The sequence below is a fragment of the Schistocerca gregaria genome, chromosome 5 (genome assembly GCF_023897955.1).
Source record: "Schistocerca gregaria isolate iqSchGreg1 chromosome 5, iqSchGreg1.2, whole genome shotgun sequence".
Taxonomy (NCBI): Eukaryota; Metazoa; Arthropoda; class Insecta; order Orthoptera; family Acrididae; genus Schistocerca; species Schistocerca gregaria.
In genome coordinates this window covers 285,418,402-285,490,490 of record NC_064924.1, presented here as the reverse complement: position 1 = coordinate 285,490,490, position 72,089 = coordinate 285,418,402, and the positions used below count along the sequence as shown (strand labels likewise).

Below are 72,089 nucleotides of genomic sequence, written 5' to 3'. Positions count from 1 at the left end.
CTTCGTTCAAGTTTCTTTCAATTTCCCGCGTTTCACAATAGTAAAAACGGTCAGATGACGTGGGCTCAGAACGACACTGGCACGTAGTTTTGTTTAACGAATGTTACCTGATGTTCTCCAAAATTATCTTCCATACTTCACCTGTAGTATAATAAATAGAGTGAATCATCAATTAAACACGAAATGAAGTACAGGTTACTAAATACACTCCTGGAAATGGAAAAAAGAACACATTGACACCGGTGTGTCAGACCCACCATACTTGCTCCGGACACTGCGAGAGGGCTGTACAAGCAATGATCACACGCACAGCACAGCGGACACACCAGGAACCGCGGTGTTGGCCGTCGAATGGCGCTAGCTGCGCAGCATTTGTGCACCGCCGCCGTCAGTGTCAGCCAGTTTGCCGTGGCATACGGAGCTCCATCGCAGTCTTTAACACTGGTAGCATGCCGCGACAGCGTGGACGTGAACCGTATGTGCAGTTGACGGACTTTGAGCGAGGGCGTATAGTGGGCATGCGGGAGGCAGGATGGACGTACCGCCGAATTGCTCAACACGTGGGGCGTGAGGTCTCCACAGTACATCGATGTTGTCGCCAGAGGTCGGCGGAAGGTGCACGTGCCCGTCGACCTGGGACCGGACCGCAGCGACGCACGGATGCACGCCAAGACCGTAGGATCCTACGCAGTGCTGTAGGGGACCGCACCGCCACTTCCCAGCAAATTAGGGACACTGTTGCTCCTGCGGTATCGGCGAGGACCATTCGCAACCGTCTCCATGAAGCTGGGCTACGGTACCGCACACCGTTAGGCCGTCTTCCGCTCACGCCCCAACATCGTGCAGCCCGCCTCCAGTGGAGTCGCGACAGGCGTGAATCGAGGGACGAATGGAGACGTGTCGTCTTCAGCGATGAGAGTCGCTTCTTCCTTGGTGCCAATGATGGTCGTATGCGTGTTTGGCGCCGTGCAGGTGAGCGCCACAATGAGGACTGCATACGACCGAGGCACACAGGACCAACACCCGGCATCATGGTGTGGGGAGCGATCTCCTACACTGGCCGTACACCTCTGGTGATCGTCGAGGGGACACTGAATAGTGCACGGTACATCCAAACCGTCATCGAACCCATCGTTCTACCATTCCTAGACCGGCAAGGGAACTTGCTGTTCCAACAGGACATCGCACGTCCGCATGTATCCCGTGCCACCCAACGTGCTCTAGAAGGTGTAAGTCAACTACCCTGGCCAGCAAGGTCTTCGGATCTGTCCCCCATTGAGCATGTTTGGGACTGGATGAAGCGTCGTCTCACGCGGTCTGCACGTCCAGCACGAACGCTGGTCCAACTGAGGCGCCAGGTGGAAATGGCATGGCAAGCCGTTCCACAGGACTACATCCAGCATCTCTACGATCGTCTCCATGGGAGAATAGCAGCCTGTATTGCTGCGAAAGGTGGATATACACTGTACTAGTGCCGACATTGTGCATGCTCTGTTGCCTGTGTCTATGTGCCTGTCGTTCTGTCAGTGTGATCATATGATGTATCTGACCCCAGGAATGTGTCAATAAAGTTTCCCCTTCCTGGGACAATGAATTCACGGTGTTCTTATTTCAATTTCCAGGAGTGTAGGATGACGTGGTGCCACTGAATTTTTAATATGAAAACTCATGAAGCTTTTTAAATAAGACAAACGTTATCAACATTCTACGTCTTTATTCTTCATGTGTACATACTTGCAGCCCTCTGCCACTAGAGGTCTCGAATTGTAGCGTATCAAATGGCACTGGGCACTGTGTAACGGGACTACATCGTTGCGTGAGAAACAGCCTGTTGTAATCTAATTTCGAATCCCAAGAGGTCGTCTAAACATGAGCAACCTCTCTTCCACCATGGCGATGCCATACCACACGCAAGCGCTGCGACTTCTGCAAAAATTTGACGCCTTGGGTTCCCTGTCACCGATCATCCTGTATACAGTCCCCACTTGACCCCATCCGATTTTCATCTGTTTGCATAACGTAACCTTCAACATCCGCATTTTATTACTGACGAGGAGGTGCAACCAGAAATGACCTAACTCGATCAACAAAGAAAATATTCTACAGTGACGGTACAAAAAAAAAAAAAAAAAAAAAAAAAAAAAAAAAAAAAAAAAAAAAAAGGCTCTGAGCACCATGCGACTTAACATCTATGGTCATCAGTCCCCTAGAACTTACAACTGCTTAAACCTAACTAACCTAAGGACATCACACAACATCCAGTCATCACGAGGCAGAGAAAATCCCTGACCCCGCCAGGAATCGAACCCGGGAACCTGGGGGCGGGAAGCGAGAACGCTACCGCACAACCGCGAGCTACGGACGGTATCAAAAAACTGATCTCTCTTTGGGAGAAATGTGTTCGTCACGAGGGTCACTATGTTGAAAAATAAGTGTATAGACATGAAGAACAAAGATATAAAATATTAATAACATTTTATTTAGAAAGATTTACTAGTATTCACATGAGAAATCCGGAAGCACTGTTTTTCAGTACGCTCTCGTACGAATTAGAAACGCCTTTTATTACTTTTACCTCACTTTAATCTTCCAGTAAATTCTGTCCTATCTCACCACGTTTAATAACAAAACTACTGAGCATCGTACATCGCTGATATGCAGGTTGTAGGCATATAACATGTAACTAACGACAGCAGTACAGAATGGTACGCTGCTCTTTGCAATCCCAGTGGCAGAAAGAGTGAAGACAAGACACTGAAATCTCGAACATCGACAGAGATAAATGAGAAATGAAATTTAAGGAGTGAAATGATATATGGGACCCATTAGCTTAAGTTCTTCAAGGATCAATCACTTGATTCAAATGCACTTACGGGAACAGAAAACACTAATTTAGTTTAGTTTATGATTTTTTTTTCCACGAGCTTCTTTAACGTTGTTATCTATAGCTGTGTAGACTGGTAATTTGCAAATAAACCAAAGTTTTTGTTTCTGCGTAAATCTTGGTGTGTATCCTTCTGTAAGGTGGCAAAATAGTGTAAATGGAAAAAAATTCAAAGGCATCCTGCAATATGCTCTAGACAAGTATGTTTCGAGTAAGGTCTTAACGGATGGGTCGGACCCGCCATGATTTAACTGCCGTCTTAGAAAAGTGCTATGTAAACAAAGAGAAATACATTTCTTATTCAAGGGAAGTAAAAACCCAGCTGAAAATCAAAAGTTGAACGAAGCGAAAATGAGAAAGGAGAGCAAGGAGAGAAGCGTTCAATGCCTTTAAAAGTAAAACTTCATTCACGCAATGGAATAAAAAACCTAAGCCGTTTTGGTCGTATGTAAAATCAATAAGTGGTCCAGAATCATCTATCGATTCATTCAGTGACCATAATGGTACAGATACGGAAGATAACTGAGAGAAGGCTGAAATACATAATTACGTTTTTTGAAGTTGATTCACTGCGGATTGGCGTAACACGGTCTCTACTTACAATCGTAGCAGGAACTTCGAAATGACAGATATTGAGTTAATCTATCACGAAACAGAAAAACAACTACATCGCATGGTGTCAGGACCAGATACGACACCTACAAGAGACTAGAAAGATCATATGAAAGAACTTACTCCGCTTCTAGCAGTAAATTATCGTAGATCGCTTGAACATCTAAAGGTACCTAGCGACGTGAAGAAAGTGCAGCTCATTCCCGTTTTTAAGAAGGGTCTTAGGACAGATGCACACAATTCTATAACTATATTGTTCACGTCAATACGTTATAGAATTATGGAACATGTTTTCGGTGAATGCATATCTCCTCTGTAAACAATATCATGGATACCGGAAACAGAGATCTGGCGAAACTGATCTCGCTTTGTTGCTCCATAAGATGCACAGTGCCACAGACAATGTGGCTCAGATTGAGGCCGTGTTCCTTGACTTCAGGAAGGCACTTGAGACCGTTCCGCACTGGCATTTGGTGAGAAAATAAGAGTTTATCGAGTATCAGAGCAGATTTGCTATTGGATTCTAGACTCCCTTGAGGATAGAACTCAAAATGTCGCTCTTAACGGAACAAAATCGACAGATGTAAGATTACAAAAAGTACCCTCTGCCATACACCATTAGGTGGCTTGCCGAGTATGACATAGATCTACATGAGAGTCGACATGTATTTCACGAGCTTCCCTGTTCCGCTTCATGGCGCTCTGTTCCCACGACTCGGTGTGAGCACAGTGGCTCGCCTCAGCTTAGCAGAGACACTTTAGATCAGAGTTCAGCAGGTCCCTAACAGGTCACAGTGAACAGTTCAAGTCTTAATCTCGTGAAATCATTATAGCACAGTGCATTTCAGTCCAGTACTGTTCGCGTGCTACATGGAACACAGTGCATAAAATTCCAGAAGTCTCGCTGGATAACAAGTTACAAGAAGCCAACACTAAGATATCCAGATGTTCAGATTACTTCTTTTTGCCTTTGGGAAAATATCTTATTCAGCTAACATAAAGAGAAGGATATTGTTCTATTTATCATTTATTCACTGCGTCTTCTTACGGTACTACCAGCATGCCCTCGATTCTTTGAAAAATAGCACATTGATGATTACGTTATAAATGAATTCATGAGTTAAATATATGAGTTCACGCAGGTAAGTGAGAAAAAGTTTATGAAAGGATTATGCTAATATTTCTTTGAAGCAGCTATATGCTCTCATTAAGAAGCACTGAATGAAAATAGCATAGTAATTTGCGCCCCATTTTAAACAAAAAGCATGTTTATGACGTTGTATCTCCCGAACTATATGTATAATTTTTCAGGTACATTCAGTGGTATATGCAGGTACTGTCTCATAAATGTTTTTTCTTCGGCAGTAAAGAACCAATAAATCAAAACGCCGTAAATGATGCTAATTTGTAAGATGTACATTTTTTGCGTACGCTGTAGTCCACACAGAGTGAGGAAAAATATTCATAATAAAGTTGCTGAGAATGTGGCCCACAGGAGTCGCAAATCCAAAGGCCGACTGTACAGCCTTGCTCAAAAGTATCCGAACGACCTGGATTCCATTTCGCCTGATTTGCATGCAACCCACTTAACGCAGCTGTCGATCTGGGACCGGATCGCAGCGACGCACGGATGCACGCCAAGACCGTAGGATCCTACGCAGTGCCGTAGGGGACCGCACCGCCACTTCCCAGCAAATTAGGGACACTGTTGCTCCTGGAGTATCGGCGAGGACCATTCGCAACCGTCTCCATGAAGCTGGGCTACGGTCCCGCACACCGTTAGGCCGTCTTCCGCTCACGCCCCAACATCGTGCAGCCCGCCTCCAATGGTGTCGCGACAGTGGTGAATGGAGGGACGAATGGAGACGTGTCGTCTTGAGCGATGAGAGTCGCTTCTGCCTTGGTGCCAATGATGGTCGTATGCGTATTTGGCGCCGTGCAGATGAGCGCCACAATCAGGACTGCATACAACCGAGGCACACAGGGTCAACATCCGGCATCATGGTGTGGGGAGCGATCTCCTACACTGGCCGTACACCTCTGGTGATCGTCGAGGGGACACTGAATAGTGCACGGTACATCCAAACCCTCATCGAACCCATCTTTCTACCATTCCTAGACCAGCAAGGGAACTTGCTGCTCCAACAGGACAATGCACGTCCGCATGTATCCCGTGCCACCCAACGTGCTCTAGAAGGTGTAAGTCAACTACCCTGGCCAGCTAGATCTCCGGATCTGTCCCCCATTGAGCATGTTTGGGGCTGGATGAAGCGTCGTCTCACGCGGTCTTCACGTCCAGCACGAACGCTGGTGCAACTGAGGCGCCAGGTGGAAATGGCATGGCAAGCCGTTCCACAGGACTACATCGAGCATCTCTACGATCGTCTCCATGGGAGAATAGCAGCGTGCATTGCTGCGAAAGGTGGATATACACTGTACTAGTGCCGACATTGTGCATGCTCTGTTGCCTGTGTCTATGTGGCTGTGGTTCTGTCAGTGTGATCATGTGATGTATCTGACCCCAGGAATGTGTCAATAAAGTTTCCCCTTCCTGGGACAATGAATTCACGGTGTTCTTATTTCAATTTCCAGGAGTGTATATACGAATAAAACACTTACCTTGTTACTTTGTGACAAAAGATTATTTCAGTACAATAGAAAGTCTTTGGAAATCAACTTCGCCCAACTGTCACGTAAAGTAAGATAACAAACACTTTGCATGTCGAAATCGATTGCATCTATGTGCAGTCTTGCGATCACGCAAGTAGAATTTCATGAATTTCACGAGAATGTAGAAAAATGTTGGTGCGAATGGCAGCTGTAAGAAACACAGTTCACTAATCATTCTGTACCACGTAATAATCAATTAATTTGAAAATTCAGAAGAGAACGAACTAAAAAGATAGAAACAAAAGTGAAGATGCGGGCACTGTGCAGACCTGCGCTTTTTGATCTTCAGATCTATACAAATAATGTATACTAACCAGCGTATTCATTACTTTCGTAATGTTTCCCTGTTGTTTAGTCTTCTAGTGATGAACTGGATCCACACCCATGAATATGATTGTTTCTTTGTATCCTTCCATCTACTATCTTTGTGTGTTAGTGTTCGGTATTCAAAAAGCAAAATATTATTCCTGCTCCGACGAGTTATTAAAACGACGTCGCATGAAGGCTAACGAATTATAATAAAAATACAGTAAGACGCCAATTTGTTTGTCGTCATGGTATTAAGTCGACAGAAATAGTTGGGTATTATAGCCTGCATCACCGGCACCACGGAGTCGTCTCCTCTTATTCAGATTTTCATATTACCCTGAACACAAGACGCCGAGATAAACGTGTATATACTCCGTGACGAAACATCCCACATTCCATTCATCCTCATCCACTCTTTACGTGCATCGGCAGCAGTGAGTGATTGGAAAGCTGTCTTGAGATGAACAACAGTGAAAATGGTGGTAATAACAAATCAGTAATCAAGGACGTTTACTGCATTATAGATGATTAAGAAAATAACCAAGAAAATCTGAGTGTGTAATCGGCCCACTGCATAGGTGTTCTTATCATTTTGTTGCTGAATTCTGTTCTGGTTGTTTGCAGAGAGAAAAGCCCTGTAGCCATACATGTCGCTAGTACAACGAGATATTACCTATCAACTATCCTTGCTTTACATCACGAGACGAACATGGCATCACCGAGCAGATATTTGAAATACATTTCTGTTTTCTCTCTCTGTTTCTCTCTCTCTCTCTTTTTATTTTTATTTTTATTTTTTGAGGAAAGCATCGAGAAGTGCGAATAATAAGCAAGTAATAATATAACCTGTTTACAGTTATTTTCATAATGTAAAAATTCAACTTTTAAGAGTATTATTGCGTAATTCCAGTTATTGACGGTCTATTCGTGAGCTTCCTCGCATTCATTGGGGTGAAACCTATCAAAGAAGCAAGCAAAACAAATATTTCTTGCACCATGCGCAACACACAAACGAAATCTCGCTGCACTGACGTGTTGACGTTATATTGCACGGAAAACATATCTGATTCATGTTGCTAAATACAGCTCTATCAGATACCAATTTGGATGCGTACCAAGGGTATAAAAGTATATCTTGAAATACGCAGAAAGGCCCATAGAGGTAATCGACCGAAACATAGCGATGACCAAAGTTGTAACTGGGTTCGACAGCATCGTCGTCTACCACCTTGACAACTCGACGGTGACAGCGCTCGGCCGGTTACTTACGTTTACTGGTATCAAAGTTATAGCATGAAAGCACAAAAATGTTAATAACCAGAAGATAATTAACTTTGGAACCCATAAAAAGTAAAGCAGTTATCAGTCGGAAGAGTGATTCGAAAGCCCAGTACTTTAATGGACACGGTCTTGTTGGAGGTGGTATGCTGTTGCTTTCCTCCGACCTTTGAGTTGACTTACCTTGCCAGTTAATAGGGGAACCTACAGTTAAACGTGGATTTCGGACGACAGTGCAACTCGGCATTTTTCACATCAGCAAACACTGCCCGATGGAAAATAACGTAAAATGACACATAAAAATCGTGGGCTTTACGAGGGATTGTACTTGAGATCTTCGTATCCGTAGACTTGCAATTTATCACTTTGCCACCAAGCAGCTGCTGCTGTGGTTTCTGCTGAGCATTAAAATTAAAGATCGCTCCTTTGTGCCTGGGTTAGCACTTGGTGTTCCTTCGGAGACCTTACTTTTGGGATTACCCTCGGATACGTATGTGTAAACGCCTTCCGATGCCCGCTCAAGGAAGACAAGGATACACAGTCTAGCTTCAATATTATAAATACACCTCACTTTGTGGATCAACTCAGACTTAGGTTGATAATCATTTCTAATATTTAGCAGTGCTGTACCCACTCGTGTTAAACTCGTTTTCAACCAATGACTCCAACAGCTACAGGAACACTACTGGTGATACCTCTTAGACAAAACACTTATGCAGTGCTATCAGACGAAAAGATCAACCTGACATAAACTGTGGGAAGCTTGTTTTACAACCTTCCTACCTGGATAAAGAGTTTCCCTATTTGAGATATCTATGAACGTTGCTGCATAAGACGATTTAAGAAGAAACTAAATTCCTTCAGCTACGCCAGTGTTTAAAGAAATCGTCTTAACGGCACTAAATCGTGGTTTGTGAATCGTTTACTGGCCGTACTCTGCCGCATTTCGCTGGTTGGAAGGCAAAAAGCTTACTGACAAATTTCACAGGACGAAAAGGGGGACGAAATGTCTCCCACTGGAAGGTCATGTTGTTTTATTTAAATGATTACAAAATCAGGTAAAAGGAACAGTGCGGTTGTCAGTATTAGCACATTACTGTCGTCAGTGTGATGTTGCACCGACCAGAGCCTATAATGATGAAGGGCCCGTTTAGGTCAGGCATATTGTATACAGACGTGGAAGAGAGAGCACCACTAAATTCTACAATCCGTATTCATTGCATACACACAGAAATTACTGTTACAGTGTACTTATGGAGCCCAATGATTGAACTGCATATTTTCCGGTGAGAAAGAGCATTGGCAAACAGTCTTCGCTACATTAGCTTACTTAAACTGATGTCACTGAGCTAGAATTTATTGTCAGCGGCTAAGTGTAAGGACAGTGAGTCGGACGCGGGTTTTGCAACTGTGAAATACTTTCCTACATTATAGAAGCGAATATTAAATTTGAATTAAGAAGAACGATAGGAGTGCGGTTCGATTGTAGCTCAGGCACAAAAATTTGTATCCTTATTTTAGATTCAAACACCTAGCAGCTGATAAGAAAAACCGATACGTGACATTTGATTTTACTTAGTTAACAACCCGATTACGTGTTGGGTTCGTATCTCTGTCACAGAACTTCACATCACGTGATTCGTCTTTAAATGCAAATACACTTTGTTACTTCTGAATGGAGGTATATCAGACATCTTTCGTGGTTAGTTAACAGGGATGAAAACTTCTTGATAGGAGTCCCAGTTTATTACAATAACTGTTGTCTTTTATTTTCAAGTTTAGTTTTCTTTACTGATACTGTCGAAAATTTCGGTAATTCATGTCTGTTCACGGCTAGACAGCAATATGATATGATTAGATGAGATTAGATTAATACATAGATCATGAATACGACATTTCGTAATGATGTGGAACGTGTCATTTTAATGAAAGACTTCTTTACATAGCGGTATTCAGTTTCTTTACAACAATTATTTACCATCTCTCTCTCCCTCCCTCTACCGAGCGAGGTGGCACAGTGGTTAGCACACTGGACTCGCATTCGGGAGGACGACGGTTCCATCCTGTCTCCAGCCATCCTGATTTAGGTTTTCCTCGATTTCCCTAAATCGTTTCAGGCAAATGCCGGGATGGTTCCTTTGATAGGGCACGGCCGATTTCCTTCCCAATCCTTCCCTAACCCGAGCTTGCGCTCCTTCTCTAATGACCTCGTTGTCGACGGGACGTTAACCACTAACCACCACCACCACCCTCGCTCTCTCTTTTCTCTCTCTCTCTCTCACACACACACACTTTTTTTTTTAATTTTTTTGTTTGGTGTGCTCGCCTATCGGCGAGGCACGAAATCGTCTGTGAATGTTTCTTAGTTTTAAGTACAGTTAGGAATGCAATATAAAAACAAGTATGAGAGGTACCGATTTATGATGCTTAGTTTGCAGTCAGTTCTGAGTATTATTAGTAACTACGCTCCATTCTCAACACCTAGTTACAGAAATGCGAACCAGACGCATTACGTATTGCAGACCGTAGCACCCGCGTCTTTGAGACGCCTGCCATGGTCACTTCCCAGCCCACTGTAGGATCATGTAAGTTCGTCTTCTTTCTGCTGGTACTGTAACTGAGATTTGGCAACAAGGCAAGGTAGGTTTGGCAACTCTGTGATCGACGAGTTACTTCCTGGTGTGCACGGAATTAAGCCTCAAAGTTCACTTGACATTTCCTTTCATTCCCATTGAATAATCTGAATTATTATCGCTTGAGTTGTAACAAAAGATTGTAAATTTATGGTTTTCAGCCCAGGAAAGCCGTTGCACGTGTAAATCGCAACTAATCTCGTCCTTTAAATGGCGGTTTACGAGTTCTAGCCGCTATTGGCCTCGTAAGAGGAAGGCACAACACATACCACTTCGGTAGCAGTGTAGTGACGTGTTGAACTGTGAATAAGTGTCTGTTATGGTTCGCGTTTCCAGTCTCGCAGACTGTAACGTTTTTATCCCTTTTGTGAAAAAGCTACAAGCAGTCAGATCAAACGTCGATAAGGAAATCGCAAGAAAATACTTTCAGCTCATAGTGCAATGTTGAAAAACTTACAATGCTGCACAACACGTGATGCCTCTTTCTGCTGCTGACAAGTAAATTTTGGGCTTTTAGGAATACGTAACTTTATTTATGAAATGCTACATTTGCATACTTGTTGAATATGACACGCATACCAATTAAACAGAGACCCAATCGAAATCTAAGTAAGTAGTATTTTACTAATTCGTGCCGATAGAGGCACGCTTGTATACAGATACTCAGTTTTATTAAAACAGACTTTCGTCGTAAAGTTTTCGTGGGTAGTTTTATTTCATTTCCTATAGTAGAGTGCACAATTTTCGCAAGGTTTCTTTTAGTGTTCTTAAAACCATACATGAGAGAGAAATTAATCATCAACGATGTATGCGAATTCTCTGGTATTATCTATTACAGTCTGACAATGCACATGCAGTTTACTGATTACATCCATGTAGAAAACTTGTTCTGAGTTAAAGCTGTCAAACAAGGTTTGAAAAAGAATAAAATGCCACTACTAGACGACAGCTAATGAAGAAAATACTTTTCTATTTTGGCACGATTCGCTCTCCCCATACATAATACAAAAGCTTCGAGATGCATCTGCTGCCTGGCCGTCTATTAAATCTGAAAAGAACAAGAAGTTGCAGAAGTTAGCCCTTTTTCCACATGAGGCTATTTTGTGTTAAGATGTGAAGGGAATTATCTTCAGAGTTCCATTAAACTGATAACTTCAGCAGACAGCAGAATTGCGTTTTAAAAAATGTAGCAGCAAATGTCATAGAACTCGCGACGTCTTACCTACGGTGAGCGGCGCTTAGCATTTCGCTACTACCTACCGTGTAGCTATAGCAGCTCCAAAACTCAACAACAGTTCCTTCAGAACTTACGCATTCCACGGTGCTGTGAGATAATGCGTGTGGCCGGATCTAGACTTCTGAGAGACAGAGATTTACAGCTTTTCTTTTGCACTGCACGACGTTTTCAACAAACACATAGCGCAGTAGAGTAGATCAAATGGAAAAGAACACTTGATATTAAAATTTCTGCATCCTACACTACTGGTAGTTCTGTGTAGGTGGCAGTTACGTGATTTTATTTCGGTGATTACAAAATAGTCAAATGTATGGACTGGGTAGCCGAGGCAGCTAGTTCATGGCGATTCGGTCGACTGAGTAAATGAATGTACTGAACATGCTACAAACCACTAAAGGGAGCCTGTGTGTCAGAATTCTCATCGAGTGTGCCGCAACGGTGTTATGATAGAAAAATGTGTCACACCGAAAAAGATTTGGTAGTCTGTTGGATTGATGATAGGTTGCTATGCTGATGGCCTGGGGTAGATTTCAACATCTGCCGATGATTTTTAATAGGGAGAGACAGATTCTATTCTCTACTGGCTACGCCAAATGAAGAATGTATAATGGCATTGTGGTCTGAAATTCACATTAAACATGATATTCCTTCTCTACCAAGTAGACGTTAGGCTGAACCACAATAAAGTCAGGAGTGGCGAAATGTGGGAACTCCATCACCAGTAACCTTTCTTATAATAGTTATTTATTTCTAGTGACGAAACAAACGCTATGTAGGGTTACAGGAGACTTATTCCATCTTTTATTTGAGCTTCTGTATGTCGATAAAAATGGTTCTGAACTTGGAATGCAACTCAGACCGTGACAATACAGCTCGACTACTATTTGTTGTTTGTTCAAAACTGCAGGTTCCTAATCATCTCCACATATTGCGCGTGAATGGGTTCGAATCCTGGCCCAGCACTAAAGTTTACATTATGTATAATCAAGCTCTAGCATAAGAACACTTACCTGCTGGTGGATAATAATTTGGATTTTTAATGCATATTCATTCGCAGTCACACCAACGAAATCTGACGTTTTTTACTCCCAGTGGCACACAGAACTATTTGAGAGATCACACGAAGTTCAAGGATGTTATTCCGAGCTGCTGGTGGAGAAAAATTCGTTAGCTGACGTGTCTTTGTGTGTAGTCGACAACGATATGTGTGGGTTTCGATTCCCAGTCAGCACTGAACTCTTCGTCGTATTATTTCTAGTTCAAACATGCTCACATATCGCTGCTAGTGTAACATACCCATATTTAACGTTCGTTTTCTCTAGAATATAACAGCGATAGGTGCCGGGTTGGAGTTCTGGGAAGGAAAAATTTAATGTTTCGTGTCGTTATTTCAGTTAAAACATCTAGCTACTGCCGAGAAAATCGGATATGTCACAGTTGATTGTGCTTCGCTAACAATTCGATTAGGTTCTGGGTTCGAATCCCTGCCCAACACAAAGCTTCACCTCACGACCTTTCAAGTAAGTTACTTGTGAATAAGCAGTATTTGACATCTCTCGTAGTTATTTAACAGGGCAGTAGATCCTGGGTAGGAACTCGCGTCCGTTAAAAATATTTACGTTATGTAAATTTAAAGTTGATATTTGCTAACTGATACTCTCTAAAATCGAGGTATATCACTGTCTGTGTGCCTAATCAGGAATGATTGTTAGTTTTCGTCAGTTGCGAAATCTAAGTCTGCATGACCTGGGTTTGAATCCATGTGCAGAACGAGACGGTTCGTCGTGTCATTTGTAGTTTATACATATTCTCAACTACCTGCTCGTGAATAACTTAAATTTTTAATGTCATTTTGTGTTAAACAATAAATACGATATTTTACTTTGAAGTGGAAATGATGAATACGACGGACGTACTACGTGCGTTATCTATCTGACGTAATAATGAGAGTGGTAACATTTCAGGTATGTCATTTATTTCAATAAATGTGAGCTTACAAGTCTTATCTGTGATAAGGTGTTCCCTGATATTTCTAGTATCGTGATATAACTTAACATCTTGAGTTATTGCGTTAGAGTGCAGTGTTTTCAAGTGGTGACTTGTTGGAACCATTTTCAATAGTCAAACGACTGTACTAAGGAGCGATTAGAGAACCTGCTAGACAGCTGCGTTAAGTGGGTTGCATGCAAATCAGGCGAAATGGAATCCAGGTCGTTCGGATACTTTTGAGCAAGGCTGTACAGTCGGCCTTTGGATTTGCGACTCCTGTGGGCCACATTCTCAGCAACTTTATTATGAATATTTTTCCTCACTCTGTGTGGACTACAGCGTACGCAAAAAATGTAGATCTTACAAATTAGCATCAGGTACGGCGTTTTGATTTATTGCTTCTTTACTGCCGAAGAAAAAACATTTATGAGACAGTACCTGCATATACCACTGAATGTACCTGAAAAATTATACATATAGTTCGGGAGATACAACGTCATAAAAAACATGCATTTTGTTTAAAATGGGGCGCAAATTACTATGCTATTTTCATTCAGTGCTTCTTAATGAGAGCATATAGCTGCTTCAAAGAAATATTAGCATAATCCTTTAATAAACTTTTTCTCACTTATTTAAATAAATGTGGGCTTACAAGCCTTAAGGAGAGTCTTATATGTGATAAGGTGTTCCCTGACATGTCTAGTATCGTGTTATAACTTTACATCTTGAGTTATTGCGATACAGAGCAGTGTTTTCAAGTGGTGACTTGTTGGAACCATTTTCAATAGTCAAACGACTGTACCTAGGAGCGATTAGAGAACCTGCTAGACAGCTGCGTTATGTGGGTTGCATGCGAATCAGGCGAAATGCAATTCAGGTCGTTCGGGTACTTTTGAGCATGACTGTACATCTGTGCGGTATTGTTGTACTCTAGGATTGAAACGTCCTTTTCGAACAATTATACAAGACTGTGCTTAAACTGACATACAATATTTTTAGCGCAAAGCAATCTGACTTTCAAAAATCCCTACAATAGAATGTCCCTGACTAACATCAACCTATACCTTTCACAAATCACTTACCTCACCAATAATCTTCGTTACTCGAACTACTGCAATACAGCGAGCGCCACTACTGCCAGCTAAATAAAAGATTCAAACTACGGCAGGCACTAACTACTGATTAGCATAGTTAGTGGATGAAAGATTTTAATAGAGAACAAACAATGTATTTACCTTAATAGTCATAATATGTATATCAGTTCATGACATCCATTCTTACAAATTTCAAAACTCCGCCATCTCTCTCCCCACACCCACCACTGCTATCGGCTCATCTCCAACTGCGCAACGCTACACGCTGTTAACATCCAGCTGCCCAGCACTACAATGGCAGACAACAATGCAAACTAGCCACAGACTTAGCAGAGCACAGCCAGTGATTTTTCATACACAGCGCTATGTGGCGTTACCAATATGAAAACCTAAACAGCCTACTTACAGGATTAATGGTGCAAAGACTGCTCATCCCTAAACTCAGCATAGTTACTGACTGCAGAGTCAAAACCTGTAAGATATTTAGTAAACTTTTAGCCTCCAGACTTGAGAGTATGATAGAAGGGATATTGAGGGACTATCAGGCTGGATTTGAGAGTATCAGATCCAGAATTGATCAGATATTTTTATTATGACAAGTGTTAGAGACGTTGTATGAGTATGACAAGCAACTACATCAGTTGTACATTGATATTAACCAAGCGTACGACAGCCTACACAGAACGAAAACTGTACATATCATGAAAGAATTTGGAATCTCACTAAAACTGGTCAATTTAACGGAAATGACAAGGAAAGCAACAGTGTGTAAAGTAGGAATAGAGCAAGAACTGTCTGGTGAATTCCAAGTACAGAGGGGGCTACGACAGGGAGCTGTGATCCCTACAATGTTATGTAATTTAGTTTTAGAGAAGTTTATGCGGCAAATGCCGATAAACCCAGGAGGAACAACACTTAGTTCAAGTGGTAGCATATGCGGATCACGTAGCACTAATGCAAGGAATGTAATGGACCTAAAGGATAATTGCGATACGTTAGAGGAAGCAGCGAGAGAAGTAGGTTTAGAAGTAAACATAAACAAAACAAAGTATATGGTATTGGGGAGTCCAATATAAACGGCCAAAAGAATTCAATAGTAATGAATGGGAAAGAATATGAGAGTGAAAACATTTATATATTTAGATTCAGTAATAACAGAGGACAATAAAGTAGCAATAGAAATTCAAGAAAGGACAGCGAGTGGAAATCGTTGTTATTTTGCCTTGCAGAACGTATTTAATTCCAGGAATGTTAGTTGGAGTACAAAAATCAAAATACCATATTAAGATCTATAGTAATGCATGGATCAGAAGGCTGGGTATTCGCATTAAAGGAGGAGAACTGGTTACTGAGATGGGAAAGAAAGATACTGAGAAGCATTTTTGTTGCAGTGAGAGAGGAAGATGGATGGAGAGTAAGAACAAATGTAGAACTACAAACACTTTTTGGACAGATGGATATTGTTGTTAAAATTAAGTAGGGAATAATAAGATGGGCAGGACATGTGGAGAGAATGTTAGAAACTCGGAGCGTCAGGAAAGTTTTCGTGGGAAAACCTGACGAGAGAAGGAGAGGAGGTAGATCCAGGAAAAGTTGGCTGGACGATATGGAAGAAGCTCTAAAGGTGATGGGAATAAGAAATTGGAGAAGGAAGGAGACGGACAGAGATGAATGGAGGCAGGTGATACTGGAGGCCAAGGTTCTTCAAGGACTGTAGAGCCAACCAAGAAGAAAAAGAAGAAGAGTCAAAACAGAAGATGCACAGACAGGCCTCCTGGGCGCCACCTGGTGTCTGATGACCATGACAAATGAATCACTAACACTACAGCCTCTTAGTATTCACATATCACACCCTGGTGCCACTGAATACAGTCCTTGAGATGTTGAATTCCTTTCCGGCAAAACTCTGCATTCGAGCTTATTTTCAGTATAAGAGTCTCATCTACAGATGAAGTGTGTTATGAGTACACAATGTCTATTGAGTGTGTCTAACCAACTGGAATTTTTCAGATAGAGATTTCAACATGGCAGGCCCTGAGAAAATACACGTATAGTCTATTTGCATGATTTTTACTTTGCGGAAGATAGAATCACTGGTATGAGCAACAGGGGAGCATCACAGCGACAGATCGCCCAAGCAGCTGGCTGTAGTGCAAAGATTATACAACGACTGATGACGGAATGGACTCAGGACAACAGTTTGGCGAGAAGAGCAGGCACACGGCCTTTCAGAAGGATTACGTCCGAGACTGGCTCTGACACATAGTCGGAGAATAACAGGTGAAATACAGATAGAGATTAAGCGCAAAATGTAATCACCAAATGTCGGGAACAATTAACTGGAAGCAGGGTTGAAGTCTCTGGTTGTCATGCGTTGTTCAATGCTGACACATACCACAGACAATAGAGACGTGCAGCCACAGTCAACTGGGACACTAAGTGGCTTTCTGAGGTTTTCAGCGGTGAGTCACACTTTCTTTTGTGACGGTCAGAGAAACGTCAACTTGCCTGTAGACATCCTCGTGAAAGCTCACAGGAAGCAGTGAATCATACCTGTCCAAAGTCAGGACACATAGTGTGGGGAACTACCGGGTATGACTGCATTCTGATTTGGTAATTCTTGAAAGAAGGCTAAATGCTCAGCAGGACATGACGAGAACAGCAAACCCTAATGCCATACCTCTCATGACCAGTGTACCAAATGGCGTGTTCCATCACGATAATGGAATACCTGACACTGCACTTAACGCCACAAATCCGCTGATAAATGTCCGTACTCTTCACTTGGCTGCTGGGTCCCATGATTTGTCACCAATAGAGCTTGTCTGGAATGGACGGTAAAAAAGTTTTTCATAATAGCATGACAGTAAAAAAAAATTTCATAATGGTCTTCAGTCAGAAATCTTCATTAACACACAGCAGGACAAGAAATTCTTCAAGATGACATTCGGAGCTGTTTGCTTCCATACTATAACGAATGCAAGACTGTATTCGTGATTTCCCTAAATCGTTTCAGGCAAATGCCGCAATGATTCGTTTGAAAGGGCACTGCCGGTTTCCTTCCTAATCTTTCTCGAGCTTGTGCTCCGTCTCTAATGACCTCGTTGTTGACGGAACGTTAGACACATCTCCAAGACTATTCGTACTTGTGGAGGTGACACGTGGTATTGAGCTGAATAAGGACATCAGTTCCGTAAGAAATGTAGCTTTAACATCTGTACAGTGATAGGTGCCGTACTGTTACATCATGATGTAACAGTGTAACGTACAGCACTATTGTTATTGTATCTAGACGAAACCGATATTAATACAATGTTTTGTTAGACATAGACATATATTAAAGTTACTGTAAGATTTACTCAATTAATAGTGAAGGCAGTTTCTGCCCGGTAACTGATATCCCGTCCCTTTATTAACTACAAAACGTGTGACAGTACAGGGTAGCTACACGCTATGATAACCCAATCTGGATAACTAAGCCGACTGTAGAGTGTTCCAAGGCCCTGAGATCTCTGTGCCAATTTTCACGGTCCTGTTAGGACAAGAGAAGCTTCCACTGCGGTCACTGTTTCTGCTTCCGCTTGTTGCACGGAACTGAAAGGCAAGTCTATTATTAGTGCGAGAAAGAGCATCCGATAATACACAAATGCTGCCAACGGAAGCCCAAGTGTTCGCTCAGACGTATTCTGTAAGGCTGCGCTCACGATAGCACCGACAACGGTCGTCAGAGGTCGTTGCCAGGGGTCGTCGCATAAAATCGGCTAACAGTTCGGTCACAGTGCGTCCTTCTTCAGCTTTGGGCGGGATCAAGGAGGTTAGGTTAGTTTAGAGTCGATTCTATGCATGAAGCAAGTTAGACTTTAACCTCCTAAGGTTGGGTGGATACCACAACGCCTCTGTGTTTGGAGATGAGCGCTGCATTGCGGTTTTTGCTCTTAAGAAGACGGAAATGCATGTGAATGAGGTATATCTGCCTCCAGAAGAACGTGGCGAGTACTGTACTCTCTGTCCTCAGTTTCCATTATAAACAGATAAATTTTACTAAAATGTGGGACGAAGGGAGATGATTCGTGGTGACCTCACAAAGCAAAGTTACAAACACTCTCTTTTGGTGTATTTATTCGAAGTTGTGACGACATATATCAATTAACCTCCAATGATGTCAACTAGAATATGTGCGAAAGACCTAAGGTACTCTAAACCACTGAAAAATGGACGAAAATTTGCTGCATTTACAAACTACTTCACATAACAGAGTAACCAACTAATGCCATCTAAACCCCAATAAGCGGTAATAATAATTTGTAGACAGCTAATGCCCACCTCTCACAACCCAAAATAGAACCATTACAGTGACTTTAAAGTACCGTACACCTCCCTTCTCATTTGAACATCTACGGTCACAGGTTCAAATCCTGCCTCGGGCATGAATGTATATGTTGTCCTTAGGTTAGTTAGGTTTAAGTAGTTCTAAGTTCTAGGGGACTGACTGCCTCAGATGTTAAGTCCCATAGTGCTCAGAGCCATTTGAACCATTTTCATTTGACGTTATAATTTGCGCCTAAAAATTTCCGTTAAAGATTTTGCCGCCTCGTGGTTTTCAGTAAGCCTCAGTCCAACAAAACGAAATACACCGAAGAGCCAAAGGAACTGGTACACCTATCCAATATCGTGTAGAGCCCCCACGAGTACGCAGAAGTGACGCAGCACGACGTGGCATAGACTCGACTAATGTCTGAAACAGTGCTGGAGGGAACTGACACCTCGAATCCTGCAGGGTTTTCCATAAATCCGTAAGAGTACGAGGGGGTGGAGATCTCTTCTGAACAGCGCGTTGCAAGGCATCCCAGATAGGCTCAATAATGTTCATGTCTTGGGAGTTTGGTGGCCATCGGAAGTGTTTAAACTCAGGAGAATGTTCCTGGAGCCAATATGTAGCAATTCTGAATGTGTGGGGCGTCGCATTATCCTGCTGGAATTGCCGAAGTCCATAGGAATGCATAGTGGACACAATTCGATGCAGGTTATCAGACAGGATGCTTACGTACGTGTCACCTGTCAGAGTCGCATCTAGATGTATCAGGTGTCCATATTGTCTCTTATCACTCAAACTGCACACGCCCAAACATTACAGAGCCTCCAGACGCTTGAAGAGTGCCCTGCTGACATGCAGGGTCCATGGATTCATGAGGTTGTCTCCATACCCGTGCACGTCCATCCACTCGATACATTTTGAAACGAGACTACTCCGACCAGGTAACGTGTTTCCAGTCATAAACAGTCCAATGTTGGTGTTGATCGGCCCAGACCTGGCGTAAAGTTAAGCTTTGTGTGGTGCAGTCATCAAGGGTACAGGAATGAGCCTACGGCTCCGAAAGCCAATATCGATTATGTACGTTGAATGGTTCGCACGCTGATACATGTTGTTAGCCCTGCATTGAAAACTGCAGCGATTTGCGGGAGGGCTGCACTTCTGTCACGTTGAACGACTCTCTTCAGTCGTCGTCCCGCTCTTAGAGGATCATTTTCCGGCCGCAGCGATATCGGAGATTGATGTTTTACCGGATTCCTGATATTCACGGTACACTCGTGAAATGGTCGTCCGGGAAAATCCCCGTTTTATCTCAACCTCGGAGATGCAGTGTCCTATCGCTCGTGCGTCGACTATAGCACCACGTTCAAACGCACTTAAATCTTGATAACCTGCCAATGTAGCAGCAGTTACAGATCTAACAACTGTGCCAGGCACTTGTCTTATATAGGCGTTGGCGACGACAGCGCCGTAATCTGCCTGTTTACACATCTCTGTATTTGAATCGCATGCCTATACCAGTTTCTTGGCGCTTCAGTGTATTATGATTTTTTCATCCTCAGGATGTGTCGTCCGAAGTGTGTAGGTTCGGGCGGTTAGATCGGCTACTGTGTGACCGAGCACGTAGTGGCGTACTGATTTGAAAAGATCGGTCGTCTTCGGCCTATGTCGGTGGTCGTCGGAATGCACCGATATCGGTGCCACTGTGACCGGAGCTTTAAAGCAGTGAGACCGACTGTGGCTGTGGGCTTCGCAGGTCCCGCGGCGTACAGACGAAGTGATATGAGTATCTACATCTACAACTACATGGATACTCTGCAAATCACATTTAAGTGCCTGGCAGAGGGTTCATCGAACCACCTTCACAATTCTCTATTATTCCAACCTCGTATAGCGCACGGAAAGAATGAACACCTATACCTTTCCGTACGAGCTCTGATTTCCCGTGATCGTGGTGATCGTTCCTCCCTATGTAAGTCGATCTCAACAAACTATTTTCGCATTCGAAGGAGAAAGTTGGTGATTGGAATTTCGTGAGAATATTCCGTCGCAACGAAAAACGCCTTTCTTTGAATGATTGCCAGCCCAAATCTTGTATCATTTCTGTGGCACTCTCTCCCATATTTCGCGATAATACAAAATTTGCTGCCTTTCTTTGAACTTTTTCGATGTTCTCCGTGAGTCCTACCTGGCAGAGAGCCCACACCGCGCAGCAGTATTCTAAAAGAGGACGGACAAGCGTAGTGTAGGCAGTCTCCGTAGTAGGTCTGTCACATTTTCTAAGTGTCGTTCCAATAAAACGTAGCCTGTGGTTAGCCTTCCACACAACATTTTTTATGTGTACTTTCCAATTTAAGTTGTTCGTAATTGTAGCACCTAGGCATTTAGTTGAATTTACGGCTTTTAGATTAGACTGATTAATCGTGTAACCGAAGTTTAACGAGTTCCTTTTCGCACTCATGTGGATGACCTCACACTTTTCGTTATTTAGGGTCAACTGCCACTTTTCGCACCATAAAGATGTTTTTTTTTCTAAATCGTTTTGCAGTTTGTTTTGATCTTCTGATGACTATGTTAGTCGATAAACGACAGTGTCATCAGCAAACAACCGAAGACGGCTACTCAGACTGTCTCCCAAATCGTTTATATAGATAAGGAAAAGCAAAGGGCCAATAACACTACCTTGGGGAACGCCTGAAATCACTTCTGCTTTACTCGACGACTTTCCGTCAGTTACTACGAACTGTGACCTCTCTGACAGGAAATCGCAAATCCAATCACATAACTGAGACGATATTCCTTAAGCACGCAATTTTACTACGAGCCGCTTGTGTGGTACAGTGTCAAAAGCCTTCCGGAAATTCAGGAATACGGAATAGATCTGAAAACCCTTGTCAATGGCACTCAAGACTTCACGTGAATGAAGAGCTAGTTGTCTTTCGCAGGAACGATGTTTTCTAAACCCATGTTGACTGTGTGTCAATAGACCGTTTGCTTCGAGGTAATTCATAATGTTCGAACACAATATATTTTCTAGAATCCTGCTGCATATCGACGTTAATGATATGGACGTGTAATTTAGTGGATTACTCCTACTACCTTTCTTGAATATTGGTGTGTAGTAACAAGTACTGAAGTCGTGTCTTTTTGACATCAGAAATAAAGATTATCACAAAAGGACAAACGTGACAGAATTAAATGAAATATGTTGTACGTTAAAGAGCCCATTCCACAAACAGCAGTGAAGAAATTCTTTGGTTTGTTAGCGCTGCCGAGAACGGCATGTCGTTGAGACCTTGAACATAAGTGGTGCTCTCACTGAGGAAGTTTATATTTAAAACTTACAGTTCAGTGAATTACAGAGGAGGTGGTGATACGGTATGGAGTGTTTTTCCTGGTTATGGTGGTGGTCCTCTAATCGGTCTCAAGAAAACGCTAAATACGGAATTATCTGAACGCATTTTACAACGTGAGATCTGAGTGTCTCCTGGCGTATACAACTTTCATTTAACTTCCGGGAATTCAGCCAGGTAACACTTTCAGCGACCGCCGATATTTCTGCGGGAGAACACCCCGCCATTTTCAAGGCAAACTGCAACGGACAGGCGACGTACACGAAAAATTTGAAACCTCGGTTCTCTGACTGAAGCAGGAAATATAACACACACTGAACACTAGTGCTACCAAAGATGTCCTGAGTCAGAGATATCCATAGTGAGACTACGAACTCGCAGGTGAGGTAGCATTGACTCTGACCCTCTGTTTTTTGACAAGGTAGAGAGCCAGATTCCAAACAGAGTTTAAACAAAAACCCTGTTACCGAGGTTGCTTTCTTATTTAATCTCAAGCGGATCCTTAATAACACTGTTCCAATAGCTGGACGTGCATGCAAATATCTCGGTGTTATTATGTAACAAGGAGTGACCAGTATCCAAGCAATGTTGGGCAATAGCAGATCTACTTGGCTGCTGTAATCGTGTGTGCCGTTTATGCTCAGTACATCGGTCCTCCACGGTCCTGATAGTTTGACCAATATATGCCATGCCGCAGTTACAAGGAATCCGATGTACACCCGTTACGCAGACCAAGATCATCCTTAACAGAAATCCAAAGCTTACTAATTTTAGATGAAGGTCTATTGCACATTGTATTTCCGTAAAATACGACCGGTCTTGTTGAAAGTGTTTCCTACGTAAGGCAAAAAGGCAGTAGAATTACGTGTCGACTCAGAATTATCATCAATCACCCGCTGTAGAGTTGGTCGATAGCGCAACGCACATTCAATCTGTCACTATAACCATTTTTACGAAACGTAACTACAAGATGAGACAGCTCAGCTGGCAAATTCTCAGCGCCGGAAAAGACATGTGGCCTGTGTACCAAGGTACGAAGTGCCCCTTCACGCTGAGCTGGATGGTGATAACTGTTAGCCTATAAGTACAAGTCGGTGTGAGTACGTTAGGAGGAAGGATGATGGACCATTGGGACATGCCGTCTACAAGAAACGTACTCACAACGACCTGTAATTACGGGCTAATAGTTCTCAAATGGTTCAAATGGCTCTGAACACTATGGGACTTAACTGTTGTGGTCATCAGTCCCCTAGAACTTAGAGCTACTTAAACCTAACTAACCTAAGGACAACACAAACAGCCATGGCCGGGGCAGGATTCTAACCTGCGACCGTAGCGGTTGCGCCGCTCCAGACTGTAGCGCCTAGAACCGCTCGGCCACTACGGCCCATTATCTGGGGATGTCCGCTGCATGCCGATGTTGCTGATACTGATCGGCAACAACTGAACGGCACGGAAGACTATGCCAAGGAAATAGTGCGTTGCGAAACAGCATGGCAGATCTTGGACAACACTGTTAACGCTTTCAAGAAAGACTTGGGAGCGCGTTATCTTGTCAACCAACCCCGTCTACTTCACAACTATAGGAGGCGACAGAAGAAAGAGAAGCAACGCAACGAAGGCATCTGAGGCCAACAGTTGCGGCAGAAGTGCCAACAACGTATGCGCAGCCATCGTGATAGTTGTCACCCACCATCCGGCTCAGCGTGAAGGGGTACGCAGCCTGTCCGTTGCAGATTGCCTTGAGAATGGCGGGCTGTACTCCCGCCGAAGTATTCGCGGTCGCTGAAAGTATTACCTGGCTGAATTCACGGAAGTTGTTTGAAACATTTTACAGCGTTGTGTTCTGCATTCAGTAGAGGAACAGTTGGGAGCAAGACGTCCTTCTGTATCAGCAAGACAATGCATCATGTCATGAAGTAGCATCTGAGGAGAAGGGGGAGGAGGAGATTAATGTTTAACGTCCCGTCGACAACGAGGGTCATTAGAGACGGAGCACAAGCTCGGGTTAGGGAAGGATGGGGAAGTGAATTGGCCATGTCATTTCATAGGAACCATCCCAGCAATCGCCTGAAGCGATTTAGGGAAATCACGGAAAACATAAATCAGGATGGCCGGACGGGAGTTTGAACCATTGTCCTCCCAAATGGAAGTCCAATGTGCTAACCACAGCGTCAACTAGCTCGGTAGCAGCATCTGTGAGGCAATGGTTTGTGGACAATAACATTCCTGATTTGGACTGGCCCGCCTAGAGTTTCGACCTGAATTAGGAATGAGTTAAAATGGCGACTACACTCCAGACCTCTGCTATACGACCTTCTCTGATTTCGAATCTTGAGGAGAAATGGACAACCATTCCTCCACATACATTCAAGCACCTCACTGAAAGTGTCCCCATCATAATTTTTTAAATCATTTTTTCATAATGTGGGGCCACAGTCCGGATATATTTCTTTAAAGTCGGAACCGCCATTGGACTGTTGTTTATTTGCAGTGTTACATTTACACTTACACGATCATGATTTAGGCTTCAAAGTGTCATTATCAAGTGTTTTATGTGTTATACAGTGCTTAAGATGGCATACTCTGGTATTTAAAAAACACTATTAGACACACGAGAGGTGCCATCTTAGGCACTGTATAACACTTAAAACACTTGATAATGACACTTTGAGGCCTAAATCATGATCGTGTAAGTGTAAATGTAACACTGCAAATAAACAACAGTCTAATGGCGGTTCTGAGCCGATCGAGGTGGCGCAGTGGTTAGCACACTGGACTCGCATTCGGGAGGACGACGGTTCAATCCCGCGTCCGGCCAACCTGATTTAGGTTTTCCGTGGTTTCCCTAGATCACACCAGGCAAATGCCGGGATGGTTCCTTTGAAAGGGCACGGCCGACTTCCTTTCCCATCCTTCCCTAATCCGAGCTTCTGCTCCGTCTCTAATGACCTCGTTGTCGACGGGACGTTAAACACCAATAGTCTCCTCCGCAGTTTTGACTTTAAAGAAATGTCCCCATCATAGTTCAAGCCTTCATAAAGGCCTATACTGGACAATCCCTATATTAATGTCCACTAATGGATGTCAAGATACTTTTGATACGGTAGTACGAGTGTTACTCAGAAAGTAATGTACTGCATTTTTCCCCTTCAACAATTCATTATTGACCATAATGAGAATTACACACACGAAAGAATGGTGTTTTACCTACACACCCAATTTTTCCACGTAATCTCCATCCCGCTCTACGGCCTTCCTCCAGCGCCAAACAAGGACGTGTATGCTCTGTCGATACCAAGCCAGTGCTTCACTGTGTGAATCACTTCATCATCCTCGATATGCCTCCCACGAATGGCATCCTTTAATGGCATGACAATGGCATGAAAACATCAGCTCGGTGCAGCATGTCAGGTGTGACAACCGTGGATGGTCTTCCGACCGCTGCAAATTGTGGAGATCCGCCGAACCGTCTTCTGATGACCTCATTCTCCGATGAACTGTACCTCTGTCGACAGCAGATGTTCCATAGACTTTGCACATGCATTTGTGACTATTCCCCGCATTATCTGTCTCTGCAGTGAGAAATTTAATGGCGGCATGTAGCTTGTAACGTACATCACCTACAGACGCCATTTTGAAACTGTCCTGCACCTACGCTATCTGTCGGAAGTGACGGAAATTTGTCGCGCTCACACAGGAGAATTCAAATAATATATACCCAACGTTCCGCATTCATAGCATTGTTTTCGGCTGAAAAAAATGCCGTGCATTACTTTCTTGGCAACCCTAGTACATTTATCTCAACAAGACATTAAATGTTTTGTCTTCAGGACTGTAGTTTGTACTTAAGGGTACTGCAGATTGTTTAAAATACGAGGCAAGCACTGTGTCTAGTGTTGCATGTTAACTAATAGTTGGGGAACGAATTTTCTCATATTGAGAACTTAGAAGGAGCGATCTATTTTTAACTTGGGAAAAAATATTCACTAGCCAATATCGCAAAAATTAGTCTTTATTATTGACAACCGGTTTCGAAACTTGTAAATGTCTTCTTCTGGTCTTCAAAACATGTTTGTTATAAAACGTGTTCCATTGTAAGTTAGTATCTGATGCCATGTTATGAGTACGAATTAATGGATAAATATAAATATATATAGAAATGTAAATGGTTTTACTGTTGACAAACCTTCGCGTAATGTACTGCATTTTATCCGGCACAATGACGACATGGCATGAGGTACTAACTCGCAATGGAACTCGTGTCATAACAACAGTTTTTTTAAAGACCAGTGGACCATAGTTACAACTGTCGAAACCGGTTGTCAACAATAGGGAAGAATTTATGCGATCGTAGCTATTGAAAGTTTTTTCCCAAGTAATACTTGGGGTGAGTGTCCTGTTACTGCATGCGTACCGGCCCGTTCGTCTGACTTTGGTAGGTGTCATATTGCGTTTAGCCGAACTAGACAAGTTATGGTCGGCTCTGAAAAGAAGTCTGAGAAAACACTTGCTCCCTTTATCACTGCAGACCAGCCGGTTAACAGCATCGTATCACAGATCTGTCCACAAACTCAAACCGAAACCATAAAAAGTGATGCTGATGCAGCGATTGACCAGTTCAGTGGTTGTCTAGAAGATCCATCTGAGGGCCTGAAAGAGTCCTTCTGATGAAGAAAAATTTTAGTTAACACTTGTTATCTGAGTGAATCCGAAGCCGGTCGCTGCGTGTGGACGGGACCACGGCGCCGCGGCAACAGCGGTGGCGTTGTGGTGACGTCACAACACCGGCCGCTAGGTGCGTGGCATACGCCGCAGAGCAACGCGCCGCGCCGCAGCGGGTCCGCCGCGACCGCCGAGCGCCGGGGCTCATCAAAGATTAAAACCCGTTTCGCCAGCGGGCCGCGCGGCGAATTATTCATGGCCCAGGGCCGGGGGCCGGGGGCCGCAGCGACCTGTTCCGGCCGTAGGACGCGACGAGCGGCGACGCGCCACTGCACGATCGGCCCTTTCCGGCGGCGGCGACAGCAGAGCTCTGACGGCGGGCGGCCCGCTAAATCCGCCTCAAAGGACCGGCCAGTGGGGCACTAGCTGCCCGCTTTGTCAAATGGGGACGAGCCCCATTCTGCTGAAGCCGCGTCCAGTCACGCCGGCGCGACGAAAGACCATTTGGACCATGATCTGCCAGACATTCACTTGCCAATTTTCTTGGAGAAAAATTTCTATCTATTTAAGAAACAATCTGAATAGTAATGTTTTATTCAAACATATTTCAAAACATATTTCAACACTTTATCTGTCCCCTCAGTGGTTTCTTATCTATTTTGTTTCTGGAAATTACTGTTACATGTTAACCTCTTGTGAAGGCCGTATGATTGGAGGTTTAATTAGGAGTCAAATTTTACCTTAGATTCAGAAACAGTTAAAGACACAGAGTTGAGGCATTAAAAGACAAGAGGAACAGTTCGGAGACGATGATTGTTGGGTTGGTTTCATCATGATAATGCACCCTGTCATGGAGCAGCATCTGTGGGCCAATAGTTTGTGGACAATAATGTTTCTGATTTGGACTGGCCTGCCAAGAGTTCCGACCTGAACCCCATGGAACACCTTTGCAATGAGTTAGGACGTCGACTACACTCCAACCTCGAGCGACTCTCTCTGATTTCGGCTTTTGAAGAAGAATGGGCTGTCATTCTTTCACAGACTTTAAGACACATCACAAAAAGTGGCCTGAGCAGAGTTCAAGCCATCATAAAGGGTAAGAGTGGACACTCACTAGATTAATGTCCACTAAAAGGTCTGGTTACTCTAGAAGGGACAGTATATATCTCTCAACAGGCTGCTGATAATTATGCTTACGACATTAATTAGGAAAAAAGGACTGTTATACAACTGCTCACATACATCGCATTTCTCTATCCAGTCTTATACGTTGCTAGTTTTACGTCTTCCACTAAATCCACAGCTCGCTATCTGCAAAAATCGAAACGTTTTATGTTTTTCTTCCACTTCAGTCAGAAAAATACTTTATTGTGCCCCATTATTTAGTGTTTTACTTTCAATTTTTTGGTGCTATCTTATTTCCCAAATTAATATCGTAGGCCAAATGTTCACCATAGCATAATGTCTAATGCCTCTGCTCTGTGATATATCTTTAGGCGGGTATATAATTGATGTAAAATTTGATGACTAATTAGCACTCCTTTGTACATGTAAAAAGCTTTAAGCAGTAATTTATGTAACCTTCATAAGACACTGATGTGTAATAAGAGTTTTCAGAAAGAAAACAAATATAACATACTGAAGATACCACAGAAACTGATGAAACATTGGCCGGCCGCAGTGGCCCAGCAGTTCTAGGGGCTTCTGTGTGGAACCGCGTGACCGCTACAGTCGCGGGTTCGAATCCTGCCTCGGGCAAGGATATATGTGATGTCCTTAGGTTAGTTAGGTTTAAGTAGTTCTAGGGGACTGATGACCTCAGATGGTAAGCCCCATAGAGCTCAGAGCCACTTGAATTTGATGAAACTTTTTTGCTGAAACGAAAATAATCAAATGGTGTCTTGCATCAGAATGAAAGGAAAGCAGTTAATCGCTCATACAGTAAAATTTCAGCATAAACCTACGGTTTGAATTGATTACTTCTTTGGTACTAACTTTACTTGCAACACATTTTGCAGACAGTATCTGCATATACTACCGAATTCGCCTAAGATTTTATAACAATGTATGAGATAGTTAAGCGGATTTAACGTCATAAACAACGAGATGAGTGGAAAAGTGGATGAATATAGTCTTGGTAAGTTGCGCTCTGTTTCAAGAAAAGTAATTTTTTTAAAGTTGATTGTACATAGACTATGATCAGAGAGAGGACAGGTAGGTCACTATCTCACTTGTTTTCAGATTCAGGGCTATTCTTTAATGTTATTATTACACTGTAGACATCAACTTTTGTGAGACAGCAGGGCGTTATCAACATGAGAAGGCATTGCTGGGAGCATGTGCATTGTTAATGGATGCAATATCTTTATGGTAGCTCTCCTTTGAATAGTATCTTCTGGTGTTGATAACAAGCAGGTGATTTGGTTATTTAACAGTAAATCTGGTAGTGGACATTTGGGGCTTGGAGGTCATGTCCAGCTGTTAGGGTGAGGGACATCACAAAGCACTTATCAGGGACAAAGTTCTGGTCCCAAAAATATCTTACACTGGTGTGCAGACATTGCTTTCGACTAAAGAGGCGAAAAACTGCATACATGGATGTGCCTGTTAGGTGTTTCTGGCCACAGCACGGACAGGGGCACAGGAAAGCAAGAGGATCACCTGATCAAGGCTTTTCAGCAGTGTTGTAAACGCCTATTGTGTGAAGAGCTAGCATCCATAAAAATCTGTGAGTTTCTGTGTTTGCCTTAGACTGGACACTGTAGATGGAGCCATCAGGTGGTTTCATCCCACCACCTGCCGAGTTTTTTGGGAACTTCGGAAGAATCTTAGGATGGAACACAATATTTATGGAAACTCTGAAATGGTTCGTTTAGCCGAGGCCGCTGGTCAGACATGCTGTAACATTCGGCTCTTCCTGATTATGATCTCCGTGATAAATGTGTTGTTCACTTTAGGCTTAATCAAAAACTCTCAAAACATGCTGTCTAAAGTGACCATGGCATACATTATTCAGGATTGTAATGTCTTTTCGCACCTGCTCAGAAATTTACAAGTCAGGGATTAGCTGCTTCTCCAGTAGGGAAAAGAATGTTACGTTGTGGATATCAGACAACAAATGTGGCGTGGATACCAAATGTAGTGGCTGGGTGCCAGAAGGTGCTGTATTAAAACTCGGCGAGAACTTTCCAAATGATTTATCTGTTTCCACTACAATGCTTCGCTGACCGTGGTCCGTGTCACAGGCCCCTCAATGCTGAGGCAGCACCCCAGTGGCCTGTGCAACCAAATGCTGTGTCGAGCTCGACTTGTATGCCAGCGGAGTGCGGCGTCATTAGAATGCTGCAGTTGACTCGGTGGTCTGCGTCCTTGCCGACTCAGCGCCACTCAGTGTGAGCTGCAGGCGGCCAACTGTGTCCTTCTTCTCGCCGGCGTGTCTGAGATCGTGGTGACCAACAAGCGCCCACTATCTGGCGTCCGTATCTGCGACCCTCGCCTTGGAAGTCTCCAGCACGTGTTGGGAGCCGACTGTCCGCGGTAGCGAGCTGAAGAGTGGCCCGCTGCTGGCTGGCTGCGGACCCCTCATCGGCCTCAGAGGGTGGACTGGGGCTCTGCCGCACCATCTGTAGCAGCGTGTAGCCTGGCCAGGAGAGCTGTCACAATTCAATGAATGTCATTAGAAAACGGCACCTATTTATACTCAGCTGTGCGACTCTGTTTTGCCAAGCGCGCCGATTCGCGTCACGTATACATAACACTGAGGTTGGCCAGTGGCCCTCTTCTGCCTGTGACTTGCGCCATGGAAACTGCTGTGTGCGGCCTCTCCGGCAGTTCTACGCCCCTGAGGCTTCTATTTGCCTTCGCAACTTTTGGTATGCGTATCTTACTGCAATCCGGCCCTCACTTGGCTGTAACTCATGCTCCGAATACCGAGCAAAACTTTCCCTATCCTGAATGGTGGTGCTGCTACAGTTATTAACTTTGGGTATAATTGGTTGGGAGGATGAGGAGATGAGCTAGAGGGGAGACTTGGCGCTTGTGGAGTCTTGTAGTTGGTCCGAAACCCGTGTGGGGATGGTTGTATTGGCGCTCTTTTGGAGTTTACCAAGTTTTAATGGAAGGGGATGACCGCAGTAACTGTGGCTTCTGATTCAGACTCTGGTCAGGAAAGGAGATTTTGCACTTGACTCTTGTCATGAGTGGGTTACGCTTGGGACACTCGTTCTGAGTGTGACGTCGCTCTGACACTCGTCTTGACTGGGGACCCTGTACCAACAGTTTAGACAGTCACCTCGAACAACTCGCTGTGCCAATGACAGTCTTATTCGTATCAGGTCTGCTGCCTTGACATTTGACTTCTTTGCGCATACTGCCGTATAAGCGAGCCAAATTTGTCAGTGGTACGACTGGTGAACAGGTGTGCCACAAACTGGAATCTACTGAGATTTCAGGGATCAGTTAGGGAGTACTTGCGATCTGTCTGACAGATCACCTGCCTGCTATTTAGTATATTTTGTGCCCTCGATAACGAAATACAGGCGCCGCACATCGCTACAGAGGGAAGAATACAGCTTTAGTCCTATAGGCTTTTCACAGATCGTTTTGAGACAACAACTGTGTCTGAGACAGCACTATGCATCCAGGAAGGTGCATAGCATTGCTGCTTTGGCCTGTTAAGGCAAACTGAACTTCAGTCTCACTTCTGATTCTCAGCTGCACCAGCGTAGTATAGTTTCAGTGTGGAATAAATACACTCCTGGATATTGAAATAAGAACACCGTGAGTTCATTGTCCCAGGAAGGGGAAACTTTATTGACAGATTCCTGGGGTCAGATACATCACATGATCACACTGACAGAACCACAGGCACATAGACACAGACAACAGAGCATGCACAATGTCGGCACTAGTACAGTGTATATCCACCTTTCGCAGCAATGCAGGCTGCTATTCTCCCATGGAGACGATCGTAGAGATGCTGGATGTAGTCCTGTGAAACGGCTTGCCATGCCATTTCCACCTGGCGCCTCAGTTGGACCAGCGTTCGTGCTGGACGTGCAGACCGCGTGAGACGACGCTTCATCCAGTCCCAAACATGCTCAATGGGGGACAGATCCGGAGATATTGCTGGCCAGGGTAGTTGACTTACACCTTCTAGAGCACGTTGGGTGGCACGGGATACATGCGGACGTGCATTGTCCTGTTGGAACAGCAAGTTCCCTTGCCGATCTAGGAATGGTAGAACGATGGGTTCGATGACGGTTTGGATGTACCGTGCACTATTCAGTGCCCCTCGACGATTAACAGAGGTGTACGGCCAGTGTAGGAGATCGCTCCCCACACCATGATGCCGGGTGTTGACCCTGTGTGCCTCGGTCGTATGCAGTCCTGATTGTGGCGCTCACCTGCACGGCGCCAAACACGCATACGACCATCATTGGCACCAAAGCATAAGAGACTCTCATCGCTGAAGACGACACGTCTCCATTCGTCCCTCCATTCACGCCTGTCGCGACACCACTGGAGGCGGGCTGCACGATGTTGGGGCGTGAGCGGAAGACGGCCTAACGGTGTGCGGGACCGTAGCCCAGCTTCATGGAGACGGTTGCGAATGGTCCTCGCCGATACCCCAGGAGCAACAGTGTCCCTAATTTGCTGGGAAGTGTCGGTGCGGTCCCCTACGGCACTGCTTAGGATCCTACGGTCTTGGCGTGCATCCGTGTGTCGCTGCGGTCCGGTCCCAGGTCGATGGGCACGTGCACCTTCCGCCGACCACTGGCGACAACATCGATGTACTGTGGAGTCCTCACGCCCCACGTGTTGAGCAATTCGGCGGTACGTCCACCCGGCCTCCCGCATGCCCACTATACGCTCTCGCTCAAAGTCCGTCAACTGCACATACGGTTCACGTCCACGCTGTCGCGGCATGCTACCAGTGTTAAAGACTGCGATGGAACTCCGTATGCCACGGCAAACTGGCTGACACTGACGGCGGCGGTGCACAAATGCTGCGCAGCTAGCGCCATTCGACGGCCAACACCGCGGTTCCTGGTGTGTCCACTGTGCCGTGCGTGTGATCATTGCTTGTACAGCCCTCTCGCAGTGTCAGGAGAAAGTATGGTAGGTCTGACACACCGGTGTCAATGTGTTCTTTTTTCCGTTTCCAGGAGTGTATATCAAAGTCTACGCAGTGTTGGATAATTTCAGTTTGCATTATCCATGTTTTTGAGCCAGGGTAACTTCATTAAACAGATGAACCTTAGTCTTTGCTAACCAAATGCTACCCCGTGGTGTGATAATTATTTTTGGCTTCTTTTGTGTTGCCAAAAATTCATGATTTATTTATCTTCTCTCTTAACTTGTGTTGCTTGCCCTATTTTATAGTTAATAAACTCTACCCATTTTTTATAGAAGATAAATCCCTTGTTGATATATTAATCACCCTTCAGTAATGGGCTACATAACTGACAGGGCCATCATTTCATTAAATTTTTCCCAGCACTCGAGTTTAATTACAGATTCTGATGAAAGCGATAATCTCCAGTGCTGGCTAGCAACGAAAACCACTGTCGGAGGGCAGAGTCAACTAAGCAGGCGCATGGTCAGGTAGACAAGTGGAAGGCTTACAAGTTAGAGTGATTTCTGTCATGGTGTAAATTTATAGTGCCTGCAGTCTTTCAAATCAAACCGCAAGACCAGTGGACCAGTGTAGTCTTGCAATCAGATTTTTTGTTGCTCGGTTCTGACAAAGCCCAGTTAGAACTACACAAAATATTGCGTCGGTTGATCATTCTGTTTGCCCACATTTCTTTCGTTCCGCAGTCTTTTTTCTCATATTGGACCAGCTTGTTCCTGTTTTTATTTTCGGTTCGTCAGCCTTTCATCTTGACACTGTTGGACTTTGGATCAGAAAGCTCTCCAATTCTAAACGTTTTCTTGTCCCACCTCTGTCAGTAGTATTGATATAATGGTAACAGTTTAAAACAACAAGTCATCATTACGTTACGTATGTACTCCAAGAACCAGATGTAATTCTGCAGGGCCGGCCGCTGTGGCCTAGCGGTTCTAGGCGCTCCAGTCTGGAACCGCGCGACCGCTACGGTCGCAGGTTCGAATCTTGCCGCGGGCATGGATGTGTATGATGTCCTTAGGTTAGTTAGGTTTAAGTAGTTCTAAGTTCTAGGGGACTGATGACCTCAGATGTTAAATCCCATAGTGCTCAGAGCCATTTGAACCACTTTTAATTCTGCAGGCGTTTAGAACAACTGCCTTATGTAGTTGCCAACAGAGGGAAGAATGCAGATTTATTCCTATAGGCTTTTCACTGGTCGTTTCGGTCTGATATTATGGCATGTACTCACCTCTTTCTCCACGTGGCTTTCATCCCTTCTTCATTAATTTTTTCAACTGGCTACGCACTGCAGCTCAAAGTTTGGACGAGGGCAAAGCACTTGATCTCTAACAGGACCCATTATCCCAAGACCTTTTCGCATACTGTGCGTCGTACTGTATAGTGTTGTGGTTATTGTGGCTGGCTGGCGAAGTGCGGAGACTGGTTCGATTCCCACAGCCTACATTCATTGATAAGTCAATTTTTTTTTATTTCTGGTATGTTCTGAGTTATAACTGCTTATCGAATATTGAAGCTTACTAGAAAATTGTCTGTATGTTTGCATCGGAGCAGTCTCTGTTGAGGGAGGCAGTTCAGCTTGGTTCAAAAATGGCTCTGAGCACGCGCGGTTCCAGACTGTAGCGCCAAGAACCGCTCGGCTACCTCGGCCGGCAGTTCAGCTTGGTCTGTGTGTCCCTGTATGTCCAGAGTCAAATGTCAGTTACTCTTGATGACAGAGTTCTCGTAACTGGCACTCAATTCCTTCTTCTATGTGACATAGTTTGTTGGAGACTGGTGAGCATCTCAGACAACGACATCACTGTGGATCCAGTAGGGTTTCGCAAAACTCGTCGCCTTCACAGACGGGTAGCTCAACATAAAGAGTACATTGCTCCTGTGGTTCGCACTGCAAGTTACTGAAGGACGCGAAAGCATCGGTGAGTCAAATGCATACCAGGCCCCCAACAGTGCCGTGTAGGATCCAAATAAGTCGCTAAAGGGATTCGGTCACTTAATGTAGTAAAGGCACCATTATCGACATCTTACTAAAGATTAGCTGCTCATTTCCGGTGTCTGTGATATCGCCGATGGTCTAGAAGGTTCTGGAAGGTAAAGGTCGAAGAATCCCAGATAGACACCTCACGCGTTCGAGACGTTGGATTAAGACAATTGGTCTACAGTCCCCATCCAGATCGAAATTAAGTTAATGGGCTATGCTTGCTATAATTACAGATTGAATATATCTGGGATCTGATCATCAAAAAAAAAATAACTTACCAACGATCTACACTACTGGACATTAAATCTGCTACAACAAGAAGAAATGCAGATGATAAACGGGTATTCATTAGACAAATATATTATACTAGAGCTGACATGTGATTACATTTTCACGCAATTTGGGTGAATAGATCCTGAGAAATCAGTACCCAGAACAACCACCTCTGGCCGTAATAACGGCCTTCATACTCCTGGACATTGAGGCAAACAGAGCTTTGATGACGTGTACAGGTACAGCTGCCCATGCAGCTACAACACTATACCACAGTTCATCAAGAGTAGTGACTGGCTTATTGTGATGAGCCAGTTGCTCGGCCACCACTGATCAGACGTTTTCAATTGGTGAGAGATCTGGAGAATGTGCTCCCAGGGCAGCAGCCGAACATTTTCTGTATCCAGAAAGGCCCGTACAGGACCTGCAACTTACGGTCGTGCATTATCCTGCTGAAATGTAGGGCTTCGCAGGGATCAAATGAGGGTAGAGCCATGGGTCGTAACACATCTGAAATGTAACGTCCACTGTTCAAAGTGCCATCAATGAGAACAAGAGGCGACCGAGACATGTAACCAATTGCATCCCATACCATCACGCCGGGTGATACACCAGTATGGAGATGACGAATACACCCTTCCAATGTGCGTTCACCGCGATGTCACCTAACACAGATGCGACCATCATGTTGCTGTGAACAGAACCAAGATTCATCCGAAAAAAATGACGTTTTGCCACTTGTGCACACAGGTTCATCGTTGAGTACACCATCGCAGGCGCTCCAGTCTGTGATGCAGCGTCAAGGGTAACCACAGCCATGATCTCCGAGTTGATAGTCCATACTGCTGCAAACGTCTTCGATCTGTTCGTGCAGATGGTTGTCGTCTTGTAAACATCCCCATCTGTTGATTCAGGTATCGAGACGTGCCTGCGCGATCCGTTACAGCCATGCGGATAAGATGCCTGTGATCTCTGCTGCTAGTGATACGAGGCCGTTGGGATCTAGCACGGCGCTCCGTATTACCCTCCAGAACCCACAAATTCCATACTCTGCTAACAGTCATTGGATCTCGACCAACGTGAGCAGCAATGTCTCGATACTGTAAACCACAATACGAATGGCTACAGTCCGACGTTTATCAAAGTTGGAAACGTGATGGTATGAATTTCTCCTCCTTACAAGAGGCATCACAACAACGTTTCACCAGGCAACGCCGGTCGACTGCTGTTTGGGTATGAGAAATCGGTTGGAAACTTTCCTCATGTCAGTACGTTGTAGGTGTCGCCACCGGCGCCAATCTTGTGCGAATGCTCTGAAAAGCTAATCATTTGCATATCACAGCATCTACTTCCTGTCGGTTAAATATCGTGTCTGTAGCAATAGCAATTTTAATGGCCAGTAGTGTACATGACATGTGTATAAAGGGAACAAAATTAAAAGATGAAGTATTTTTGCTCCTGGGATCTATTTTAAAGAAATAGTCAAAATCAGATACTGAAATTAATAAAAGAATTAGTAGCAGCCAGAAGGTCACTGAGATTCTCACCTCAATCTTATGGAGTAGGAATGTAATGAGTAGAACTAAGGGGAATCGTATTCAAGTCTTCTATGGAGTAGAGACCTGAACAACCAATGAGAAGCATATTAAGAATCTGAAAGAATTGAAGATGGAATTTCGTAGAAAATCAACAAAATTTTCAAGAAAACAGAAAGTAAGGAATAATAAAGTGTTAAAGAGAGCACAAGTGAAAGAACTGCAGTAACATAGGCATGTAAGAAGAATGGAGGAAACGACAATAGCAAAACTTATACTCGATGGGGCCTGAAGGAGAAGAGGACGACCCATGAGTACCTGGTTCCAAAATATACATTTGAAAGTGAGAAGAAGTGGAACAGAAGAAGAGGGTATACAAAACAGAAGTACAAGGAGAACACAATAAAGAGACAGTACTGAATACTTAAGCTGATAAGCTAGACATTACGACCACTACCCAACGCGACGTTGGATGCCGCCGGGTAGCGTTGACGACACCTGACGCGGTAACAAAAGTGTATGAGCGGAGCAGACACGAACGGAACATCACCCTGGGGAAAGTAGGGACTGTAAATGGAGAAATCCATTGAGATAAACGACTCTGGCAAAGAGCAGATAATTATTATGCACAGGCTGTGAAAGAATATCTCCAAAACGGAGAAGCTGTTGGAACGTTCACGTGCTACTGTTGTGAGCATCTAGGAAACAGAAGGAAAGTGAAACTACCACTAAGCGCTAAATTGTTGGTCTTCCGTGGCTGTTTACAGAACGTCGGGTTCGGAGGCTTGACTGCTCTTAAAGTAGGCTAGATGGTGGCCCATGGCACCTCTGCCGAAAGAGCACAATGGTGGTGCACACACAGTGTTTTGGACCACCTTGTTCGTCGTACGTTCTTGAACATGGAGCTCCGCAGCAGACCACCCCGATGCACTCAAATGTTGACCCAACGAAATCAACAATTACGACTGCAACGGGCATGGGACCATCGGGATTCCACCGTCGAACAATGGACACGTGTCGGCTCTTCGGTTGAATCACATTTTTGCTACACACGGTCGACGGACGTCCCCACAAACGCCGTTATCGAGGTGAACGGCGGCTCGAAATGTGCTGTGTGCCTCAGACACAGGCTGGCGGGAGCAATATTATGCTATGGAAGGCATTCTCCAGTTCTCGTATGGGACCGGTAGTAGTAAACGAAGACACCAGCTTGTTGTCGATTATTAAACTGACAGCTGCGAACCACCTGCATCCCTTCATGTTTGATTCGGCCGATATGGCCGAGCGATTCTAGGCACTGCATTCTGGAACCGCTACGGTCGCAGGTTCGAATCCTGCCTTGGGCATGGATGTGTGTGTTGTCCTTAGGTTGAAACGTCCCCTTTGAAAAGTTATACATGACTGTGCTAAAACTGACACACAATATCTTTAGCGCAACGCAATCTGACTTCCAAAAATCCCTACGAAAGAATGGCCCTGACTAGCATTAACCTATACGTTTCACAAATCACTTACCTCACAAAAATCTTCGTTACTCAAGCTGCTGCAATACAGCGAGCGCCACTACTGCCAGCTAAATAAAAGATTCAAACTACTGAAGGCACTAACTACTGATAGGCATAGTTAGCAAATGAAAGATTTTAATACAGAACAAACAATGTATTTACCTTAATAGTCATAATATATATATCAGTTCATGACACCAATTCTTACAAACTTCAAAACTCCGCCATCTCTCTCCCCACGTCCACCACTGCTGGCGGCTCACCTCCAACTGCGCAACGCTACGCGCTGTTAGCATCCAGCTGCCGCTGCCCGACACTAAAATGGCAGACAACAATGCAAACTAGCCACAGACTGCGCACAGCACAGCCAGTGATTTTTCATACAGAGCGCTACGTGGCGTTACCAATAAGAAAATGTAAACAGCCTATTTACATAGCCCCCATGCTCACCACAAAAAAATTTACAAATTGTTTTGGGCTGTGGCCAATACAGATTTGAAAAATTTTTTCATAATTACAATAACAAAGAAATGAAATGCACACACTTATCGATACAATGTTGGTCAAAAGCTAAAATTCTCTCACAGTCCATAAAGACAGTCCTGATCATTCATCATAGTAAAATTGCAGTGTTTTTTTTTTTTCAAAGTCTGAGCAATAAAAGAAATTGCACTTGGAAGTAGTGGATTTCTAAGCAGTCTTGAAGAAGTAGTGTTGTCCTTCCAACGAAAGACAGTGCTGACTCTTGACATGCAGACAGGTAATAGGCCACAGCAGAGTCAGTCGACGTTGAAGACTATCGGTAGGTAGGTCGTCACAGAGCAGACCCACTGTAGTCCTGGTAGAGATTACTATTGGTGGGCCACCAGAGGTGCAGACCTACTGCAGTCCTTGTAGAAATAATGGTATTGGTGGGTCATCAAAGGTGTAGACCCACTGTAGTCCTTGTAGAGATGGCCAGCAGCCATCTGTTTGACTGAGCAGGCGCACAATCACCATTGAAGAGTCTTGCAGATAATATAGCAAGTCCATAACCACCACTTGTGCACTCACAAAAATTGTTTTTGAAATGTCCTTACAACCAGCAATGCTGTTATCCAGTCCCTTACTGAATTATTAACACACGTGCAAACACTATCAGTACCTACTTCTCACATACTGTCCATATACTATGACCAACAGAAACGTGTGTAGTGAAATGTAACTTACAAGTTACTTAATTTGATGAACTGGTGTCAATTACAATTTTATAACATAAGAATACAATAAACAAAGGTACAAAATACATCTTTAAAGAACATAACAATACAGATAACATTTGCAGTAGTACAGGCTTTACAAAAGAATCGAAATAGCAAATACATCAGTGTTACAAAAATTACGACATAAGTACATACATAAAAGATCAGAATAACTTTTGAAACATCAACTTCACTCATGAGCATTAGAACAAAACAGAATAAATAATGTGTAAACATCTTTACGAAGTAAATAACATGTTATTAACGCAAATTGTATTTGAGGATAACATTATTCCTCATCATAGTGAATGTAGCTTAGTATTAGAAGAGAAAAAATTCTATGAAACAGCACACAGAGACAGGAAGAAAACAAATACACAAGGGTACACAAACACATAGTGGGATAACACAAAAGGAAAGGACAGGGTTTGTTTTACTGCAGTATTTTGCAAACAAAACTTTCTTTACTTCTCGGAGATCTCCCTTCGTTCTTCATTATTTCCAAAAAGTCCTATCTATACCTGCTTTCTGTACTTTTCTCATATAACCTCTCAGTGCATTTCTTCAAATCCATCGCAACTCATTCTCTTATATAGGCTACCCCCTATTAAGCTAACTTAAATCTACTGAGCTGAGATGCTTAACTAAGGGACGAGGCAATGCAGCAGCACAAAACAATTTACACAAACAGCAATGATACAAAAAATGGAAATTGGCAAAAAAGGCAGCAATATTACAACTAATATAAGGCAATGCGCAGCAAACAAGAAAAATAAATCAGTAATAAAATTGGCTTAACCTAGTAATACAAAGTGACATTCAGTAGCACTATGAAAGGCAAACAGCCGCAGCAAATGCTATAACTTATACCTAAACATGACAAAGCTCAAGCAGAAAAAATGTTACACTAAAGACAACAATGCAGATAAGGACAATGTCTATTCACATCTTAACGTCTATGCAATTAAAGTGGTGCACCACAAAAACTAATGCTACAACAAATTACCAAGTACTTGAAAAGAAAATTATATATACGGTTACTGTTATTAGTCGCTTCTTATTGCTCTTTCCTTTCCAAGAGCTCCTTTTTCGAAGAATGTGGATCATAAAATAATTATTTAATAGATCTGTCGACAGAAAGTGTTCACATTAGCAAATACATTTAATTTTATAAAACCAATGCTGCAACACAGCTGGAAAACAGATATCAATTGAAATAAGCAACTATGGACAAAGCATAAAAATATCATTCAATAGTCATGTGACATTTCATAAGTTAGTACAAATTCTCTCAACTCTCGTAGAAAGACGTTTGTTATAACCAGGTGTCAGATGTAAGTATCTTTCTCAGTAATGAGCGTGTCGTATTTGCGGTGCTTTCTACAAAGGAATGTCAATAGCGAGGATAATGGCCCTTTTTTTTTACCTGTGCCTCTGAAAGTCACAACACACTAATGGCTCTCTTTAGCCAGGTGGTTGTTGCGCAGCTGGGAGCCCACGACGCATTACGTGCAGGTGGTCACTTAATTGTCTTACCGAAATATTTACGACACCAGTTTCCGCTACAGTGGCAGTCTCATATAAAAATATTTTCACAGGTTGAGAGTTTGCGTTACAAATGTGTAGAAAATAAAATCCTATAAATGTAATAGTGTCCAAAAAATTTTCGCCACCATAGTGATACATTCACGCATATCCACACATTTCATAACTCTTAAATTACGATTCTTGGTTTCCAACATCCTTTTTCACAAACCAGTGTCCCTAACCACTACTCATTATTCCTTACCTTATTACACATATGTATATTCGTCGACACTTCTTCAATATGTCATCATAACAGATACGTAGCATAATCAAATAACTCATATAGCATCAGCTTAAACATACTTCAGCAGCATAATTCACATCGTCGTCGTAATAATAACATCATAACACCTCAGTCAACTCTCTAAATCGTCGTAGCTTCCTCCAATAATTTCAAAACCTAAAAAAAATTCTCTGCTCATGTCAAAAGTGTCAACTACCTCAAACGTACTTTAAACATCATGATCCCATACCAAATACATCATTCAAAGCTCTCATAGCATCACAATGGTGCCGAAAAAAATATGAAGGGTTCACACAGTACAGACAAAATACAATTTCATAAGTGTGAAGTTATCCAACTGTGTAATTACTTAAACATCTGTCACTGATGTAGTAAAAAAAGTTTGTCTCTCAGTTAAATTATCAGATAGCTGTGTAATTTATGTGTTAGAGAAATATGGTACCGATGTGTAAAGTTGTATAAGTAAATACCATATTAGCTAGGGCTCCTTGTGCTTGTCAAACACATGGTACACAAAGTAAGCGTGTACCCCCCTGAGGATTAATGTGATTATATCCTCAGGTGTTACAGATTACAGCAATGGAATGAAATGTATCACAGAAAACCTTTGTATCATTGTACTTCAATTATCTTTAAAAATAAATGTTTTAAGTACAAAATTAATCACTCAAATACGTGTACTGTAGCGATAAACTGTGCGTCTTGTTGTAAGATAATTATGTGGAAGTGTCGTAGTTATCGTCCTCTGTAAGCAAAGTTCTGCTGAAGTCAATGTACTTACCTCGTAAAAAAGGAAGTGAAATACTTTGGGTATAGATATCTTAGTTATTACGCTTATTGCCGTGATGAAGACAGTACTATGCTGTAACGTATTACTGTGCTATGGAAAAGGCTGTCTCATTGTAGCTATACCACAAAAGTTACCACTAAAACATGTTTTACTTTCCAGAATAATACAGAAAAAATGTGCAGATATAAAACAGATACACCGCAAAAGCACAATGTAAATTGTGTCACACATTAGTAGCGTCGTGATATAATCGTGTAGCTATCAAAGAAATCAAACGCTAAGTCATCTTTAATCTCACAGAAAGTACTTCAAATAAAGAATGTATTTTCAAGTAAACCAAAATGTTGCATTAAAATCTCATTAGCAGTACTGGTAAATGTTCTAAGTATGTAAGCCTTATAGTCGTTACGTAATCGTGCAACTAACAAGCAAGAATATACACACACAATAACACTGTGGCGTCTGATCACTATAACAATGCACTCGTAAATACTGTCTAAATAGGTTCTCTAAGTTCTAGACTGGATAGTTAACTTCAAAACATTGTCGCATGTTAACAGTTTATAAGTCTGACAAAGCAAAGTGGTAACGTGAAGTGAACAGCTTTATGGTAAATACAAAGTTAAAAAGCAGATTATCTTTCAATAAACGGTTTTACATGTGAAATGTAGTACAATCCTTTACTCTTCCTAGTACTCAGAGTTAACTTGAACGCAATTATCATGCGGTAAACGTCGGTAAAGAATACTGGAGTTTTTCTCAAGGTTAGCTTATGTTATTTTTCTCTGAGCCAGCCGGCGCACGCGGCTGCCTGCGGTGCGAGTCATTGTCTGTCGCTTTGTTGGCGGGCGCCGTTATTGGGATTAGGAGACCTAACTTCTACAAATTCACCTTGACGAGAAGGCCCTGCCCTGTTTGAAGCTCGTCAGTTCTGATGGAATTCCGGTCTGTCATTATGATTATATCGTCTGTCGTCATGTCGGTAGTTCCTGTAATTTCTTGTTTGTCGGTCATGTGGTGGAGAATTTCTCGCTGAATTATCACTGCGCGGTGGACCCTTGGGTCTGAAGTTATTCTGTCTCCCGTGATAATAATAGTTCTGGTTGCCATATTGTCTGTTTCTATGATTGTCTCTGTCATGTTCATTACTACGGAAATGCGATCTTTCTCTGTAACTATTACTCTGCCAGTGGTTGTCATATGGGTGGTGTCTGTTTTGGTCACGATTTACGTTGCACGAATAGCCTTGTCGTGTATTATTTCTGTCATCGCGGAATTGTGACAGGTGTGAACTGTAATTGTTGTGCTCCTGTTTTCGCGTTCCGCGATTGTCAGTGTCAATTTCCAGTTCTTGTAACAGTCCCTGAAAAGCTTCAAAGTCGTCTTTGCATCGTCCTGCCAAAATAATATTCCTTAAATGTTCAGGCAATTTCATTATGCAAATGCGGATGAGTTCTGAAGGGCTATATGGGTTTGAAAGATATTGGTTCTTATGCAACATGTCTTCAAAATATTTGACAAGACTGTAAAATTCAGATTGTTCAAAGTGTTTCATCATCATTATGCTATGTTTTACTCGGTCTTGTGTAACTTGAGACCAAAATGCTGAGAGGTAAGCATGATAAAAGTCTCCTTCACTGTGACAATCGTGATTGACCGATCGCATTCTTACAGCTGGTTCATTCTCCAAGTAGCCACACATAAATTCTAATCTGTGTTCTAATGACCAGTTGGAAGGAAAACAATGAGAGAATTGATGAAGCTACACTTGTGGATGAATGTCGTTGCCAGAATTCTTAAATGTTTTGAATTTACGTGCAGTAATGAACAGCTTATAGTCAAAATCATCATGTCGGCGACTCGCATGTCGGTCATTGTTACGTCGTTTCGGCGGTTCCATCTCAAAATTCGGTGTATCTTACCAATTTCTTTCATAATTTCCGAAGTGCCCTGTGTTATTATTTTGTGGCTGTTCCGTATTTCTATGTCCCTCTTCCCGTATTGGAGCGCGAGTGTCCTCTGAAATACGTAATTGTTGTATTACCTGTGTCAGCTGATCTTGTACTTCCCGGATTTCTCTTTGGTGTTGCGTACTAATTTGATTCAGACTTTGTTTGAATTTCCTAATTTGTTCGCACTCGTCTGTGTCATTAAAGACTACCGGTTTTGTGTCATTCAGATTATCATCTACCTTCGTAGATAAATTAGTGAACTGATCCGAAAGTTCGGCTACTTTCTCCGATAGTGAACACATTTCCTCAGTGTTTTTTTTTCTGAACCAAGTTTCAGAGTGTCCATTTGTGTTGAAATCGAATCTACTGTGTCCTTTAAGTTTTCCTGAGTTCTTGCAAGTTGCGTAACCGAATCGGTGGATGCAACTGAGTCCATTTTAGCTTGCAAGGTGTCGTGATTTTCACGAACAACAGTTTGCAATTCTTTTATGGCTGCTTCGTGATTCTGTAATGCATTTTCATGCCGCGAAAAAAATAGGTTGGAAATGCTCACAAATTTGTGTTTTTACGTCATTACAGACTTTTTGACATTTCGATTCGATTTTATGTAATTCAGTAGTTAAATCTTCACGTGTTTGTTCAAGCGTATGTTCCACTGAGTCTAACTTTTGAAGCTTTTGTTCCATTGCGTCTAACTTTTGAAGATTTTGTTCCATTGTGTCTAACTTTTGAAGATTTTGCCCCATTTGTTTCTGATTTTGTTACATTTGTTTCATTAATTGCAATAATAATTATTGGTGTCTGGAATCTGTTTTTCTATGCTTTTTGGCAGTGCATTTTCACCGGCAACATTTACATTTTGACAGGCAGAAAATGTGTCTTGACTCATTTGAGAAAACGGTGAGGACCCATAACCTAAGTCTACAGTATTAGTAATATTGTGTTCTGTCATTACGGATTCCTGAGGCGAGCTGTTGCCGACTGATCGATCGATAATTGTTCCCTGTTCACTACTTGTTTCATTGTCTACACCATTATTTGCCGCCCGCTCCATTTCCCTATGCACTATTACCAAATTACTACTTCGAATGTCTGTTAATTCACTACACAGTGGTGCTAATAAGCGGCGCTCGTCGTCACTATTATCTCTCAGTTTACTTTGGAGCCTAGTGTTACGTTTTTCTCACGCCATTATTGTCACAATATTTCACACGATAACACATAAAAGCACAATTTGAAGAGCAAAAATAAGAGAACACATTAACATAGCACTGAAAATAATATCTAGTTAATTGCAAGCGAAGCTGCGAAATACTTTGTGCAAATCTACATGCATGCCACAACTGTTTTACTGTACAACAATGAAAAACTGCAACTACAAAGGAAATTCTCTCTATGATTACGCGCTAGCAATAAGCAAAGGCTACACTAACTACACAAACTACAAGAAAAAATCAGAAGATTCCAGTGAGGTATCCTTGGCTAAGGGTCGACATATGAAACGTCCCCTTTGAAAAATTATACACGACTGTGCTTAAACTGACACACAATATCTTTAGCGCAACGCAATTTGACTTCCAAAAATCCCTACGAAAGAATGGCCCTGACTAGCATTAACCTATACGTTTCACAAATCACTTACCTCACAAAAATCTTCGTTACTCAAGCTGCTGCAATACAGCGAGCGCCACTACTGCCAGCTAAATAAAAGATTCAAACTACTGAAGGCACTAACTACTGATAGGCATAGTTAGCAAATGAAAGATTTTAATACAGAACAAACAATGTATTTACCTTAATAGTCATAATATATATATATCAGTTCGTGACACCAATTCTTACAAATTTCAAAACTCCGCCATCTCTCTCCCCACGTCCACCACTGCTGGCGGCTCACCTCCAACTGCTCAACGCTACGCGCTGTTAGCGTCCAGCTGCCGCTGCCCGACACTACAATGGCAGACAACAATGCAAACTAGCCACAGACTGCGCACAGCACAGCCAGTGATTTTTCATACAGAGCGCTACGTGGCGTTACCAATAAGAAAATATAAACAGCCTACTTACAAGGAGTGGCTGCAACACTGATCCCTGGGGCACCCCCCCCCCCCCCCCACTTGATAGTACCCAACTCAGACCCCACATCGCAGCCGTTATCAACAGTGTGAATAATGACCTTTTGCTTCCTGTTGCTAAAGTGAAAGGTGGACCAATTGTGAGCTACTCCCCGTATTCCGTAATGGTCCAACTTCTGGAGCACTGCTGTCCAAGAGCAGTCTACTGTTATGAAACATAGGTCTTAATTTCGGGAAGACGTTTGTAGCACAGCATTGTGCTGTAGGGAATGATGGACTGAGGGAAAATCGGGAAAGAAGAGAATGGAAGCGCTTTGAGAAGCGGCGGCGGTAGTGGCTACGCGGCGGCTCCATTTGCAGCGCAGCAGACGTGCCGTTTCAGCTTGCGACAGTCAGCCCCGGCAGAGTGGGAAACGGGCCACGCTGCTCAACATTTCATGCCTACCCCTCGACCCCAATCAGGACGGGAGCAGCGGGTCAGCGCTATGCACTCTGGTTCCCAATTAGGGCCTGCACAACTCGAGCCAGTTTCCTCGTCCGAGCAGCATACCACCGTCTTCCTCGACTTGCAATATTTCGTACCCGAGCCCTTGGAAATGTCTTTTTTGTGTATAGGAATCACCACTATTCTCGCCAGGTGCGGATCCTGAGCTCAGTTATGAGAGACGTCACAGGGTGTTCGTGATTTAGGGTGATTATACCACGTTTTTATTAGGTCGCTTTCTTGCTTGTCTTTTCGGTACAAATTTCGCAGTTTGTTTTGAAATAAACCCCCAGAAGAGCTACAGACTTGAAATTTTTAACATAGCCGAGAATTGGATGCCAATGCAATATTGACTCGCTTTCGTGTCTGGTATGTGACGGAGGGTATTTTGTGTAGCACTGCCGTTCGCCTAGTTTTCTCTTCCACTCGCGATGTTTTGATGAAGAGCGATTGCTGGTAAGCTTCCACGTGAGCTGGTATCTTTCTAATATTTACCTTTATCGTCTTTCCGCGAGATATACTTTGGAAAGAGCAATGTATTGGGCCAGTCAGGCGCAAAGAAAGGGAAATAAAGCTGAAATTTGATAAGTGCCCATCTTATAATCCCATCAAAATGGTTGAATCTATTGACAAATTTCACACACACAAGATTAGAAACCAGAAAATAATTAGTTAAATAAAAATGTAGTTTTGATAAACCATGTTTTTGTTAAGCACTAAAAAGTATAAAATAATTTTGCTTAACTCCATACAATTTGCTAACTCAGTACAGATTGTTCCTAAAATTTGTAGTTGTAGCTGTCGTAGAGCTATGAAAATACTGTTAGATTTAAAACAAAGAATGTGAGGCACATGCGATACATAACTGATGGATGAAAAGTTCACCTCCTTACTCTTACATTACTTACTAACTGATGCATAAACAGTTGACCCGCTTGCTATTATTGATGCATGTGCCGCACATTTTTTTCGTTTGAACCTTACAAGTATTGTCATAGCTAATAAATATTCACAATCACGAATTTGCAGAACTATCTGTATGGGTTTAGGAATCTATATGAGGCAAGAAAACAATTATTTTATACTTTTTAGTCCGATTTAAAAACGTGGCATATTAAAAATTTACTATTATTTACGTAATTATTACCAATATGTTTGATCTTAGGTGTCTCTATTATGGCTAGAGAGCACCACAAAAGCCTGCACCCTGTCCAGAGTTTGTTAATGTTCTTCAGTGTCTAGGCTGCTTTCACTGTAGATTATCCATTGCCCCAGTGGTGCTCTCCTCACGCCCCTCCCCGCCTCTCTCTATCACCAGATATTAACGTACTACACATTCTTAAGATTTTAAAAACAGTAAATATATAAATATTTTAATATGTTGATAATTTAAAAAAAAACTACAGTTTGTTCACATTAGTACTCAGTACATCACTAAAGCAGAACTTCAACGACATTGCAATTCAGAAAAGTACATCATCTGAAAATCTGAGAAATATGTATATGTCATGCAATCCTTTAAGAACACTAATAGCAACAAACTTCGACGGCTTAATTTACTCGACGTAATACGCAAGTGTGCGGTCAACATTATTTCTCTTACCATTATGTGACAAGCTTGTAGACCACGGTATTGTGAGCGTGTGATTTGGGAAACATCTAAATCTGCATTATACTCCGAAAGCCACCTAATGGTGTGTCGCGGAGGGTACTTTGGGTACCACTATCTGATCTCTCCAACCCTGTTCCACTCGCGAATAGTGCGTGGGAAGAATGACTGTCGGTAAGCCTCTGTATTGGCTCTAATTTCTCGAATTTTCTCCTCGTGTTTAATACGCGAGATATATGTGGGGGGGGGGGGGGGGGCGTAATATGTTGTCCGACTCCTCCTGAAAAGTAGTGTCCCGAAATTTCAATAGTCACTCTCTCCGTGATTCTTAAAGCCTGTCTTGTAATGTCTGCCAGTGGAGTTTGTTTAGCATCTCCCTAACGCTCTCTCGCCAGCTAAACGATCCCGTCACGTAACGAGCCGCTCTTCGTTGGATAGTCTCGATCAGTCCTACCTGACAGAGATCCCAGAAAGATGAACACTACTCAACAATCGGGCGAGCAAGCACCTGATAAGCCACTTCTTTTCTGGATGAGTTACGTTTTCTTAAGATTCTTCCTATGTATCTGAGTCTGGTATCTACTTTTTCCACTATCTGTTTTCATGTGGTCATTCCAGTTAGGGTCGCTCTGGATAGTTATGCCTAGATATTTTACGGCAGATGCTGCCTCCAGCTGTTTGTCGTCATTAGTGTAGTTGTACAGTACTGGCTTTCTTTTCCTATGTATACGCGATATGTTACATTTATTTACGTTCAGGGTCAACTGCCAGAGTCTGCACCATTCATTAATTCTCTGAAGGTCATTCTGCAAATTATTACTATCTTCTGGCGTTGCTGCTTTGGTATAGACAACTGCATCATCTGCGAATAGCCTTAAAGAGCGTCCGACGCTTTCTACTAGATCAATTACATAAACAGCAACGGTCCTTATCACACTTCCCTTTGATACTACATATGTTGATTTTGTTGTGATAAGAGCGACGTGTTGAGTTCTATCTGCGAGAAAGTCTTGAATCCAATCGCAAGTCTGCTCCGATACTCCGTAAGCTCGTATTATTTTCATCAAACGGCAACGAGAGACGGTGTCAAATGGCTTACTGAAATCAAGGAACAAGGCATCAACCTGAGCGTCGTTGTCCACTGCGCTGGGGGAACAGAGCGAGCTGAGTTTCGCAGGATCTCTGTTTGCGGGATCCATGTTGATTTTTATAGAGGAGATGATCATTTTCTAAGGACGTCAAAAAACGTCATAATTCTTTATTAGAAATCATGTTCCATAATTGTACAACAAAAAAATGGCTCTGAGCTCTATGGGACACAACGTCTGAGGTCGTCAGTCCCTTGGACTTAAAACTACTTAAACCTAACTAACCTAAAGACATCACACACATCCATGCCCGAGGCAGGATTCGAACCTGTGACCATAGCAGTCGCTCGGTTCCGGACTGAAGCGCCTAGAACCGCTCGGCCACCGCGACCGGCAATTCTACAACAGATAGACGTCAACGATATAGGTCTATAATTCTATGGATCCGTCTTACGGCCTTCTTTAAAAGCGGGAATGACCTGCGCTCTTTTCCAGTCGTTAGGTACCCTTCGTTGCTCAAGCGATAAACGATAAATTACTGCTAAAAGGGGAACAAATTCTTCTGCATAACCTTTATAGAATCTTATAGGTATCTCAACTGGTCCAGATGCCTTTCCACTACTAAGCGATTGTAGCTGCTATTCAGTTCCGCGATCGGTTATCTAAATATCTGCCATTTCGACGTTCGCGCAATGATTGACAAGAGGGACAGTGTTAAGATCTTTCCCGGTTAAACAGCTTCGGAAAATCGAATTCAGTGTTTCGGGCTTCTCAGTGTTATCTTCTGTTTCGGTGGCGGTGTGGTCGCTGAGAGTATGAATAGATGATTTTGACCCACCTACTGATTTTAAATACGACCAAAATCTCTTAGGTTTTATACTCAGGGTGGCTTTACTTTGAAAATTATTGAACGCTTCTCTCATAGCTCTTCTCACGCTCATTGTCGTTTCGTTCAGCTTTTGTTTGTCAGCTAGGTTTTTATTTCTCTTGAATCTGAGATAAAGTGCTCTTTGTTTACGTAGCGCTTTTATAGCAGGGGTATTAAAACATGGTGGATCTTTCCCATCCTGTAAAACATTACTCGGAACATACTTGTTTGTTCCCCACATCTTCGTCCTCATCACCGAATATTTGATGCTGACTGCTGAGGTATTAACTATCTGCTCAAGCTAATTTTCGGGCAAAACATCCAGAACGATGCCACACGAATACCTGTCTCTGGCACCAGTTTTGTGGCATAACACTCCCAACCTGTACCTGGTTAGTTGAAGTTACCTCCTATTACGACTGAATGATCAGGAAAATTACTAATGATATTCTGTCTGAAGCGCTCTGCATATCCAGATCCTGTGGTTTACGGAACAATCCGATCACCAGTTTTGATCGTTCTGTGATACTCAATTTCACCCAGATTAATTCATATTCCGAATCCGTGGTAACCTCGCTAGATTTTATAGAATTTTTTACTGCAATACACACACCGCAACCATTGGCGACTAACCTATCCTTACGATAAACATTCCAATCTGAACTTAGGATTTCGTTGTCATTGACGTCTGTTTTAAACCAGCTTTCTGTTCCCAGTACTATCTGTATTATTTCGTACAGTAGGCAATCAGTAACTGACGAAGTACACTCCTGGAAATTGAAATAAGAACAACGTGAATTCATTGTCCCAGGAAGGGGAAACTTTATTGACACATTCCTGGGGTCAGATACATCACATGATCACATGATCACACTGACAGAACCACCGGCACATAGACACAGGCAACAGAGCATGCGCAATGTCGGCACTAGTACAGTGTATATCCACCTTTCGCAGCAATGCAGGCTGCTATTCTCCCATGGAGACGATCGTAGAGATGCTGGATGTAGTCCTGTGGAACGGCTTGCCATGCCATTTCCACCTGGCGCCTCAGTTAGACCAGCGTTCGTGCTGGACATGCAGACCGCGTGAGACGACGCTTCATCCAGTCCCAAACATGCTCAATGGGGGACAGATCCGGAGATCTTGCTGGCCACGGTAGTTGACTTACACCTTCTAGAGCACGTTGGGTGGCACGGGATACATGCGGACGTGCATTGTCCTGTTGGAACAGCAAGTTCCCTTGCCGGTCTAGGAATGGTAGAACGATGGGTTCGATGACGGTTTGGATGTACCGTTCACTATTCAGTGTCCCCTCGACGATCACCAGAGGTGTACGGCCAGTGTAGGAGATCGCTCCCCATACCATGATGCCGGGTGTTGACCCTGTGTGCCTCGGTCGTATGCAGTCCTGATTGTGGCGCTCATCTGCACGGCGCCAAACACGCATACGACCATCATTGGCACCAAGGCAGAAGCGACTCTCATCGCTGAAGACGACACGTCTCCATTCGTCCCTCCATTCACGCCTGTCGCGACACCACTGGAGGCGGGCTGCACGATGTTGGGGCGTGAGCGGAAGACGGCCTAACGGTGTGCGGGACCGTAGCCCAGCTTTATGGAGATGGTTGCGAATGGTCCTCACCGATACCCCAGGAGCAACAGTGTCCCTAATTTGCTGGGAAGTGACGGTGCGGTCCCCTACGGCACTGCGTAGGATCCTACGGTCTTGGCGTGCATCCGTGCGTCGCTGCGGTCCGGTCCCAGGTCGACGGGCACATGCACCTTCCGCCGACCACTGCCGACAACATCGATGTACTGTGGAGACCTCACGCCCCACGTGTTGAGCAATTCGGCGGTACGTCCACCCGGCCTCCCGCATGCCCACTATACGCCCTCGCTCAAAGTCCGTCAACTGCACATACGGTTCACGTCCACGCTGTCGCGGCATGCTACCAGTGTTAAAGACTGCGATGGAGCTCCGTATGCCACGGCAAACTGGCTGACACTGACGGCGGCGGTGCACAGATGCCGCGCAGCTAGCGCCATTCGACGGCCAACACCGCGGTTCGTGGTGTGTCCGCTGTGCCGTGCGTGTGATCATTGCTTGTACAGCCCTCTCGCAGTGTCCGGAGCAAGTATGGTGGGTCTGACACACCGGTGTCAATGTGTTCTTTTTTCCATTTCCAGGAGTGTATTATTAATATTAGTAGAAGGGGATGCGTGATAGGTTCATCTTAAGCATCAGGCTTATAGAGTATGTGTTTGTGTTCTGACATGAGCAAAGGAGATGACTGTGGAATACTGTGATAGCAGAGGGAACAGTATTTAAGTCATAAGAATGGTACAGAAACTTCTAGTTTCCAGAGCCACAGCCGTCAGCAGGATGTATTTCCGATACTTCACTCGTTGTCAAATGTCATTCAACTGGAATCGCAATCGTAACATTTAATTGTAAGTATAGCGATCAAATATATACCCGCCAGGATAGCCGAGAGCGGTAACACGCTGCTTCCTCGACTCGGGTAGGCGCGCCGGATCCGGATGGATTGAGCACGGTTGACTAGCGACAAGGGCCGGTGTGCTGCCCAGCCTGGATGTGGTTTTTAGGCGGTTTTCCACATCCCTCTAGGTGAATACGAGGCTGGTCCCTACGTTCCGTCTCAGTTACACGACTCGCCGACATCTGAACACGTTCGCACTAGTCCATGAATTACACTAGACGCAGACAGCTGGGGTACTCTGATTCCGTCCTGGGGGTAGGGGTGGCGGCAGGAAGGACATCTGGCCACCCCTTCATCCTAACCTTCCCAAATCCGTTCCTAACAATGCCGACCCTGCGTTAGTGCGGGACATGGCACCAGTGAAAGAAAGAAAGGAGAATAGCGATCAAGTATAATCTGACCAATTTTGTAGGATGATTCCCTCTATGTGTGGCTTGTGGTGGGACTGATGTTCGTTTCCAGCTAACGACAGAGGCCGTCCGAATGGAGACAGCCGAATAACAAACTAATAGTTAGTATGTGTTGGATAGCTTTCGTGATCGCATGGAAATTTGAAAAGATTGAATATGGAGGTGTGTTTTTGCTGGACCGTTATTCCCTCCAATGTAAATTGTTCGGTTGATTGCTTCTGCACATTTCTCGCCTTTATTTAGTTGAGAGAAGGTAGATTGTGGTGTGTGCATTTAGCATGTGGAAGACACGTTTGCCAGTTCTCTAGACTTGAGTATCACCATAGTTGAACTTGTAAATTATAGGGATGATTTGGAATCTGCTACATCACCGACATCGGTATTACCGAGTGGAAATATCAATTTTCTCTATTTTTTTCTGATCGCCCCAACTAGCTAAAGTTTCGTGTTTGTAGAGAAATAATTTCAAGTCTGTATCTTCTGAACTATGTTGCATGAGCGATTGGTAGGATGCTGCTGCGTGCTTGATCTCTATAAGTACCTAATAAATGGTATAGTATTATGGCAATCTATGCGAAAATACATGTGTTCTTGTAATCCCTGAGTCTGGAGATGGGTATAGAAGAGAAAGGAAGCAAGCATGTTTGGACCTGAAACACTAACGCGTTTGTGCTAAGGGGGCGACGAGCCCGAATTTGTAGAAGAGCTCCGAGAGTGACATCGGTCCACTGAGGGCTCTCTGGTCACCCTTCTGGTGGTGGATAACTGCTGACTTCGCAGGTAAATGTCTAGAGCTAAGAGGAGTGTATACGGTGCTGTCTGTCTTCGCGGTATATGTACGGATGATGTGAAATGACTGATTTTGTACGGCTCAGGATATGGATTGTATGTTTATACATCAACACGGTACAAGGTGATTTATCTCTGGGTTGGAGAACTGTTTCGCACTCTAATATTTAAGCTGTTGTCCTCAGTGGGATAGCAGTGTAACTCAGTAAGAGTCTTTCTGTATTTAACGATCTGTAGGGCACGTTGCAAGGTTTATTTGTTGGTGCTGCATGGTGATCTGCACAAAGTACAATCGTAATGCTCTATTCATCCATAAGACATCCTTTGTGCCAGGGCATAGGAGCGTCTACAGACTGATTCGAACAAAACGGAGGCAAGGTATATACAGAAAGTTCAGAGAAAGCAAGTGCTCAAACACAAGTTGAAGCAGACCACCCATCTCTGGCAGGGATGTTGTCACTCATCCAGCACTGTGACATTAGGGCATCTCGAGACCTGTAGCTGTAGGAGACCAAAAATTGCTGCCATTTTTTCTCTTCTGTAAGACAGTGCTTCGAATTCTGTTTGTGTAATTGTTCTGGTTTTCCCCCATCTGTGCTTAGGCAGTGATCTCTTTCGAAAGAACAAGAATGCATTTATGATTAATGGTGTTTTCGTAAGCATGCACAAGCTTTTAGTGGTGAGAACTTTTAACGTTTCTGAAACGTATATTGATAGCAGGACAAACATTTCGCACGATGTGTCAGTCACGCTGGGTATGCTTGCACGGGTAGATGCAGCTTGCATGTTCCCTTACGATCGTCAGGAACAATGCATCCTGTGCTATTCTGTGACATCAGTATACATAGGTATCGCATCAGCACAGGTAAAAATATGTGCTGGCCAGAGGCGTCTCGCGTATGGGACCAGCGTGAGCGCGCCTTAGAGTTCTGTGACGTCGGTATAACACTCGAAGAACTCTAACTATATAACCGAAAACAGACCCAACTTTCAGCCAGTCGTTGTAGGCAGCAGTGGCGTGAGAGCGACGGTGCCCGCCGTTGGAGCGTCTGCACTCTACAAATAGGTCTCTGCTCCCGTCCTGTCACATCAGCAAGGGTGCCTAGGTCATCACATATTTCGAGAAGAATTTCTCAGGTGCCAACAATGAAATGGATACTGCCGCCTCATGCTTGAGGGCACCTGTGTGTGGCTTGGCAGCTGACGGCCACGTCATTTCGTGGTGTCTGCCTGTAGCCTCCTGTGTGATCCAGTGGACAGAGGGTGGTAGGCAGTGCTTGTGTATGTTGATTGCGTGCCTCTTTCATTATTTTACTAGCAGGCCTGTAGGCTGTTCTATGCATTATTTGGACCATTTACTAGTTGATTTCGTGTCTGCACACCAGGGTACTGCATTATTTAGGAGGAGTTTGCATGTTTGTACTGAAATTATTTCGGTAATTTAGGAGTTGTTTGTGTGTCTGTAGTGTGTTATTAAGGAGTAGTTTACAGGTCTGTAGGCTGTGTGGTGTGAGCCCAAGCACATCAGGGCGAGTGTTTTGTATCAGTGTGATAAATATACTATCTCAAATCGGTCCCTAAATAAATTATTCCAAAATAAATAAAGTACACTCCTTCATTACTTTCTCCAGCAGCCCAGCGCAGGCTGAGTCATTTACCCCTCCAGACAGCAATCTTGGGTTACGTCACAGGAGGGATGACAGCATCCTCTGGTTGGAGTACTGTGTACTAGGTCAGTTGTACTCTAGATCTCATGGTGGAGGAGGAGGAGATTAGTGTTTAACGTCCCGTCGGCAACTAGGTCATTAGAGACAGAGCGCAAGCTCGGGTGAGGGAAGGATTGGGAAGGAAATCGGCCGTGCCCTCATGGTGGAGACACTGCCTCCAAAATAAAGACTTATGTCCAGCACAGGTAGAGTCCTTTTCCCGCCATTTTCCCCCACACCGAACCGCCATCTTGGGTTATGGAACAGACGACAGCGCCCTGTGGTGGCGGTACTGTGTACTACGTCAGTTGGACTCCAGACCCCATGGTGACCACGCTGTTTACCGCCATTTTCCCTCGCCATCTTGGATTATGTCACAGAATGGACGATAGCGCCCTCTGGTGGCAGTACTGTGTAGTAATTCAGTTGGACTCTGGACCCAATGGCGACAACACTGGGTGGCTGTAGTGCCTCAAATTGTTTAAATAAAGACTGGTGCATGATTTCGAGAATTGACAGTTAGCAAGCATGTTTGCAGAGTATTTTAGATGGGTTAATATTTCGACGATTTACGTGTTTTTGGGTCTCTGGACATAAATGTATTTCATTATTTTACGAGTGGTTTGCAGATCTGTAGGCTGTGCAATGCATTATTTTTGGCTGTTTACAGTTAGCAAGCGCATTGGCAGAGCGTTATAAATGGGTAATTTACGAGTTGTTTGCAGGTCCGTATGCTGAGTGGCTTCACCCCAAGCATGTCAGAGCGTGTTTTCTGCATCACTGTGATAAATATACTATCTCTCAAAATCCATCCCTAAATAAATTGTTCTAAAATAAATGAAGTACACTCTTTCTTCTCTCCAGCAGCCCAGCACAGCCTGAATCCTCACCCACCATTTCTTAGGACGAGGTGGCGGTCGGGTGACTTAGGTTAGTGGAGGTAGCCCAAGTGCCCTTCCTTTCCCGCCATTTCTTAGGTTAGTAGAGATAGCCCAGTGACCTTTCTTTACCGCCAAAATTCAAATTTCGCGCAAATTCCTAGGAAGAGGTGGCAATTGGATGACTTGGGTTAGTGGACGTAGCCCAACTGCCCTTTCTTTCCCGCCATTTTCTTAGGTTAGCAGAGGTGTGTTGCCTTGTTCTGATGGAATTTGAACTTCCCACCATTTTGTGGGGAGGGGGTTAGGTTAATCGACGTATCCCAAAATTCAAACTTCCCGCCAAAATCCGCCATCTTGTATGACGTCATCAGATGACGTCACGGCAGCCATCTTGGATGACGTCATTGACGCAAACTTGGATATGGTACTTTGGGGTAGAAACAGCTTTGTCCCAATATTTGCGTAGTGGTTATAACCTTGCTGTTACGAAGTATGAAGTAAATAGTGTGCATCCTGCCATTTCCAATTTCTTTTCGCCTTCACGTTTTTAAATGACTGCGAAATTTCTTTAATAATTTAACGGAATTGCGTTCTGTAATATTCGGAGTTATGTACGTATAGGAGTATTCTGTCTCTCTCTTTCCCTCCGGAGAGAGTTGTCGTTGCAAATAAATTACAAATTAGGCATGAAAACAGAATGAATATTTAAAACACGTTGATCATCTGGTAAAACAACGTATCACTCAGTATAAAAAACACAGAAAAGATCGACACGTCTGCAGAAGAATTAAAAGATAACTTAGTCGACCTACACAGCATTAAAAAAATTTACGAGCCAGTGCTTTTAGGATATTTCTTTTCCAAACAAGAATGTATTCAATTTAAGTACATCTTTGACCACCAATACGACGTTTTTCGTTATTTCATTAGAAAATTTTTAGCAGTACCAATGCGTCTTCAAGTGATCCTCAATGTGCCGGTGTTTTGAAACAGCATTTATTCATAGAATACAAGTTAAATGAGTTGCCGCTTTAATTCGTCTGCTGTAATGGCTATCCAAACTTTGTAATTGCAGACTAACTCTCGAAACTAGTTTTCAGAGGTTCCAAGAATATATTTACGTTGTTGGGACACCTTGAAGACACTATGTTGAATACATACGTTAAATGGATTCAGTGCTGGCTGGCTTGTATATCAGCAAGTCGTCTCACTTTCGGGGTTGATGAAGTGGTTAGTACAGTTTTTTTTTGCCATGTTTCGAAATCAATTCTTGCAAAAATTTTAATCTCTTACTTTCCCACAGCCCAATGCACGGGAATGCAGAACTTGAGACAATTGCAAACTACGTAAGCTCGAGGTTAGCATAGTTTGCAGTAGCGCACAAGTGAAACTTCCAGTTCTCGCTATTGAAGCGAATGTTGTTACAGGAATGCGTGGTGTCTGTTCTGTCGGACATGTCCGATGGAACAGACACCACGGGTGAGTGGGGCAGGGCTTAACGCAATTGCCTGGTAAGCAGGAGATCCCTGTTTCGAATCCCCATCCGGCACACTTTCTCGCTCGTCGCCGCTGATTCCGCGTAAAAGTCCCTTTTGCAGCTGAAGTCAATAATCCTTTCCCTTTCCTTTTCTTTCTCTCCCCTACAACTTCAATTTACAGCGAATGTAATTGTTTGAACGTCATGCTCGCCTCAAGTGTGGTGAACTGAACGAAGGTGAATGTAGACAGACAGCTCTTTCCGTCTTTCATACATCCTGTGACGCCAAGATGACGTCATGTATTTATGAAGCTTTGTGAACTGAATGTTAACCTTTCGGTATTGCTTGAAATGATTCGTTAGTCGCATGTTTTCTTCCCCACACACAGTTCGTGTTCAGTTTAGGCCACGACGGTGGTTCTCGTATTCCTCCAGCCATCCTCGCATGGGGCGATTTACGTAAGGTGAAGCTGTACGAGTATTGTGACGTCATTTTCTGCTATTTCGAATTGACGGGGTCATTTCGTCGTATCAAAAACAAAATAAGTTCTGCGATATTTTGCCGACGTGCCACGTAAAGTAGAATCAGTAATTATCAAGAACACTCTCTACGTTACAAGTACGGGGTGGTCAAAAAGTCTCTTCGCAGTGTCGTATGGTTGTTAGCTGCGCGTGCCTTATGGTTTTCGCCTGCCTGGGTTACTTCCCTTCAAGTGGACTCTCCCAACATTCCTCCGTTTCGTTTACCTCAGCCAGCGTCAGTAGTGTCGTTAATGTGTGTCGCTAAGTGTTGACGTGAACGTTTAAAGTTTAGTTCCATTGTTTCGTTTTTGTCACTGTTAAAATGCTAACCAATAAAGAACGTGTGTTTTTAGTCGAACATGTGTTCAAAGCTGGCGGTAAATACACAGTTTCAGTTCCTCAAACATTTAATTCAGTTTTCCCGGAGACAACACTCCCACATCGCGATACTGTGCGAGATTTGATAAACAAATTTCGAAGTACGGGAACAGTGACAGATGCAACGAGAAGTGGTCGTCCTAGAGTTTTGTCTGAGGATAAACTACTCCATATTTACGGTAAAATGTCCATGAGTCCGAACAAGTCAGTAAGAAAACTCGCCCAGGAAATCGATGTTAGTGTCAGAACGACCCACACAGCTGCCCATACAAAGTGACAGTCGTGCAAGAACTAAAAAAATACTGATCATGGCAAGAGACTGCATTCTTGTCAATGGTTCAAAAATTTCGTTCAACGAAATGGAAGAAATATTCTTAATGAAACGTTTTTCACTGACGAGGCGTTGTTTCATTTATCTTCGTACTTGAACTCGCCAAATTTTCGTATGCGGAGTACTGGAAATTCATTGTGTATATTCATGAGGAACCACTTCATTCTGTGAAAATAGGAGTTTGGATTGCAATTTCTAGAAGTCGGATTGTGGGTCCCATACTTTTCAACGAAACAATAAACGCACAACGATACTGCAGTGATATTCTATACCCACGTATTGGAGAACTTGTGTTAAGTAAAATATTGAACGGTTATTTTCAACAAGATGGTGCAACCGCGCATACAGCTCGCGTTTCAACGTCACTGCTTGCTGATGTTTTTGATTATCGCATAATGTCACAGGGACTTCGGCTTACACGATCGCTTGACCTAACACCACATGACTTTTTATTCTGGGGTGCAGCGAAAGCAACTGTCAATAAAAATCGTTCAAAATTCATCGATCAATTGAAAACTGCAATATCGACGTTCACTGGTTCTGTTACAGAAGTAATGTTACAGCTTGTGTTTGGAAATATGATTAGACGAACTGACTTGTGTATTCAACAACAGAGGGGACACTTTCAACATTTAATGTGAAAATTTGTAAGTAAAAATGAATATCCACTAAATTAATAACTTGCGTTTCACTGAGTTTCATTTCGGTATATTCACTGTGGCTTACGTCACGCACGGCTAACGATCATAATGCACTCCGGAGAAACTTTTTGAACACCCCGTATAACTAGCGAGACGTTATACTGCATTTTTCGTTTTCTATCGAAACGCTTTGTATCATACCACATACACCGTATGAATACATGCTGTTTTCAATGCATGAGCATACTGAATCTCTAAAGAGAGCACCATTATTGTTACGATTGGTCGTGATAAAAGAGAAACGTCGTACTGGCGGTCATTTTTGGTAGGATTTGTTATAATTAAATATCAGCTAATAACATATCGTTAATAACATATCAGCGATTAAAGCCTTCAGAAGATGGTAACATTGAATACATGAGTGTTTCATGAATTAGTTCATGGTAGCGTAACTGGTAGAAGCACCGAGTTTCCAAACAGTTTGTAACAGCAAGTAACCTTATAGGTCGGGTAACCACAGCTAAAAAGCTTGTACATAATGTCAAGTACAAACAAACAATTTAAAATCAGAGTTTGTAAAATAGTTTATAGGTTCGCGTCTCTCTATATCCAGATTTTTTACTCACCTCCCCGTTTCCTAAAAGACTGTGGGACTTCCTTATCGAATTAACAGAAATAACGGCTGTAATATTCGATGCTACGTAAATGTAAGTGCTCTCTCTCTCTCTCTCTCTCTCTCTCTCTCTCTCTCTCTCTCTCTCAGGAGTGATTTGGTCTGATTTTGTGAAGTTTTACAAGCTGCTGTCCTTACGACAGGCCATGGAATTCGCTTTTTGTCTTATAACAAGTTCATGGGTACTGAAGTTTTTATTTATGTATACTACAGCATGCGGACAAGGGAGGAAATGTGCGTTTTAATAGAGCTAATGTAGGAATTTTATGTGCATTCATTTTCGTAAACAATATGTGTTGTTTCCGAGCCAAATACAGCTGCCGCTAGAAAGGGCTAGTGTGGCATATCAAGTTAATTAGCACTTCTTGTGTGACTTGAGCACTTACTCTTCTGTGGCTGGATTTCCCGTCCGTGTCCACATCAACGTTAGCTGCCTCGTTCCGTGTGACGACGGCCTTACACTTGTCGGACGCGGTATAGCGCCAATGTTTCGTTACTCGCTTCTCTCCTTTCCCGCCCGTTCGTACCGACTAGGTAGTTTTCGTATTCCTCCACTTTCCTTTGCTTATTCTCTGTGGTCTAAGTCGGTAGTGACACGGAGTATCGAATACATTTTGTCGGTCGACGTTTTTTCTTGCGAGTCAGGCTCGGTCCGCACGGTACTATTCGTAATCCCCAAATTTCTTAAATCCGGCTGTTTCACGCGCGCGATGGCTTGCGTGAGTCTTTTGTGCGGATGCCATATGTCTTTAACACTACTTATTTCTGCTGCCTACGTTTCTTACAGACTATTCCGTTCGATTGTAAACTTATAATCTGAGCTGAATGGAGAGATTAATTGTGTTTCGTAAAGACTACTTATACTATTCATATTGCAAAAGTCGCTTGCTTTAAATATAAATATATATTTGAGTGATGCTAACTGCTATTATTTCTACATAAAGAAAAGTATCTTCTCAATAACGTTCAAATTGTGAGCTAGACCTTTAATTTTTTACATATGAATTACTGAATTTACTCATGACACTTTCGTTGCCTACGCCTGTGGTCGCATTCAGGGCTTAAATTAATAACCAGATTAATTAATTTAATATGACTGAAGCGTAAATCGCTGGTGTAACCACATATCACCACTATAAAATAAAAACAGCGAATACTTGTGTATGAATGAGAACAGTGACGTATTTAAATTTACAAAATAATGACAAGTTTTATTAATCCTTTTGTAACTACCACCAGCTGATAAATTGTACCCAAAAATGACAAACACAAATTAGAAAAAGAATGGTGTTTGATTGGCAAAGCTATACCAATTTTCCCCTGAATTAATCCCTGTTGCTCTCCCATGAGACACCGCCTTATCGTAGCACTGTTCGTGTGGACGGGAGAGTTTGTGTGCTCCAAGGAAACTGAGAGCTATATTGGCGGTAGCGTAGCTACTGGGAGGTCCAACTTAGCCGGGCAGGTCTCAGCAGAGGAGCCAGACAAACAGTGCCTCACAACGACTCGTCTCATATCCTATATCCTATATATCATATTCCCTACCCTCTCCTCAGTTACCATTCCTTTTCTTTCTCTAATTACCTTAACACACCACTGCCTTGTGGTTGGTCTCGAGAGGGATGAAGGCTGAGGGAGAAAACCCTGAAAGAAAATCTGGAGTGGGGCCCCAAAGGCGGTTAGAAGGTTTACTACGTCCCCTTTCGGCAGCTCCTGCAACCGAAGTGATACCAGACGTATTGGCTTGCCTTTCCTCTGGATATTATCATTTAGGTCGAGAGGGAGACCGTGATGAATGGGTAACTCACGTGTCTTAATATTTATCGCTCAGGCTTGTAGCATCCTGGAGAAGACACTTCAGCGTCGTCCAAGGATTTCGGCACAACACAGGAAGAGGCAGTTACCCGTTATAAGCTCTGTCTGACTGGCGTGAGACTCGAGTGCCAGGCGCCACCTCCGACGGTGGGAGAGATCATTGCACAGCTACCGCCCGCCTCAAGTTGGGCAGCCCCCAGCCAATAAGGTGCTGTCCCGCCACTATCCGCCTGCTTCACGGGGTGTGTGAAGCTTTGAAGTAATCTTCGACAAGCGGGTTGATATAGTACACCTACTAAAAACGGGTTGATATAGTACACCTACTAAAAACAAAACTGAAATAATAAAGAAATCACTATTTCGTATTGCCACCTGGAATGTTAGGACCATGTGTGCAAGGTACCTTGAGCATGCCCAAGAGGTTGATTTCATCCGTAAGACTGCCGTAATTAACAGAGAGCTCCATCGTTTGAACGTTGACATCGCGGAACTGCAGGAGACGCGGCTTCCAGACGCGGGCTCTATCAGGGAGGATAATTACACATTCTTCTGGCAGGGGAAGTCTCAAGACGAGTCAAGACTTCATGTCGTAGGATTTGCTGTTAAAAACACCCTCCTGGACTGTACTGTGCCACCATCCGGTGGAACAGAGCGAATTATTGATTTGAAAATATGCTCCTTAAGCGGCACTGTCAACATCCTAAATGTGGACGCTCCCACCTTATAATCCAGCATGGAAGAGGAGGATCTGTTTTATGATTTACTCAGCGACAGGATAGTCAAGGTACCTAGCACCGAGAAACTGTATATTCTAGGGTACTTTAATGCTAGAGTTGGATCAGATAATGACATATGGCCGAACTGCCTGGGACATCATGGGGTGGGAAAAAATGAATGAAAATGGCCAGAGAGAGCTTGAAGTTTGCTGCTTTTATGGACTCTGCATTACAAACACATATTTCCAGCTTAAGGATCAGCACAAGGTGTCCTGGAGACACCCGCGCTCTCATCACTGGCATCAACTTGACTTAGTCATAGCTAGGCGTACTGGTCTCAAAAATGTGCTACTGACGCGAAGTTATCATAGTGATGATTGCAACACTGACCACGCCCTGGTGGCGTGCACATTGAGGCCCACTCCTAAGAAATGTCACCACGCTAAACCGAGAGGTCATGCCCGTATCAACACAGATCATGTTCATGACACACAAAGGAAGCAGGATTTTGTCAGTGATTTTGAAAGTGTTTTCCCAGGAAACGTGCAAGCAGAAAGGAATGTTGATAAGAAATATGCAAAACTCTCGGGTGCAATTTACAACTCAGCAGTATTGGCCTATGGAAAAAAAGGAAAAAGAAATAAGGCCTGGTACGAGCAAAATTTGGAAAAAATGGAACCAGTCACTGAGGCTAAACGGAAATCCCTGCTTGCTTACAAAAGAAACCCAAATGAAAGAACTCGAGGTGACTTACGAAAGGAAAAGTACAGGGCACAGCAAACATCCAGGAGATGCGCAAATAACTACTGGTTGAATTTATTTGCAGGTATACAGAAAGCGGCCGATTCTGGGGATGCTAAGGCAATGTATGATGGTATTAAGAAAGCAATTGGACCAACTGTCAGAAAAACAACTCCTCTGAAGTCCAAGACGGGTGAAGTCATTGCTGATGAAGGCAAACAAATGGAACGCTGGGTTGAACACTACCTCGAGTTGTATGCAGCCGAGAATGAAGTTAGCAAGGATGCATGTGACGCCATCAAGCAAATGCCAGTTATGGAAGAACTAGATGCAATCCCTACTATGGAAGAACTCACTAGACAAACAGATTCTCTTGCTAACGGAAAGGCCCCAGGTGAAGATGGGATCCCTGCAGAGGTTATTAAGTATAACAAGTCTGTTCTTCCCAAACATTTATATCCACTTATCACAACCATCTGGGAAGAAGGTTATGTCCCGATGAGTATGCGGAATTCGAGGATAGTTACTCTATATAAGTAGAAAGGGAACAGAAGTGACTGGAACAATTACCGAGGCATTTCATTACTAAGTGTAGCCGGGAAAGCTTATGCAAGAGTCATCCTAATGCGATTACAAATCTTAGCTTCCAGAATCTACCCAGAATCTCAGTGTAGCTTAAGGTCTGGCCGATCAACCGTAGATGTGATCTTCTCTTTAAGACAGCTCCAAGAGAAATGTCGTGTGCAGCAGAGGCCACTTTATATTGCTTTCATTGACCTTGTTAAAGCGTTTGATTCAGCGAGCAGAAATGGGCTTTTCAAACTGTTGGAGAAGATTGGATGCCCACCTAAATTACTACAAATAATTGTCTCTTTCCATTAGAAAACACAAGCAACAATCTGCTTCAACGGTAAAACATTAGAAGCATTCCCTGTTAATAGCGGTGTGAAACAGGGGTGTGTGTTAGCTCCTACATTATTTGGGATTTTCTTTTCCCTTCTGCTCAGATTTGCCTTTGAAGACTGTGAGGAGGGAGTGTATCTACATACGATGTCTGATGGAAATCTTTTCAACATTGCTCACCTCAAGGCCAAGACCAAAGTAAATACAGTTGTTATTCGTTAGTTGTTATATGCGCGACGATGCAGCTCCAGTAGCGAACACAGGAGTTGCAGTATATAAGTAACAAATTATCACATGCCTGTGAAAAATTTGGTCTACTCATCAGCCTTCAAAAGACTAAGATCATGGCGCAGAGCACTACCAACCTTCCATCTGTCAGCAATGATGGCAATCCTGTCCAGGTAGTTGATGACTTTACCTACTTGGGACCCACAATATGTAGCAACTTGTCCATGGACACTGAAATTACTAACAGAATCGCGAAGGCGTCATCTGTCATGGCTAGATTGAAAAACAGAGTATGGAACAACGGACTGTTTACCTCAAAAACTAAATTAAAAGTCTACAACGCTTGTGTTATAAGCACCCTTCTCTATAGCTGTGAGACATGGACAACTCTTTCTAGGCATGAATCTCGGCTCAACAGCTTCCATCTTCGCAGTCTCCGGAACATCCTTCAGATCTCTTGGAGAGATAGAGTACCCAACACCGAAGTCTTTCATCGTGCAAGCACAACCATCATCTTTGCACTCCTGAGTCATCGACGTCTAAGATGGTTGGGGCATGACAGGCGCATGGATCCTGAACGGATACCGAAACAACTGCTGTTCGGAGAACTTCAGGAGGGTCTGAGGCCAATGGGACGACCGTATCTTCGTTTCAAGGATGTCTGCAAGAGAGACCTGACCAAGAACAGAATCAGTCCAAGTCGCTGGGAAAGTATTGCAGATGACCGTGGCGAGTAGCTTTGCGCAACGGCGTCAAGCTCTCAGAGGACGAACGCACACAGGAACAAATCAGGAAGCGGGCAAAGCTAAGAGTCAGAGCGGCTTCTGTTCGAAGTCCCTCAGATTCCACATGTCCAAACTGCAGCAGGAACTGCCACAATCGAGTGGGACTTTTTAGCCACTGCAGACGCTGCAGACTCTGAACCAAGCATGTTACACCATCATCCCTCAAGGATAGACCGATGCCATACATAATCCCTGTTACAACGCAATCTGACTTTGTTTACATGAATTCAGTGTGAAGCACAACTCTGTTCAAATGGAAGCAACTGCGACCAACTTTACCACAAACTATGGTTCACCTGAGAACAGGGAGCTGCGAATATCATTTAACAACCCTTTCATCTTGATTCAGGCGGCAGCAGAAAACAGCGCGCTGTTGGCGAGAAGAGGTGCACTGTGGCAGCTGTAATATTCTGACGTGTCCACGAAAATTTGCAAACTACGAGGTCTGTCGTTCTGATTGTCAGAACACGTGGGACTTCCCCATAAGAGCCCTGAAATCCCGGCAGATTTCAGTACGAGTTGCACCCATTCGCTGGTCTAGCCAGACCAATTTGACTCACAGGCGCAATCGGGCGTGCTGGAGTTGTCAATCGTCAGACTGCCAACTCAGGTCAAATAAGTTCACGCTCGCGACACACGATGTGTCCAAGATGATATGCAGTTCCACTGTCGGTAACTGCCACTGGCTCTTAGTGCATCATAGGAGACAGACCCACTAGGAAAAGACCTGCAATTCTCCAACAGGGGAGAACCAGAAGACGAAGAAAGTAGAGAATCACAACTACTTTCCACCAAGCCTCGCCGCCTCCACACTGCACAAACCAATCGAACTATCCTCTACTCATTTAATCTCCGCTCTTGTCTGTTCTCTTGGTGTGGTAGCCAATCCAGACACAGCATTGGAGTTCCACTTTGCATATCCTGAAAGGAGCCAGTCACCGACTCCAAATCTCTCTTGTCTGAAAAGAAAAAAAAAAAGGATGTTAGACGAGGGAGACGTCATTCTCATGGTAAGTGAATCGTGACGAAATGTCACGGTCGATTCTATGTGTTTCCCCCTTGTCTGTGCAAGGCCGCGCGGGATTAGCCGAGCGGTCTTTAGCGCTGCAGTCATGGACTGTGCGGCTGGTCCGTGCGGTGGTTCGAGTCCTCCCTCGGGCATGGGTGTGTGTGCTTGTCCTTAGGATTTAGGATAATTTAGGTTAAGTAGTGTGTAAGCTTAGGGACTGATGACCTTAGCAGTTAATTCCCATAAGATTTCACACTCATTTGACTACATTTTTGTCTGTAGAGCGTTCCTTTTGAAATTCCAACTTCGTGCTCTGTTGTTTCCTTACCTAGCCAGAGGGGGCTGTGGTGTTGCTGCGGCCGGTTGCCTGCCGTGTTTGCGAGAGAGCGTCGGTCTGGTGGAGGAACTCTAACTGTGGACGTCTGGGAGCGTACAGGAGGCCACGCCGTTTTGTTGATGCTTGGCCGGCCGTTGTGGCAGAGAGGTTCTAGGCGCTACAGTCTGGAACCACGCTGCCGCTAAGGTCGCAGGTTCGAATCCTGCCTCGGGCATGGACGATTGACGTCCTTAGGTTAGTTAGGTTTAAGTAGTTCTAAGTTATAGGGGACTGATGACCTCAGCTGTTAAGTCCCATAGTTCTCAGAGCTATTTGAACCATTTTTATTTAATGTTCACCTTATGCTCTTGTTCTGCGTGAGCTTTTTGCGAGTGTGATGGTTCAAATGGCTCTGAGCACTATGGGACTTAACTTCTGAGGTCATCAGTCCCCTAGAACTTAGAACTACTTAAAACTATCTAACCTAAGGACATCACACACATCCATGCCCAAGGCAGGATTCGAACCTGCGACTGTAGCGGTCGCGCGGTTCCAGACTGTAGCGCCTAGAAACTCTCGGCCACTTTGGCCGGCTTGCGAACTTGACTCTCACCTTTGTCTGTTGATTTTTAGCACATCGTCAAATACTGGATGCAAGAAGTGACTTTTAGTTAATTAGCTGGATTCTTTCTTTTTCTCGTCCCGACTCGTGTTAAATGGCAAAGTAGAATTGTAGACCTTAACTTGCTACCTCATTTGCGTGGCTTCAATGACAGACCCTAACCTGTTAACTAATTAAGGCTTGTGGTAAACAAAGATAGTTAAGTATGTTGTTTTAAAATATTATCTGAAATGTGTCAATGATTTATGTTGCGGTAGTTGATTCTGGGGCATGAAAGGATGTGTTGGCAAGCCTTCCGTGTACGGGAATCCTGCTAGTTTTGATTACCTTCTGACCAGCGTCCTTGCTCGACGCTTGTCCTTAAATACGCCGCTAACCACCCCCCATGAACCATGGACCTTGCCGTTGGTGGGGAGGCTTGCGTGCCTCAGCGATACAGATGGCCGTACCGTAGGTGCAACCACAACGGAGGGGTATCTGTTGAGAGGCCAGACAAACATGTGGTTCCTGAAGAGGGGCAGCAGCCTTTTCAGTAGTTGCAGGGGCAACAGTCTGGATGATTGACTGATCTGGCCTTGCAACATTAACCAAAACGGCCTTGCTGTGCTGGTACTGCGAACGGCTGAAAGCCAGGGGAAACTACAGCCGTAATTTTTCCTGAGGACATGCAGCTTTACTGTATGATTAAATGATGATGGCATCCTCTTGGGTAAAATATTCCGGAGGTAAAATAGTCCCCCATTCGGATCTCCGGGCGGGGACTACTCAGGAAGATGTCGTTATCAGGAGAAAGAAAACTGGCGTTCTACGGATCGGAGCGTGGAATGTCAGATCCCTTAATCGGGCAGGTAGGTTAGAAAATTTAAAAAGGGAAATGGATAGGTTAAAGTTAGATATAGTGGGAATTAGTGAAGTTCGGTGGCAGGAGGAACAAGACTTCTGGTCAGGTGACTACAGGGTTATAAACACAAAATCAAATAGGGGTAATGCAGGAGTAGGTTTAATAATGAATAGGAAAATAGGAATGCGGGTAAGCTACTACAAACAGCATAGTGAACGCATTATTGTGGCCAAGATAGATACGAAGCCCACACCTACTACAGTAGTACAAGTTTATATGCCAACTAGCTCTGCAGATGATGAAGAAATTGAAGAAAAGTACGATGAAATAAAAGAAATTATTCAGGTAGTGAAGGGAGACGAAAATTTAATAGTAATGGGTGACTGGAATTCGAGTGTAGGAAAAGGGAGAGAAGGAAACATAGTAGGTGAATATGGATTGGGGCTAAGAAATGAAAGAGGAAGCCGCCTAGTAGAATTTTGCACAGAGCACAACTTAATCATAGCTAACACTTGGTTTAAGAATCATGAAAGAAGGTTGTATACGTGGAAGAACCCTGGAGATACTAAAAGGTATCAGATAGATTATATAATGGTAAGACAGAGATTTAGGAACCAGGTTTTAAATTGTAAGACATTTCCAGGGGCAGATGTGAACTATGACCACAATCTATTGGTTATGACCTGTAGATTAAAACTGAAGAAACTGCAAAAATGTGGGAAATTAAGGAGATGGGATCTGGATAAACTGAAAGAACCAGAGGTTGTACAGAGTTTCAGAGAGAGCATAAGGGAACAATTGACTGGAATAGGGGAAAGAAATACAGTAGAAGAAGAATGGGTAGCTCTGAGGGATGTAGTAGTGAAGGCAGCAGAGGATAAAGTAGGTACAAAGACGAGGGCTGCTAGAAATCCTTGGGTAACAGAAGAAATATTGAATTTAATTGATGAAAGGAGAAAATATAAAAATGCAGTAAATGAAGCAGGCAAAAAGGAATACAAACGACTCAAAAATGAGATCGACAGGAAGTGCAAAATGGCTAAACAGGGATGGTTAGAGGACAAATGTAAGGATGTAGAAGCTTATCTCACTAGGGGTAAGATAGATACTGCCTACAGGAAAATTAAAGAGACCTTTGGAGAGAAGAGAACCACGTGTATGAATATCAAGAGCTCAGATGGAAATCCAGTTCTAAGCAAAGAAGGGAAGGCAGAAAGGTGGAAGGAGTATATAGAAGGTTTATACAAGGGCGATGTACTTGAGGACAATATTATGGAAATAGAAGAGGATGTAGATGAAGATGAAATGGTAGATACGATACTGCGTGAAGAGTTTGACAGAGCACTGAAAGACCTGAGTCGAAACAAGGCCCCCGGAGTAGACAACATTCCATTAGAACTACTGACGGCCTTGGGAGAGCCAGTCATGACAAAACTCTACCAGCTGGTGAGCAAGATGTATGAGACAGGCGAAATACCCTCAGACTTCAAGAAGAATATAATAATTCCAATCCCAAAGAAAGCAGGTGCTGACAGATGTGAAAATTACCGAACTATCAGTTTAATAAGCCACGGCTGCAAAATACTAACGTGAATTCTTTACAGACGAATGGAAAAACTGGTAGATGCAGACCTCGGGGAGGATCAGTTTGGATTCCGTCGAAATGTTGGAACACGTGAGGCAATACTGACCTTACGACTTATCTTAGAAGAAAGATTAAGAAAAGGCAAACCTACGTTTCTAGCATTTGTAGACTCAGAGAAAGCTTTTGACAATGTTGACTGGAATACTCTTTTTCAAATTCTAAAGGTGGCAGGGGTAAAATACAGGGAGCGAAAGGCTATTTATAATTTGTACAGAAACCAGATGGCAGTCATAAGAGTCGAGGGGCATGAAAGGGAAGCAGTGGTTGGGAAAGGAGTGAGACAGGGTTGTAGCCTCTCCCCGATGTTATTCAATCTGTATATTGAGCAAGCAGTAAAGGAAACAAAAGAAAAATTTGGAGTAGGTATTAAAATTCATGGAGACGAAGTAAAAACTTTGAGGTTCGCCGATGACATTGTAATTCTGTCAGAGACGGCAAAGGACTTGGAAGAACAGTTGAACGGAATGGACAGTGTCTTGAAAGGAGGATATAAGATGAACATTAACAAAAGCAAAACGAGGATAATGGAATGTAGTCAAATTAAATCGGGTGATGCTGAGGGAATTAGATTAGGAAATGAGACACTTAAAGTAGTAAAGGAGTTTTGCTATTTAGGAAGTAAAATAACTGATGATGGTCGAAGTAGAGAGGATATAAAATGTAGACTGGTAATGGCAAGGAAAGCGTTTCTGAAGAAGAGAAATTTGTTAACATCGAATATAGATTTATGTATCAGGAAGTCATTTCTGAAAGTATTTGTTTGGAGTGTAGCCATGTATGGAAGTGAAACATGGACGATAACTAGTTTGGACAAGAAGAGAATAGAAGCTTTCGAAATGTGGTGCTACAGAAGAATACTGAAGATAAGGTGGATAGATCACGTAACTAATGAGGAGGTATTGAATAGGATTGGGGAGAAGAGAAGTTTGTGGCACAACTTGACTAGAAGAAGGGATCGGTTGGTAGGACATGTTTTGAGGCATCAAGGGATCACAAATTTAGCATTGGAGGGCAGCGTGGAGGGTAAAAATCGTAGAGGGAGACCGAGAGATGAGTACACTAAGCAGATTCAGAAGGATGTAGGTTGCAGTAGGTACTGGGAGATGAAGCAGCTTGCACAGGATAGAGTAGCATGGAGAGCTGCGTCAAACCAGTCTCAGGACTGAAGACAACAACAACAACAACCTGGTTAGCGTATGTTGTCGCTATTTTAAATTAATCTCTGCTCAATAGCCCAACACGGTTTGTCGGCCGTCAGAAGCCGTGTATGTGTTATTCATTCCTTTATTCTAGTCAATCTACATGCATGCTATTCTTTAATTGTTACTCTAGGTAGCAATTAAGTTGCTATTTTTTGGGTGTTTAGATGGAGTGCGGCTCCTTTGAGTATAGATTTATCAATTTCCAATTTATTGTGTGTGTGTGTAATATAATTTTATTTTTTGCTATTGAGCTGTAATTAATGTCATATTGTAAAGAAAGAAACTTATTGGAGGTTAAGTGTCGCCGTAAGGTGTAGTGGACGGTGCACTTTCCTGTTATTCATTTTAATGTTCTAGTCATTGTGTAAACTTGCTAATTACTTTCTCTTTACATGGAGTTTGCCTGCCTTGATGTTAAAAGTGGCTGTTTCATAACCAGTCCTTTAACGCGCCTACGTGCGTATTTATATTTATGGGAGAACGTGAAGGGTGATCCCCTGTTGAACTTTAACTAAAGTGCAGAAAACTGAATCAGGTTTATTATTGTTCTGGTGCT

General features: G+C 43.4%; 1 protein-coding gene across 1 annotated transcript; it reads left to right on the top strand.

The window, feature by feature from the left end:
• The first annotated feature begins 63,400 nt into the window (after positions 1–63,400).
• Positions 63,401–64,522, top strand: LOC126273320 (uncharacterized). The gene has a single exon (XM_049976865.1). The coding sequence runs from the start codon at positions 63,401–63,403 to the stop codon at positions 64,520–64,522; it is 1,122 nt and encodes a 373-aa protein (XP_049832822.1).
• Positions 64,523–72,089: the final 7,567 nt, after the last annotated feature.

Coding starts and splice junctions, on each gene's coding strand:
- LOC126273320 (XM_049976865.1), top strand. CDS start 63,401: ATGGGGTGGGAAAAAATGAATGAAAATGGCCAGAGAGAGCTTGAAGTT.